Source organism: Choloepus didactylus, chromosome 13 (genome assembly GCF_015220235.1).
Source record: "Choloepus didactylus isolate mChoDid1 chromosome 13, mChoDid1.pri, whole genome shotgun sequence".
Taxonomy (NCBI): domain Eukaryota; kingdom Metazoa; phylum Chordata; class Mammalia; order Pilosa; family Megalonychidae; genus Choloepus; species Choloepus didactylus.
The window spans coordinates 92,558,465-92,630,553 of NC_051319.1; the positions used below are offsets into that span (position 1 = coordinate 92,558,465).

General features: G+C 36.7%; 1 protein-coding gene across 1 annotated transcript; it reads left to right on the top strand.

Annotated features, from left to right (window-relative positions):
- Positions 1-22,997: 22,997 nt before the first annotated feature.
- On the top strand, positions 22,998-33,361 carry LOC119507791 (sperm-associated acrosin inhibitor-like). The gene is made up of 6 exons (XM_037800932.1): positions 22,998-23,064; positions 24,110-24,186; positions 25,022-25,137; positions 31,340-31,400; positions 32,317-32,432; positions 33,310-33,361. Exons 1-6 carry the CDS (start codon positions 22,998-23,000, stop codon positions 33,359-33,361), a joined length of 489 nt encoding a protein of 162 aa, XP_037656860.1.
- Positions 33,362-72,089: the final 38,728 nt, after the last annotated feature.

The window sequence follows — 72,089 nt, forward strand, 5'->3', positions numbered from 1 at the left end:
AAGTCATAAACTACATATTATTGTTTGCTTAAAAATAGAAATAGGAGGATGGAGTGACCATGTTATTTTAATCTGTAGCAGGAGATAAGCATGTTCCACATGAAGTGAAATGAATTTTCCACATGACCCAGGGAGGATTCTGAAATAAGTTTCTAGTATTTATTGGCTGTATTCAGCGATCTATGGAATGGACTCCTTTTCTGAAGAGTGGAGTCTGCAGGAATGGTTGGTGGCCATCTTTGAAAACAATATACCAGAAATATGCTCCTTCCTTCATACTGAAATTCTAAGACACACTATGAGTTGACTTGTTATAGAGGGTGTTTAGAAATAAGGTATGAGAAATGAGTTATGGGTATCCTTAACCTAAATGGCTAAAAATGGTGATTCTGAGGACCAACCTGAGTCCAGGTTGTGAAATTTGTTTTCTCTTAAGTATATTAAAATAAGGTTGCTTTTGCAATCTAAGTGATAGTCTCCACACTTCTCTCATCTTCTATGTCTGTAGCTACACTTTGGGATGAGGGTAACTTGCGGGGATCTTATATCCTTTTTCTTCAGTTTGAGTGTAGTGATCATTAGGCCGAACTGTCATATGAAAGTGAGTCTTAGTGATGATTTTGTAGGAAGAAATCTATGATGCCATTTCCTGACATGAAAATAAATCTTGGATCCCAAGGAATACGTCAACAGTCATTTATCTTACAGGTACTATTTCAGTAATATAGCCTCTTAATGGTATAAAATCACATGTGTTGGCATCATTATTGTAGCAGTTTTTTATGAACAACTTCAGCTCATCTATGTGCTTGCTTAAAATTCTTTTTATTCTCAAAAATGAATATTTATTTATACTCTGGTGAGAGGAGACATTTGTGTTTATTTTGATTTTTCTTATAACTTGTCCCAATTCAATGATCATATTTAGCTATTAAATATTGTAGATAAATGTTCAGAAAATTTCAAGCACTATCATGACTTTGGTTATGTTTCACAATTCCAGATTTCTGATTGACTTTCCTTCATTCTACTTTATTGTGATCATAAATTCCCAGTGACCCTTATACAAGCTTTTGCCTGGCAACAAGGACATCAGTATGAGAGGACTCTGATTGTGTGAATAAATCCATCCATGAAAGCTGGATATGAGACTGGGTCAGAGTATCATTCCACTGGAATCTAGAACCTGCTGACAGAGCTATATCTGGTCCTAATGTAGATCCCATTCAGCAGTAAGAAGCTCCCTTGGAATTCCAAAAACTCTTGCTCCTCAGCTAACCTCTGGACCTCTTAGGTTACATCATTTGCTGCAGAAAGCTAACTAAATGTATCCTTTTTCTGTCCCCCTCCAACACAACCCACATATGCCCAGTTTGTGTGGGGCTTTCCGACAATCTTCCTCTATTCCAAAATCCTCAGGTAAGAGGTGGTTATCTGCCCTTATGCTCATGTACTGCCTGCAAGTTTTTTGCTTTCCTATTCAATACCTACTTCTCTAACCATGAGAAAGGATTCCATAATCACACTCAAAGATCTCCTTGATGAATAATATTCACTTTAATTTAATAATGAATTTTTTTTGTACTTTTCAGAATTTTTGTTCTTTTAAATTGGCATTGAACATTACTAAGCTCAAAGTTTCCTTTTATCTTCACTACAAAAATATTTGGTAGGTTTAGAGTGACAGAAGGGGGCCTCACACACAACTTGAGTGCAGACCATCTTTAATATTTTTAATCTAACACTCGTGACAAACATATGAGACAGGAATTATTATTCTCATATTTAAAATAAGGAAATTGTGGATTAGAAAGTCTATGTATTTTCTGACAGAAGCTTCAACTTAGGTTTTTAAAATGACAACTCTCCTTCCACAGAAACAGAATGAGATACAAACTGGTTAATTAAGGGGAAAACTCTGATTAAATCTCTTTCTATTTCAAAGGACTCCGGTGTCTCCCACTTACCACATTATTTACATAAAATTTACAGCATTGCCCCATTCATTGTCAACTTCCCTCAGCTGTTTTCTTTCTCTCCTATTCCTAATATTCCTAGTCTATCCTCTAGCCAGGTATTTCCAAAGCCAGCTGCACCTGATACCATTTGGGAGCATTAAAACATAGCAATGCCCAGGTATCATCTATGAACAATTGATTCACAATCTTGGTGGTGGTACTGGAAAAAACAAAGTCTCCAGCTGATGTCAATTCCATGTTGTGTTTTTGTAGTATAATGTTTTAAGATTTTACCATTGGGAGAAACTACTGAATTATCTCAAATAAAAAGGGCACTTAAAAAAATTGTCTTATGTCTAATGAGTTTCTAGGGTTGCAAAGTACTAAGTCTTGGCACAACTCTAATTATAGTCCCCAAAGAGTATTGTCTTGTCCTTTCCAACTCACTTGCTTGGAAAGATTTCACATATTTTCTCTATCTTAGGATCTATAACCATTCTTATTACCTTCTCCCCTCCCCATATTTCTGGCTTCTTTGGATCAGTTTGTTCCCAAACCTCCAGCTGAGAGAAGATCTCTGAAGAAGTCTTTGTGAGACACTGCCCATGAGCAACTTTACCACCTGGAGGCAGAATATAGAATAATTCTGTGTTCTATCTTCCTTGGGCCGCAGGCCTTATCCCATCAAGTTCCTCATTCACATACCAATAAAGGAGAATCCTCAACTGGGTAAGGGTAGCTAAGGAAAAAAGGAGAAAAAGGTAGCTACAGTCTCCAGAACTGATGACCTCATTCTGCACTATCTCCTCTCTTTCAAGTAGGTCTAACAAGTAATCTAGGGCGGTAGCCCCAGTGTGTAGCATTGCTATAGGAACTTCTGTAGTAAAAAATGTTTATATTTTCTGTGGAAACGCTGAGATTCAAATGTGCATCCTTCCTTAAATGAAGTCATGCTCCTTGCTGACTGAATAAATAGGTTGGTAGGATGAGCAGCTCCTTCTTATGTGGTAAATTGAACTTTGTCCACTACTCTCTCTCCCTCTAGGGGGCCTTCTGTTCACCTGTTAGGTTTTGTTGAGTCTGAGGGTTGGGAGAAGAGAAAAAGGAATAGTCCAGCTTAACTGGGAATCTAAGGGCTTGGAGCAGTTCCTTTACCTGTGAGAAACTTTCTAAAACTGGGACCTTGATTCTGTTTGCCTTTCTATTGAAAAAACTAAATTTGTTCCTGTATTATGTGTTATAAATGTTCTAAAGGGATCCTTCTACAGACTTGATAAAATGCCTTTCTTCTCATCATGGATCAAAGCTATTTGCATCATTATCTTGGCATTTCCTTTTCATTCTGGTGAGTAAATTTCCCAGTCCTGGGAGCAACTCTTCACATATTCTGGAAAATGAAGGACATAATTGTTATAACTTAGGAAATAAAGAGTTTATTTTAATGGGTTTGTAATCTTTAAACTGGAAAAATGAAATGGGGTATGTTACACATTGCTTTTTAAAACTCCTTCAGTGGCTTGCTTTTTCTCATTTCTCACAGTGAAGTAGACACAGAGTTGTAGGTTAGAATGGGCAGTAAACTTAGTTATTTGTTTGCCTACAACTGTTTTCCTTTTTGGAAATCACATTCCAATGCAAAGTGTAGGGAAGAATGATCTCTTTTATATCTGGTATTCCTTGACAATCTGATTTGTTGTTTGCTTGCTCTGAGTCCCTTAAGTCAAGCCCTTGTGTAAAGAGAGAACTCATTGATTCTTCTGGGGATACTTTATATTTCTTAAAGCTCACTGTGGTTCATGAATTTCAGAATGAAGTAGCTGTGAATAATTTGATATAGAGGCATTCAAGTAGAGCAGAGTATTGATGAACCGAGTAGTAACAAATTTCTTCAGATTAAAGTGTGACTTCATGCAAGGCATTGGCCTCTCTGACTAGGGTATCTCCTCTATAAACAAAAGAAAAAGAAAAAAAAAATACCTTCAAAGCAGTGTTGAGGTTTATTTTAAAAATACGTGAAATTGTATTAATTTGGAGATTGAAAATGTTTCCATATTTGGGGATATTTTTGAATCAATTTATTTGTTTACTTCTGTACCACAAGGCTCACATTCATAACTTGCAAGGTCTTGAGAAGACAATTTGTATTGGTATCTGCCACTGAAAGATGTTGGCACATCCTACCAGAGATTATGTTGTTGTTGTTTTGGTTTTTGGCTTCTTATTTTTATTTACCTCTTTCATCTGTGTGTGGGTTGCAGAAACTTCCTTTCAATATTCACCAGACTTCAGAATACTGGTAAGTTTAATATTGATTAATTTAGAAGATGAAAAAGGTGAACCTTTAATTTTTAATTATACATATTAAAAACAAAACATGCCAAACGTGAAACACAGTCGTCTTTTAAAAAGCTAAAAAACAACCAAAAAACACTTCATTAACTGCATTATTGTTATATAATCTCATCTGAACTTCAAAACCATTTGGCTTTATCTAAACCAGGTGAAAAATGTGCGTATCCCATTACCCCCAAATTCCATTAATGCTCATAAACCTTGTTGCACACTGGCATGTGAGATGGGTTAAAGAGTATTTAGACTAGACTTGTTCATTCTAGCAAAGCAAGAGAATTTAAAAAAACTCAGCCTCAATTATCTCCTTAAGGGTGGACAAAATAAGTATAATCACATACTTAATCATATACTTACAGTATACTTAATACTACTTATCTATATTATTAAGAATAGATAAGGTCACAATGATGTTTATAAAGCAGGTCATGGAAAAATACCTACACTATTGCTTATATATGTAAATTATCAAACTTTCCGACACTAAAGAAATTATATATATTTTTCTATATATGTTGATAGATGAACACATGCACATACATAAATATATATACGTATATATACAAATACTTATATTTGTAGTGAAATTATTGAGAAAGACAGGGAATGATAAATAAAAAATTTAGTTTCATGATTATTTTCTATATGATGGAATGAGATGTGACCTGTATATGAGGAGACTTTGGAGGGAGGGGGAAAGATTATAAAACACATGTATGGTCTTTAAAAAAATAATACCAGGCTTGTAAATATATTTTGATAATATTTTTATTTTCAAGTGATTTGTTGGTACATCAAGGTGTATTTTTAAACCTACATTAGAAGATGTGTACCCATTTGATGTATGGCATTTGATATTACAATCGAAGAACATTATCTTCAAGTCTTCATTGTCTAATAAATTTTTACGTCATCTCTCTATGCTTAACAGCCAAGCTGTCTACTGTAATGCAGGTCATCTACATGTTTGCAGCAGAGAAATGGATCCAGTGTGTGCAACCAATGGCCAAACTTACAGCAATAAATGTACTTTCTGCAGTGAAAAGATGTAAGAACACATAGTAACTATTTGCTCTTCCAAAACAATGAAGAATCCATCATAAAGTAATAGGAAAATCCGAGTTACTGATAACTTAGGCACAGCATACCCAGAAAATGGTATAATATCTCTGTAAAAGATATAGGGCACACACTAGTACCTTTCCCTGAAGATCTCATTTCTGAAGTATCCCTGTATTTGAGCTTTCAATAGACTATGCTGTATATTTTTCAAATGCATAAATCAATTAATTTAACTTAATTTATTTATTATGAATTACTAATGGCAGACTAGAGAAAAATATAATGTAATTCCAAAGCCCTGATGCTGAACCATAGATCTTTGTGATGCCATGATAATAAGCCTTGTGGTCCCCCAGCTGTTGGGAGTATAATTAAGCAAGTTACTAGACCTGCTTCTGTTCTTGGTAATCCATAATAATGGGCGACTCCTGCTAGGCAGGGCCTCCTCTGATGGTAACTTTGTCTCTTTAATTTCTTAACAGCCTTGCAAACCTTAACTGCAGGGCAGTCTAAGACATTTCAGACCATCTCATTTCCCTCTCTACTATACTTTGAAGGAGTTGGTGTTCAGAAGGCTGTGACAGCCTTGCCTGCCTTCCTTCCTATTTTCTTTCACAGGTGGTTCCTCCTATAAAACCTTTCTGTTTTTACTAGAAAATCCCTAATGCTCTCCTTACTTAGGTCTGGTGCAAAGACTGAGACAGAACAGAGCAAGCAGGAAAGGTCAAGTGGCCTCACAGTAGGGAGAAGTCACGTGCAGTGCTGGGGAGCAAGCAGGAGACAGCTTCTTGTAGAAGTGGAGCCCAGCCTCTTCATCATTTCTTGAGTCAAATCCTCCTTATTGACAAGTACTTTGTGCACTACCCAGGGAGTGTATTGTGTTCTAATACTTTTTCTTCCTGTTTCTTTTCCACAGAGAAAGTGGTGGCAAAATTAAATTTTCTCATTATGGTAGCTGCTGAATTTGATGGAGCTACACATTCCAAACACTTTTATTTTGATCCCATTTTGTTGTGGATTCTACAGATAATTGCAGTCTTCTCACATAGGGCTTTACATTCCTAGATGGCCTGGTGAATCATATGAAACAAGATGGAATAGAGGACGTTCAAAGTTCTTCCCAATTTTCAGATCCTGTGACTTCTGGATTTTGATTCTCTATTCAATTATTCGATGGCAGTTTGAATAACCAATATCTTAGTCATATGTTTGATAGCAAAAAGCCTAATGCAATTAAAATCATAGATATTTCACTCACTCTATTATTAAATAATGTTATCTTCATCAAAATGCTGTCTTTGGTTGAGTAACGGGTTAAAACGCATACATAGTTAGGTTAACCATAATTAGAAATGTTTTCAAAGATGACCAAATATTACATTACCTGGGTGTTTATCAAAAGTACAGAGATAACTGGGCACCTCTCTATCTAAAAGATTCAGAACCTCCAGGAAAGGCGTCTGGGAACTTGAATTCTAACCAGCACACAAGTTCATCTTTTTTTTTTTTTTTTTTTTTTTTTTTGAAATAATTTCAAACCTATAGGACAGTTGCAAATACAATACAAACCCCATACAGAGAACTCCAACACCCCCCCAGCCCCAGATATTCATATCTACCAATTTTACATTTTGCTACCGTTGCAGTACCTTTCTTTCTCTTTCCTTCCTTTCTTTCTTCTTTCCTTCCTTCCTTCTTTCCTCTCTCCCTCCCTCCCCCATTTCTTTTTTCAACTTTATCTATTATCTTTCTATCAATTATCTATCTACCCATTTGTCATCTTCTGAACATTTGAGAGCAAGTTGCATATATCATACTCCTTGAACTCATAATACTTCCATGTACATTTCCTACGAACAAGGATATTCACTTATGTCATTAACTTAACTGCAGTTAATTCTAGAAAATTAATATGGATATAAAGCTTAAATTCTATATTCCAATTTTTCCTTATGCCCCCTTTGAACTTTTCTCCTCCATTCTTAGATCCACTCCAGTATCATATATTGCACTGATTGTCATTAACTCTTAATTAACTTTTTTAATTAACTATATCAAAAAAAATTTTTTTAAAGATATACAATAAAAAAACATTTCAAACAAACCATAACAAGGGAGTAAGAAAACCACAGCTAACCTAAAATAACTACTTTACTTCCAACATGTTCCTACTATACCCCAAGAAAATAACCTAATATAGCAACATTTCTGTGAACTTGTTCCTACCATACCCATCAGAAATTAACAAATCATAGTCATTCCTGGGCATTCCAAGAACGTTAAATTTACCCACGATAGCTTATCTATTCTTATTGGGTTATCGTGCCCCTTCATTAATTGCTCTCTATTGCTAGTTCCCCTACATTCTACATTATAAACCATTTATTTTAGGAGTGTGTTGTTTAACCTCCAGGTGTTTGTGAATTTTCTAAGTCTCTGATGGTTATTGACTTCTAATTGTATTCCATTGTGGTCAGAGAATGTGCTTTGAATAATTTTGATTTTTTAAAATTTATTGAGGCTTGTTTTATGTCCCAGCATATGGTCTATTCTGGAGAAAGTTCTGTGATCACTAGAGAAGAATGTATATCCTGGTGATTTGGGATGTGGTGTTCTATATATGTCTGTTAAATCAAATTCATTTATCAGATTGTTTAGGTTTTCAATTTCTTTACCGGTCTTCTGTATGATTGATCTATCTATAGGAGAGAGTGATGTGTTGAAGTCTCCCACAATTATTGTGGAAACATCCATTGCATCCTTTAGTTTTGCCAGTGTTTGTCTCATGTATTTTGTGGCACCATGACTGGGTGCATAAACATTTATGATTATTATTTCTTATTGTTGAATTGCCCCTTTTGTTAGTATGTAGTGACCGTCTTTGTCTCTCATAACATCCTTGCATTTAAAGTCTATTTTACCTGAGATTAATATTGCTACTCCTGCTTTCTTTTGGCTATAGCTTGCATGAAATATTTTTTCCATCCTTTCGCTTTCAATTTCTTTGTGTCCCTGTGTCTAACATGAGTCTCTTGTATGCAACATATTGATGGTTCATATTTTTTGATCCATTCTGCCAATTGATATATTTTAATTGGGGAGTTTAATCCATTTACATTCAATGTTATTACTGTGAAGGCATTTATTGAATCAGCCATGCTATCCTTTGGTTAATGTTTGTCAGAAGTATTTTTTCCCTCTCTCTCTTAATATCCTTTAATGAACCAATATTGAATCTCTTTAGTACTGAACTTTTCTCTGTATCTCTCTCTCCTTTCTTTGTTTCTTTGTCAGTAGGGCTCCATTTAGTATATGAAGTAGGGCAGGACTTTTATTAGCAAAATCTCTCAGCATTTGTTTGTCTGTGAAAAATTTAAGCTCTCCCTCAAATTTGAAGGAGAGCTTTGCTGGATAAAGTATTCTTGGTTGGAAATTTTTCTCTCTCAGAATTTTAAATACATCATGCCACTGCCTTCTCACCTCCATGGTGGCCGCTGAGTAGTCACTACTTAGTCTAATGTTGTTTCCTTTGTATGTGGTGAGTTGCTTTTCTCTTGTTGCTTTCAGAACTTACTCCTTCTCTTCAGTATTTGACAGTCTGATCAGAATATGTCTTGGAGTGGGTTTATTTGGATTTATTCTATTTGGAGTTCGCTGGGCATTTATGCTTTGTGTATTTATATTGTGTAGAAGGTTTGGGAAGTTTTCCCCAACAATTTCTTTGAATACACTTTCTAGATCTTTACCCTTCTCTTCCCCTTCTGGGACACCAATGAGTCTTATATTTGGATGTTTTAATTTATCTATCATATCCCTGAAGTCCATTTAGATTTTTTCAATTTTTTCCCCCATTCTTTCATTTCATTTTCCATTCTGTGGTCCTCAAGGGCACTGATTCATTGTTCAGCTTCCACTAGTCTTGTACTATGAGTATCCAAAATCTTTTTGATTTGGTCAACAGTTTCTTTTATTTCCCTAAGATCATCTATTTTTTATTTACTCTTACAATTTCTTCTTTATGCTTTTCTAGGGTCTCCTTCATGTCCTTTATATCCTGTGCCATGCTATTCTTCATGTCCTTTATATCCTGTGCCATGGTCTCATTGTTTATCTTTAGTTCTTTGATTAATTGCTCCAGGTACTGTGTCTCCTCTGATCTTTTGATTTGGGTGCTTGGGCTTGGGTTATCCATATTATATGGTTTTTTCATATGCTTTAAAATTTTCTGTTGTTTTTGGCCTCTTGGCATTTGCTTTACTTGATAGGGTTCCTTTAGGATATGTAGGATTATTTAAGGATGAGTCTCTAATTTGTCAGATCCTCAGCTTGGTGGTGTACACTTTCTCTAACTAACCAGCAGATGGTGTCCATGAGTCACCTATTCCCCTCAAGTCAGTTCTCCCCAACTTTGTCTTTGTGGTGTGTGGGGGTCTGATTCTTGTGTGGTCCAATGGTGCACCAAGTTTGGGTGTGTATGTTGGTGCTGTCTGCCCTGAATGTGGGGCATGTGTCTGAGCAATTAGGGAGGGAGGGCAGCTTTAACAATCAAACCTCTTTGATATTGGTGTATGGTCCCTGGGATTTCTGAGTGGGTCCCTCTTCCAAGTCATGCCCTTATAGGGCCTCTGCTGAGGGAGGGTTGTGCTATGTCACAAGTGCAAATCATCCCTCAAGGGAAGTTCTGGGCTGCTGAGCCGTGTAGGGGCATTCCCAGCCTGCTGAAAGGATGGCTGCATGGGGCATGTTAATTTCCCCATTTTCACACAGCACTGCCTTCCCAGCTTCAGGACAATTAGCTGTGGGTGCACAAAAGGCTATTGTCCATGCCTGATATTGTGCCGTGTATGTGTGTTGCTGCAAGCACTTCCTGTCACACTGGGTTTTTTGGCATGGCTCTGGGCTGTGGCTCCGGCACTGGGCAGGAGCATTCCCAGCCTGCCGGGAAGATGGCTGCAGGGGCATAGTTTTTTTACCTTTTGGCTAACCTCTGCCTTCCTCACTCCAAGACAATTAGCAGCAGGTGCGCAAAAGGCTATCTTCCATGCCAGATATTGAGGCATTCTCACAGCCCATTCCTGCTGCGCTTCACTGTGTGGTTCTCACTGCTGTATCTGCAGCCACTTTTGGGTTTTTTTTAAAAAAGAACTAGTCCGCCTCCAAACGCCAACCCTCTGTTTCCCCACACTGCAGCATGGCTGCCAGATATTCAGCAGCTTACTCACTCATTTCAGAATGCAGATTCCCAGTTTCACCAAGTGCACGGTCCCTGTGGATTTAGCACACCTTGTCCATCTGGTGCATTGCTGAAACTGGTGTTCTGGGTCACCTTCTGGCTTTTATCTAGTATTTTTCACAGAGGTGTTTTTTGCCCTGTCTCTCCTCACCACCATCTTAGGTTCTCCACGAGTTCATCTTATGATTACAAATTTTAGCCAATAAGGACTTAAATCTGAAGGCTTGGTATGTCTATAAGTTAAGGAATTCCTGAGCCTATTCAAAGATACTGTAAGATTCTGAGGCTCAGAGAAATTTGTCATATTAATTGCTTCCTTTCTCACAAGTCAGTCAAGAGGTAAGTGGGAGGGGGAGTGTGTGTCCTAGGATGCCAGCAATTTTGCCTTCATCAAACTAATATATCCACGTTTGGTCCAAATTCAGTGTTTTTTCCATTTCTCTCCATAATGCAGTCAACAAGAAGTAGGCTTTAGCTGCTCATTAAAGCTTGATTTGATTTTAATGGAAGTAATATAGATTGACAACAGGAAGACAGCAGTCAATCTGCCACATATCCTGTATCAAGCATGTTCTCCTTTTTGGTAAAAATTGTCAAGTCTAAAAGAGTGATCTATGTGGTTGCTACCTATTTATTTAACAACTCCAGTATAAATTCTTAATAAAAGTATTCAGTAGAATGTATATTTTAGCACCACATTAAAAAATGCATTTGGCCATTTTCATGGCATTTTTTTCATTATAGAGAGCTTATATGAAAACATTCTTGACAGTATTGTGAGAAGGTAGCAGAGTAGGCAGCTCCAGGAATCAACCCCTCCACCAAAATAACTACTGATCTGGCAGTAACTGCTTTAATCAACTACTTCAAAACTCTGGAGTGTAGTGGAACACTGCAGCATCCAAAGGAGAACTGGAGAAAGAGGCTGGTACATTATAGAACATATCAGTGAATTTCATCCTCTGTGGAACAGCTACTATCCCCCAATCTCCTGTATCATGACAGACAGCAATGGGGTCCACAGTTCCAGCTCTGATGCCAGGGTAGGATATAAAGACCTAGTGTTCCGATCTGGGGGTCTATGGTCTAATACTGAATCAATGATTTTGATCAGCTACTTCAGATGACTGAGGGCTGGCTCTGAGGGCAGTCATTGTTTCAAACCCCTTCACCAAAAGTGGCAGGGGAGTATTAAAGACACATACCAAATCAAAAATATGCAGCTTCAAAAGCCATAGATGAAGCTCCTGATGCACTTTTTAGCCCCTGCCCCACCCTCTCCTGATGAGGTGTGGAGCCAGCCTGTGCTCCCATCGTGTGTCCCTGGAACCACTCTGGCAGAAGCAGAGTAATCCATATGGGCATACTACGGTGCCTACATGTCAGTGCCAATGAATCAGGAGGCAACCTAAAAGACTGACTTAGGAAACTTCTCTTGGGCTTGCCCTCAAAAAGTTGCCCAGCTTGGGATAGCTAAAGTAGTGTAAGAAACAGTTTTATCATAGCAGCGTAGAGCAAAGGATTACCTGCTCTATGTCATATAACAGAACACTGGGAGAGAGAGAAAGTCTATTTCATAAAGAATAGAGATGGCATTTGAATTACTTTAAACAGGGAATTCCTAAGGCCACCAGAAGCAAAAACTCAGGACAAGACACAGGCTCAGAAAAGATAGGGAGAACGTGCACTTCACATTTACTTTGTGCTTATCTTCTTGAAAGAAGGGCTGAAATCTTTTAAGCATGGCATAATCAATTTGCAGACTATGAAAGGTGATTTTTGCATTGGTTTGTTTGGTCTTGATAGCTCCTAGCATTCAAGGAAATCTCTGTCATAACACAAGCAGAATACATACTCAAGCAACAATCAGTTCAGGGACTAAATCCCCACTGACATTTAAAAATATCAACATGTATATTAGGTAACAAAAGATTACAAAGCAAAGAAACAGGAAAAAATGGCCCATCCAAAGGAACAGGATAAACATCCAGAAAACACCAATGAAGAATACAAGATTGTAGATATGCCAAAGGACTTTTTTTTCATTTATTTATTTCAGCATTTATTCTGAAGACTCATTTTAGAAAATTGATGATTATGAAAACAATTGAAAAGAAAATAAAATGTTCTACATCTATGGTTATTCACTCAATTTATGACTTGGCCAAAACAAACTCTGGTACTAATAAAGATTTGTATGTGAGAATGATATGAAACTATGAAATCTGCCCCAAGCAACCCCAAGGGGCAGATTTCATAGTTATGAAATTAATCAATCTTTATGGTCTAGTTTATGGTTCAAGTCAAAATTCATATACCTTCCTTGCCAACACATATACTTGGGGGGGAAAGGGGGATGATACTAGAAAGCTATCTTACCTGTATTACCAAAGACTTTTAGAAAATGATACTCAATACACTCAAGGAGTTAAAGGAAAATACAAAAAATTAAAGGATATGAGGAAAACCACGAATGAACAATATGAGAGTTTCAATAAAGAGATAGAAATTTTATAAAGGAAACAGGCAGTTGAAAACCACAGTAATTGAAATGGAAAATTCCCTAGAGGGGATTGGAACTGGAAGGAAAAAGAATTAGTGAACTTGAAGAAAAGACATTTTAAATGATTCAGGCTGAGCAATAGAAAGAAAAAAAGAACTTTAAAAAGTGAAAATAGCCTAAGTGGTCTGCAGGACACTTTCAAGTGTTTGAATATATGCATTATGAGAGTTCCAGAAGAAATGAAAGGGAAATGAAAAAAAGAATATTCAAAGAAATAATGGCAGAAAATTTCCCAAACTTAGCAAAAGGTAAAAATAGGCACATTCAAGAAGTCCAAAAGAAAAGAAATAACAAGGATTAAGGCAGAAATAAATGATATGGGAATAAAAAAACAATAGAGAGAATAAATAAAACCAGAAGTTGGTTCTTTGAGAAGATGAACAAGATTGACAAACCTTTAGCTAGACTGACAAATCAAAAAGAGAGAAGACTCAAATAAACAAACTAATAAACAAGAGGGGGAAATTACTACAGATCTTGAATAAATCAAAAATATCATAAGAGGATACTATGAACAACTCTATGCCAATAAACTAGATAATTTAGAGGAAATGGATAATTTCCTGGAAACACATGAAAAACCTACAATGAATAAAGAAGAAATAGAACTTAACAAACCAATTCAAGTAAAGAGATCCAATCAGTTATCAAAAAGCTTCCTAAAAATAGAACCCAGGCCCAGATGGCTTCACAAGGGAATTCTACCAAACTTTCCAAAAAGAACTGACACCATTCCTACTTAAACTCTTACAAAAAATTGAAGAAAATGGAACATTACCTAACTCATTTTATGAAGCCATCCATGACTGTGGTTTTACTTTGCATTTCCCTAATGGTTAATGAAATTGATCATCTTTGTGCATTTTGGCCATTTGCAATCTTCTTTGGAGAAATTTCTATTCACGAATTTACCTATTTTAAAATTTAGTTGTCTGTCTTTTTGTTGTTGCGTTGTAGGTTTCTTTATAAATTCTTGATATTAAACCCTTATCATATATGTAATTTCCAAATATTTCACCCATTTGTAGGTTGATGATGATGTCCCTTGATGCACAAAAGTTAATTTTGATGAAGTTCCATTTATGTAATTTTTTTTCCTTTGTCGCTCATGTTTATGATATAAAATCTTAAGAAACCATTACTTAATACAGGTTCCTGAAGAGTCTTCCCTGCATTTTCTTCTAGGAGTTTTATAGTTGTGGCTCTTATATTTAGGCCTTTGACCCATTTTGAGTTAATTTTTGTATATGATATGAGGTAGGATTCAGCCTTCATTATTTTGCATATAGATATTCAGTTTTCCCAGAACCATTTGTTGAAGAGACTTCCAATTTTTATGTTTATTGAGACTTCTTCTGTAACCTAACCTATCGTCTCTCATGGGGAATGATCCATGTGCATTAGAGAAGAAAGTGTGTGCTGCTGTTGTTGGGTGAAGTGCTGTACATGTATCTCTTTGGTCTTGTTCACAGTATCATTCAAGTCTTCTATTTCCTTATTAATCTTCTGTATAGATGTTCTATCCATGTTTGAATGTGGTGTATTAAAGTCTCCTATTTTAAATGTAGAACTGACTATTTCTCCCTTCAAAATGTCAATATTTGCTTCATGTATTTTTAGGCTCTGCCATGAGGTGCATATATATTTACAATTGTTATGTCTTTTGAATTGACTCTTTTATCACTATGTCTTTCATAAACTGCTTGTGACTTAAAGTCTATTATGTCTTGTATTAGTATAGCTACCCAAGCTTTTTAATTTAATTTAATTGTATTTTGGTGAATATTTGTATGCTATATATTTTTCCCATTCTTTCACTTTCAGCGTACCTGTGTCTTTGAAATTAATGTGAGTCTCTTGTAAGCAGCAAATAGTTGGATCATGATTTTTATCTACTTTGCCAATCACTGCCTTTTGATTGGACAGTTTAATCCATTTACATTTAAAGTAACTACTGATAATGCAGGACTTTCTTCTGCTATTTTGCTACATGGTCTTTGTAAGTCTTGTATCTTTTTGTCCCTCAATTCTTCCATTAATGTCTACTTTTGTATTTATTTGATTTTTGTATTATACCCTTCTTATTTCTCTCTGTATCTATTTTTCATGTATTATCTTTGTGGTTACTGTGGGGCTAAAATTTAACATCCTAAGCCTATAACAATCATGTTTGATTTGTTACCAACTTAACTTCAGTAGCATACACATACCCTGTTCCTATACCTCTCAGTACCCCCACGTTTTTGTTGTAGTTGTTACAAATTATATCCTTATATATTGTATTTCCCAAACCATAGATTTATAATTACTAATTATGCATTTCCATTTTTGAACCTGTACAAAGTAAAAAGTGAAGTTACATAACAAAATAGAATACAACAGTACTGGCATTTATAATTACACATATGGTACCTTTACTGAAGTTCTTCATTTCTTTCTCTTGCTTCAATTCACTGTCTAGTGTCCTTTCCTTTCAGTCCGAAAAACTCTCTTAGCATTGCCTGTAGGTCAGGTCAGTGGTAACAAACTTCCGAACTTTAATTTATCTGGTAATGTCTTAATCTCTCCCTCAGTTTTAAAGACAGTCTCACCAGATATAAAATTCTTTGTTGGAAATTGTTTTCTCTCAGCAGTATAAGTATTTCATTCCACTGCCTTCCTGCTTCCATAGTTTTTTTTTTAATAAGAAATCAGAACTTAATCTTATTTGGACTCCCTTGTATATAAGATGTTGTTTTTCTCTTTCAGCTTTCAGAATTATCTCTTGTCCTCTGCATTAGACAGTATGACTACTTTGTGTTTGGGTTTATTCCTCTTAAGTTTATCCTGTTTGGGGTTTGTTTTGCTTCTTTGATGAGCATATTCAGTTCTTTCCTAAGTTTGGGAAGTTTTCTATCATTATTTCTTTGAATATTTCTTCTGCCCCCTTCTCTCTTCTCCTTTTGGAACTCTCATAATCCACATATTGGTATGCCTGATCAGTCCCACAGGTCTCTTAGACTTTTGTCTTTAAAAATTCTTTTCCCTTTCTGCTCCTCAGCCTGACTCATTTTAATTGCTTTCATTCAACTTCACTGATTCTTTTTTTCTGCCAGCTCCAATCTGCTGTTGGAATCCTCTAGGGAATTTTTCATTTCATTTATGTTGTCTTCAACTTCAGTAGTTCTGTTTGGTTCCTTTTTATAAATTTCTATCTCTTTATTAAAATTCTCATATTGTTCATTTTCTATTTTCTTGATACCCTTTGGTAGTTTGCCTGTATTTTTTTCACCTCCTTGAGCATATTGAGAATAATTTTTTAAAGACATTGTCTGATATATCCACAGTCTGGTTTTCATTGAAGTTTTCTGGATTTTTATCCTGCTCCTTTGGAAAGGCCGTCATTTACTATTTCTTTGTCCTGTAATCTTTTGTTGCACATTGTACATTTTATATTTTAAAGTGTTAGCTCTGGGATTTTGTCCCTGAGTTGTCTATTTCATGTGTTTGTATTCAGCTTGTGTTATGACAGATATTTCCTTGAGTGCCAGAGCTATCAGAACCAAATGAAACAATGCAGAAAACATCTTTCATAATATTTGCAAATTAGCTTTGGTTTGGCCCATGCTCCTCTTCATATTTCAGCCCTTCTTTTGACATGTTCAGCCTGACATGAATGCAAGTTCACAATCCTCCCTCTCTTTTCTGTGCCTTTGTCTTGTCCTGGGCTTGTGCTTGCTAGTGGCTTTTGGAGTTCCCCTGTTTACAGGAATTTGAATTCCCCTTCTCCTCCTATGAAATGGACTTTCTCTCTCTCCCAGATGCTCCAATTTTAGGACTTAATGCAGGTAAGCCTTTGCCACAGGCTGTTTGACTTAATTTATTTTTTTACACTTCTTTAGATGTTCCAAGCTGCTTTTACTTAGAAGGAAAATTCAGGGGGATAGATCTGGTGAGCATGAACTTGAAAGGGGTTCTCTAGGTCAGTCTTTTCCAGCTGGAAGAAGGCAGGGAGCCACAGTGTGAGCACAGGCTGTCTCCACAATGGGCTGGGAAGAGAGTAAGAGAGGGGTCAGCAAGGATATCAGTGCTTCTCCTTTGACTTTTCTAAGCTACATTTTCTTGATTTGGCATTTGCCCATTTAATGTAACCCTTAAATGTTTTCCATAGAATTTAGGAAGGGTACTCTGCGTGTGTGTGTGTGTGTGTGTGTGTGAGAAATATAACATATATAAAGAATGGTGAGAGGGAAGATGGTGGCATAGAGAGGAGTGGAAGCTAAGTAGTCCCACTAGAACAACTGAAAAAAACAGAAACAACTAGTGAATGATCCAGAATAACTGTGGGGGGGGGGCAAACGAGACCATCCACTCATCATACACCAACCTGAATTGGGAGGAATGCCTGAGATCACAGCATAAAATCTGTAAGTAAAACCTGTCGATCCAAGTCATGAGAACCCCTCCCCTATAGACCGAGCTGCAAAGCCTGTGGTGCCAGAGAGAAGCTCTCTCCCAGCAAGCGAATATAGCTCAGTTGAGCTCCAACTGGGGTTTCAAGTAGCGAGTGTGAACTGCTCACTACAGGTACGCATCCCCAAGAAACAGACAGAGGCTTTGGGTGATGACTGACCTGGGAGAGCCAGAGGGTCGCCTTGGACTAGGTCTGAAGGGGACTATGTGTTTCTTTTTCAGCTCAGTGGAGAAAGCCTCAGCCATTTTCAGTTCCCAGTGCTGTGACTCAGAGAAGTGTGGAGATAGCACAAGCAGAGAGAGAGAGACCATTGAAATGCTAATGACCTCCCCCTAGGGGGTCTATCTTCTCCAAGAGGAAAGGGGTGGGGCCCTTTCCATTCAGAAACAGACCCCAGAGCCTGGGGGAACATGGCCATACCTCCTCACACCAGTCAAGAATTATAGGCTAAAAAGGAGAAAAAAACCCACGACTTGCAGTCATCTCCCCGGTGGGTGGGGGCACTCCTGCCCAGGGCTGAACTCACAGCACAGAGCCGCGCCAAGAAACCCAGTGTGACAGGGAGCCTTTCCCGCACCACCACTCACATGCCACAATATCGGCAGTGGACACTGGCCTTGAATACACCCATGGCTGATTGTCCCAGAGCGAGGAGGGCAGAGCTGTGTGGGAGGGGGAAGTTAACATGTCCCATTCAACCATCTTTGAAGTGGGCTTGGAATGCCCCTGCACAGCCCAATGTCCCAGGGCTTCCCTGGAGGCAAACACTCACTTGTGACGTGGCACGGCCCTCCCTCCCTCAGCAGAGGTCCTGAGGGAAGGGGGAACCACTCGGAAATCCCAGGGAATCTATGCCAATACCAAGGACTTTTGGGTCAGTGGCAGAGAACAGCCTTAAATCTCCTGGAACACCTGGGAGGTTTGATTATTAAAGCTGCCCTTCCTCCCTAACTGCTCAGACACACACCCCTCATTCAGGGCAGATGGCATCGACAGCACACCCAAATTAAGTGCACCAAGTGGACCCCACGGGGGTCACATCCCCACACACCACAAAGACAGGGTTGGGGAGAGCTGACTTGAGGGGAATTGGTGACTGATGGAGACCATCTGCTGGTTGGTTGGAGAGAGTGTACGCCACCAAGCTGCAATTCTGACAAATTAAAGATCAAGTAAAGCAAATGCCAAGAGGCCAAAAACAACAGAAAATCTTAAAGCTTATGATAAAACCAGATGATATGGAGAACCCAAACCTAAACACCCACATCAAAAGATCAGAAGACACACAGTACTTGGCACAATTAACCAAAGAACTACAGACAGGCAACGAGAGCATGGCACAGGATATAAAGCACATAAAGAAGAGCATAACACAGGATATAAAAGACATAAAGAAGACCCTAGAAGACCATAAAGAAGATATTGCAAGAGTAAATAAAAAAAAGATGATCTTATGGAAATTAAAGAAACTGTAGGACAAATTAAAAAGACTCTGGATACTCATAATACAAGATTAGAGGAAGCTGAATAACTACTCAGCCTCCTTGAGGACCACAGAACAGAAAATGAAAGAACAAAAGAAAAAATGGGGAAAAAATAAAAAAATCAAAATGGATCTCAGGGATATGATAGATAAAATTAAATGTCCAAATTTAAGACTCATTGGTGTCCCAGAAGGGGAAGAGAAGGGTAAAGGTCTAGAAAGAGCATTCAAAGAAATTGTTGGGGAAAACTTCCCAAACCTCCTACACAATATAAATACACAAAGCATAAACTCCCAGTGAACTCCAAATAGAATAAATCCAAATAAACCCACTGCAAAACATATTCTGATCAGACTGTCAAATACTGAAGACAAGGAGCAAATTCTGAAAGCAGCAAGAGAAAAGCAATTCACCACATACGAAGGAAACAACATAAGACTAAGTAGTGACTAGTCAGCGTCCACCATGGAGGTGAGAAGGCAGTGGCATGACATATTTAAAATTCTGAGAGAGAAAAATTTCCAACCAAGAATACTTTATCCAGCAAAGCTCTCCTTCAAATTTGAGGGAGAGCTTAAATTTTTCACAGACAAACAAATGCTGAGAGATTTTGCTAATAAAAGACCTGCCCTACTTCAAATACTAAAGGGAGCCCTACCGGCAGAGAAACAAAGAAAGGAGAGAGGTATATAAAGAATTTTAACAGACATATATAGAATATTACATCCCAGGTCACTGGGACACACATTCTTCTCTAGTGATCACGGATCTTTCTCCAGAATGGACCGTATGCTGGGACATAAAAACAAGCCTCAGTAAAAAAAAAAAAATGAATTTGTTCAAAGCACATTCTCTGACCACAATGGAATACAAATAGAAGTCAATAACCATCAGAGACTTGGAGAATTCACAAACACCTGGAGGATAAAAATGAGGGGGAGATGAACACATTTCTGGATAATCAAAAGCTGAGAGACTTCATCACCAGTAATCAGTCCCATAAGAAATACTAAAGGGAGTTGAGCAGGCTGAAAGGAAGAGACACTAAACAACTGACTGAAACGACATGAAGAAATAAAGATTTCCAGTAAAGATCACGTGATAAATATATATACCAATATTACTGTATTTTTGATTTATAACTCCACTGTTTATTTCCTACAGGATCTAAAATACACAAACTGTAATGATAAATCAGTAGTTTTGGACTCAATGTAAAATATGTAATTTTTGACAAAAACTACATAGAGGTGGGGGAATGATGTAGTATAGGAACATAGTTTATGTGTCATATTGAAGTTAAGTTGGTATCAAAGAAAAACAAGACTGTTATAGACTTAAGATGTTAACTTTAAGCCCCACGGTAAACAGAAAGAAAGTATCAAAGACTATGTCCATAGAGATGAAAAGTAGAGTATGAGTTAAGAGAAATGAGAGTAGGGTTTCTGTTTGGGGTGGAGGGAAACTTCTAGAAATGGATGGTGAGAAAGTGATAGCATTGCAACATTCTAAATGTGATTAATCCCACTAATGGAATGCTAGGGAGGGGGTGCAATGGGAAAATTTAGGCTATGTATATGTTGCCACAATTGAAAAAAAAAAAAAAGACAGTCTAAATAGATGACAATTAAATGCCAAAGATGATCCTGGATGGGATCTGAGGATGGAGGCGAGGAGGCTCAAAGGGACACGGATGGGACACAAGAAAAAAAAAAAGGAAATACAGAATGTAAGGTTTATATCAATGTTGAATTTCTTGAACTTCTTAACTGTGCTCAATGAGATTGCACAAAAGAATGTTCTTGTCCATGGGAAACGTATATGTGAATTATATTGTTTGTTCAAAGAAATGTGCAGCTTGCTCTCATGTGTTCAGAGGACAGAGCAATAGATGATGGATGATAGACAGGGAGGGAGGGAGGGAGAGAGGGAGAGAAAGAAAGAAATGGTGGTGTGACAGGATGTTAAAGGTGGTGGATCGAGGTATCGGGGGAGGGGGATCAGGGTATGATGGAGTTCTATGTATGGGGTTTGTACTGTTTTTGCATCTGTTCTGTAAGATTGAATTTATTTCAAAATAAAATTTATTAAATTAAAAAAAAAGAATGGTGATAACATTCAAAGTAAAATTTAACAAGTAGTTAGAGATCAAATTTCAAAGAATGTTATGGGTTACAGTTCCACAATTTCAGTTATTTCCTTATTGTAAAATATAGCATATATATAGAAAGGTGATGACTTTCAAAGTACGATTTAACAAGTAATTATATAGGTAATTTCAAAGAACGTTATGGGCTACAGTTCGACAATTTCAGTTTTATCCTTATTGTGAAGCATAACATATATACACAGAAAGGTGATAACTTTCAGAGTACAATCTAATGAGTAGCTACAGAGCAAATTTCAAAGAATGTTATGGGTTACAATTCACCATTTCCATTATTTCCTTCTAGGGGGTACTGTTCTTAAACTTCCTCTGCACTTTTTCCCAAGGCGTGTTGGAACAATGGCCATCTCCTCAGAGCATGTCTCACTGCTGATCAAAAGCAGTGAGAGCAATTGGACTGCATACCTTCACCTCTTGAGGAGCAGGGTCTTTATGACCCGCTCTGGCACCAGCATGTTGCATCTGGAGCCTAGTTTGAGGACCCCACTCCTGCCTGCCATGAGGCTGGGTGTTGGGGTCTGATAGCCACTGCAAGGAGAGTGAAATTCACCAGTATTTATTGCACTTTACCAGCCTCTTCTCTCTCTTTCCTGGATGCTGTTCAGTGTTCTTCTGGTCTATGAAGTTTCAAAATAGTTGATTCAGACAGTTCCAGTCAGTTCAGTAGTTCTGGCAGAGGGACTGATTCCTAGAGCTTCCTCCTCCACCATCTACCATTGTAGTATTTATTAAACCATATATGAATCTATAATTATCTCAAAATTAAAAATTATTGAAACAAACTAAATCAGCAATTGGGTCTAATGTGTAGCATATCTAAGTACATAACTAAGTACTCTTCCCAGAACTTATTTTTCTTCTTTTTCCTTTGATTCTCTTGCCTTCTCCAAACCACTTGCTCAGAAAGTTTGCACGTATCTTCTCTATCTTAGGTTCTATAACCACTCATTAACTTTTTTTTTTCCCCATTCCATTGGCTTTCTCAGATAAAATTGTCCTCAAACCTATTTCTGAGGGAAGATCTATGGATAACTCTGAGGCACTTCTAATGACCAACTTTACAGCCTCCAGGCAGAACACAGAATACCTTTGTGTTCTTTCTATCCTGGGTGATCTGTCTTACCCCATCAAGCTCCTAACTCACACATAAATAAAGGAGACTTCTCAACTGGGTGAAGGTGAACAAACACTAAAGGAGAACAAGGTAGCCAAGGTCTCCAGTGCTTTTGATCTCATTTTCCACTATCTTTTGTTTCAAGTGGGTCGAGCAAGGAATCCAGGGAGGTAGCACTTGTGTGTAGCTTTGTCATGAGGATTCCTTATAGTAGTCCTTCCTGAATTAAATATTTCAATTTTCTGAAGAAAATTGAGATTCAAATATTCATGTTTTCTTATGCATCCAAGTTCCTTGTGAACTGATCCAAAGTTTCGGTAGAGTGAGCAGCTCCTACTATGTGTCCAAACAGGTCTTTGTCCAGGGCTTTCTCTCATATCTCTAGGAGGCCTCTGTTCACATGTTATGTCTTGTTGAATCTAAGGATTGGGAAAAGAAGAGAGGGATTAATCCTCCTTAAATAGGAATCTAACAGTTGGAGCAGTTCCTTTACCAGAAAAAATTTTTTCTAAAATTGGGCTCTAGATATTTTGCCTGTCCAGTGGAAAATCTATATTTGTCCTTGTGTTGTTATTATAAACATTCTGAAGGATTCCTTCTACAGACCTGATAAAATGCCTTTCTTCACATCATGGAACAAAGCTATTGTCATCATTCTCTTGGCATTTCCACTTTATTCTGGTAAGTATATTTCCCGGTTATGAGTAAAACTTCACACCATTGAAAATGCAGGAAATAACTGCTGTATTCCAGGAATGGAAGCCCTTTTTAGAATTGAATTTGTAATCTATAAACTGGTAAATGAAAGAAGACATATTACAAATCTTTTTAAAAATTATATTCATGGGTTGCTTTTTCTCATTTCCTGCATTAGTGAAGTGGAGACAGAATGGTAGGTTTATACCTTTGCTCTTTGTTCACCTATAACTAAAGAAACTTTATTTCTTTTTTTCTTTTTGCAAGCCAGATGACATGATTGTTAAAAGCAAAGTGTTCTGGGGTGGGGAAATCATCTCTTTCATGTCTGGTATTCCTCAACAATTTGATTTATTGTTTGCTTGCTCTGAGTCATGTAAAATCAACATCTTGTGTAAGGAGGGAAATCATTGATAAGCCTTGGGAAGAATTTCTATTCATTAGAGCTTAAGGTAGTCCATGAATTTCAGAATTAGTTAGCTGTGAAGTATTTGATAGAGCAATACAATTAGAGCAAGTTACCATTTAATTGTGTGATTAAAAGTGCTGATTAATTTCTTCATATTGTAGTGACTTCACGCAAGGCATTATCTTCTCTAAATAGGACATCTTATCTGTAAAAGAAAAATGAAAACAATGGCATCTTCAAAAGAGGGTATGGGGGCTTATTAAAAATGATTCATAAAATTACTTTCCACAGAAAAAGAGTAATGTGGGATTAAAACACATTTCCTGACTTGGAGTTATTTGTAAATTTGTAGTTTTGCTACTGCTACAAAAGGCTGACCTCTTTACCTACAGGATCTTGAGTGGGCAATTTAAATAGCTCCTAAGAGATATGGGTACTTGCTATAAGGGACCTGATGTTTATTGTTGTTGTTGTTGTTGTTGTTGAGGTTATTTAACTTTTCCATCTGTGTGTTGGTTGCAGAAACTTTCCTATGACCCATTGAACCCAGGTCTCCGGTAAGTTACATCTAAAAGTTGAAAAAGGTATCTTTTAACTTTTCTATATTGTAAATTTTAACAGCAAAATTCAGCAAACAAAATGTAAAACACAATGATCCTTCAAAAATAAAAGAAGTTCTGCATCATTATTGCACTAAGGTAAAAAGAAAATAGAATTTTGCCTACAATACAAAACCATTCAGTATCATGTAGACAAGATGAAAATGTTCATATTCTATTACCAAAAATTCCATTAATGGACATAAACCTTGTTGTACGCAATCATCTGAGATGGGTTAAAAGGTGGTTAGAATAGAATTGATCATTCTACAAAACAAGTGGATAAAAACACCAATCCAATTATCCACTAAAGGGTAGATAAAATAATATTTTTCATATTCACATAGTGATATATTATCTACAGCTGGGAAAAAAGTGAAGTACAGCTCCAAACCTCTAAATGGATAAGGATAACAAAAAAAATTTAACAACTAGGTCATGGAAGTAAACATATGGTGTTGTTTCTTTATGTAAATTACCAAAATTACCAACACTAAACAAATTACATATATTTCTTTATATGTTTATAAATATACAAACACATTTATGAATATATATATACATGTAGTGAAATAATTGAGAAAGACAGGGCTGATAAATAGAAAACTCAGTTTCATGATTTCTTCTAGTGTGACAGAATATGGGAGATATGACCTGGGTTATGAGGAGAAATGGAAGGGAGATTAAATTATGAAAACACAAACATTCAGCCAGTTGTATAAACTTTAAAAAAATAATAGTAGACTTGTTACAACATATAGATGATATTTTCTTTTTTAAGTGGGTTGTGGGTACATTTGTGTTCAATTAAAAACCTACATATGTAATATATTTTTGCCATTTTCATGTATGGTACTTTGAATTAAGCTTGAAGAACATTTTTGTTAAGAGTTCCTTATCTAATAAATTTTTGTTGTTTCTCTATGTTTAACAGCCGAACTGTACTTTGTTTAAAGATGTTGTAATTGTATGCACTGCCATATGGGATCCAGTCTGTGCAACCAATTCTCAAACTTACATCAATGAATGCACTTTCTGCAAGGATGTGATGTAAGAACACTTAGTATGTATTTGCTCTTCCAAAGTAATGAAAAAAATAGCACAAATGACAGGCAACTTGGTTTGACTGATAACCTTGGCACAGCATATACAGTGAATGACTGTAATATCTCTGTAAAAGATGTAGGGCACACACTTGTTTCTTTTCCTGAAGTTCTTATTTCTGAAGCAGTTCTGCATTCTGAAGCAATAAGACTGTGCTGTACATTCTTCAAATTCATAAATCAATTACTTAAACTTATTTTAATTGATTGTGAATTAGTAAGGCAAACTAGACACCAACATGATGTCATTCTGGAGACCTGATGCTGAACTGTAGTTCCCTGCGATACCAAGAGAATGATCCTAAAACAATCATAGCTCAGCAATGAACCCGATTGACTGTCACACTCTGAAATCCATGTAATGGACCCATTCCGGCTAGAAGGGGACAACTCTATGGTAAACTTTGTGTCCTGAATTCCAGTCCTTGCTCAGCCCACAAAGAAGACTGGGACACCTTCAGCCAGTCTCCCTTCTTGTGACCTTTGCTCTGAAGGAGTCTGTGGTCTGAACGCTCTAATACTCTTCCTGCCTCCAGCTCTACTTTCTTTCACATGTGTTTTCCTCTCCTAAAATCTTTGCACATTTAATCCCAAAATTGATACCCACTTCTGGACAAACACTAAGAAAATCCCTAATGCTCTACTTTCTTTGACATGGTTCTCAGACTGAGTCAGTATGGAACATATGGGAAGGGTCAAGTGGCACCACAATCGGGAGAGAACATGTGCAGGGCCCAGCTGCTGCTAGAAGTGAAGCCCAGACTCTCTATCATGTCCCAAGTCAAATCCTCCTCACTGAGAAGCACCTTGTGCATTACCCAGGGGATTAATGTGTTCAGTTAATAATTACTTTATCTTTTTCTCTTTCTTTACAGGCACGATGGTAACAAAAATAAATTTTATCATCATGGTAAATGCTGAATTTTGACGATGCTATACATCCTACGTCTGTATAGCTTTTATTGTGAATCCATTTTGCAGTGAATTCTACAGACAATTCACCTTCATTTCATAGATCAGCAAGCGAACCCCTCTATGGGACATGTAATGGACTACAGGACTTCAAAGTTCTTTCCAAATCTAAGTTCCTGTGATTTCTGGATTTTGATTCTCTATGTTCACTTATTCAATGACAGTTTGAAAAACCAATTTCTTAATTGTATATGTAACAACAACACTAATATGATTAAAGATCATAAATATTTGACTCAATAGAAATTTAAGTAATTTTAACTTTTTTAAAGTGTCCTTTTTTATTTGGTTGGAAAGTGGGAAAAGCACACACTTATTTTTGATGACCAAAATTAGGAAATCTTTTCAAAAAGTGACCAAATACTACATCACTTAGGTGTGTACAAAACATGAATTCCTGGGCTATCTCTATCCTAAGGAATCAGAATCTCCAGGAGAAATATTCGGATACTTGATTTAAATTTAAAGACCTAGGATTTGTCTATAACTGAATGCATTTCAGAGGTGTTTCAGAGATACTGTAAGATTTTTGTGGCTTAGGAGAAATTTATTGTATTATTTTATGTCTCTCTCACAAATCAATCAAGAGGTTTTAGAGCAAGTTGCTATATGGTGTGTCATGGAACACAAGCTCAGGCACAACAAAGACTCCCAGCAAAGGACCACTTCATTACTTACTCAGAACAAAGGGCCCCAAAAATAAGGGGAAAAGATCCCACCATGGCTGGTCCCCTTAGGAGGTAAACTGCTTAGGTCAGAGTTGGTGGATGACATCTCTGCATGTTGCACTTTGCATCAGAGATGAGGGACCAATTATGGCTTTTTTTTTATTCTTTTTTTTTCCCAAGGACCCCATCTTCTCAGTAGCTCTGCATGCCTCGCTTCAGGCACCTGAAGATAAGAGACACCTGCACTGCCCAAATGCTGGGCATGTATACACTACAGGGTAGGAGCTCCTACTAATGAGCAATATTTGGGCCCTGCCAAGAAGCTGGGGCTGGTTAAGGGTTAACATTTCCCCCATCTGCCTGCAGTCTTTTGTGAAATAGAAAATACCAAACACCTTCATGCAAATGAGCACAAATGGAAACATACCAAACACCTGCATGCAAACAAACAAGAAGGGGAAAGGAGGCGGGTAGGTGAGGGTTGGGAGATTACTGCTGAGTGTTTCTGTGACTTCTCCAGCAAAGGTTTAGTGGATGATCCTGGCATGCCAGGCATCTCTGCCTTCCGTGACTTAATACATCTGCTTTTGTTCCAAGTCCAGTGCTTTTCTATTTCTCTCCATAACCCAGCCAACAAGAAACAGGTTTTAGCTGAATGCCCACATGCTCTTTTAAACTTGATTTAATGGAAGTAATGTAGATTAACACCTAGAAGACAACGATCTGCCATTATACCATACCAGGCATGCTCTCCTTTTCAGCAAAACTTTTCAAGTCTAAAAGAGTACATTTTAAGGTACCAGTATTCATTTAACAGCTCCAGCATCAATTTTAAATTAAAGCATTCATTAGAATGTACTTTTTAGTATCATATTACAAAAATATATTAGCCAGTTTCATGGCTTTTTTCATGATACAGGGCTTCAATAAAATATATTTCAGTGGGAAATGGTATATTCACAGACATATTTTCATTCAGTGTATTATATAAAAACCTATCTGCCAAACCTCATTTAAGTTGCTATGGAAAAATTGGTTAGCAAAAGCAGATATAGTTACTGTCTTCTGAGAATGTTCAGTATACTGTCGAAGTTATTATCTATTGGTGAATTGGAACTTTATCTCATTGTGTAACTATTTTCTACAAAAGCTTTATGAGGGAGCTTCCATATCCCACATAACACTGAACTTTGTTGTAAGAATCTTGTTAGATAAATATTGGCTCTAAATTTTAGCATTAAGGAAAGTGAGACAGGAAATTTAATAGTAATTAAAACAATGTTTGCTAATGAAATTGCAGTGTTTATAGAGATACAATTCATGTAGCAAAATTCTCAGTTTAACTATTGGTAATATTCTGTAATTTCAGTGTACTAGTCTTGTACTTTCCTGCTAGATTTATACCTAAATATTTTATTCTTTGGGATCCTATGGTAAACGGGATTGTTAACTTAATTTTCTAACTGGGAAATAAGAATTAACAAATGATTATGGTTACTGAATTCATTATATAGATTTTTTTCTATATTGTAGAATAGACAGAAGTTAATACCTGAAGTTACTGAAACTTAACTAGTCTCACCCTTGTTTATACTATTATAATGATCATTCTAGCCTGGTCTCAGCCTTGTATACACTTACTAATGTAAGGGCTATTACAATAGTTTCAGCCCTGTGTTTCAGCCCTGCATATATTTACTATTGTAATAGTAACAACTCCATCTCCTTTGTTTGAGTCCATAAAAACCCTGAACTCCTTTGAGACGGAGTTTGGCTGATAGGCCATCCAATCTCCTGCTTCATGCACAGCAATAAACTCTCTCTTTGAAACCCCAATGTCATGGATTGGCTGTTACAGGCATTGGGCAGAGAACCCCACATTTGTTTGATATCAATTCTATTTTCAGATTTGTCATTGATATTGTATAGAAATAGAACTGATATTTAAATACTGATCTTTTATTCTGCAACTTTGGTAAACTTATTAGCTCCACTAGTTATTTTTGTGTCTGTATGTGAATTCTTTATGGTTTTCTAAGATCATGTCATTTGTGATTAGAAATACTTTGACTTCATTTCCAATCTGGATATGATTTATTTCATTTTGTTGCTTAATCTCCCCAGCTGGAACTTACAGTTAAATGTTGAATAGATTTGCCAAGAGCAAAAGTTCTTGTCTTGTTCTTACTCTTAGGGAGAAAGCTTTCAGTCTTTTACTATTAAATATGATGTTAGCTATGATACTTTCATAGATGCACTTTATCAGGTAATAGAAGTTCCTTCTATTCTTAGTTTGTCTAGTGTTTTTATTATCTTGTTGCAAATAAATATCCTACGTTGTCAGACCATTGGTTAAACATACCACTTTTCTCCAATAATCTGTTTGCATCTTTGTCAATAAAATAAATTTATATATATTTCTGAACTCTCAATTTTGTTCCATTGATCTGTATGGGTATTCTTAAAACAGTTAACACACTTTCTTGATAAATGTAGCTTTTGATGAACTTTGAAATTGGGAAGGAAAGTTCTCCAACTTTGTTTCTTTTTTTCAGATTGAATCTAATGCATTTCTTGTGCTGCAAAATATTAAGGGTTTAGGTCCTTGTCCACCTTTCCCAAATTCTTTCTTCTTTCATCCTGCTTGATTGTCTTGTCCCTTCCCAACTCACTTGTGTATTTCATGTATATTCTCTGTCTTAGAGGCTATAACTCTTATAATCTTCTACCCTCCTCCTAATTCTGCCTTCTTGGATAATATTGTCACTAAATCTCCTGCTGAAGAAGATTCTCTGGAGAATTTTTTGTGAGTTACATCTCTGTAGCTAATTTGCAGCCTCAAGGCAGAACACAGAATACTGCTGTATCTCATCAGCATTGACCCATCTGTTTTAGCCCCAGGGAGCTCCTTACTTGACAGCAAGTAAAGGATCTTCTTCCGCTGGGTAAAGGTGGCTGCAGAGGAAAGGTATTCAAGGTCTCCTGAGCTATTGGCCTCACTCACCATTATCTTCTTTGTTTTGGGTAGGTCAAAAGTGGAACCGAGGGAGGTAGCCCTGATGTGTAGCTTTGCTGTGAAGACTGCTCCAACTTGGTCCTTCTTGAAATACATGACTGTATTTTTTGAGAAAAAAATGAGACTCATGTACTTATGTAATGTAAGGCAGCCAGGCTCCTTGTAGACTGATGCCAAAGAATTGGTAGCATGAGCAGCTCCTTATATGTGTAAACAGTAGTCTTTCTGGGCTTTCTCCCACATCTCTAGGAGGTCTTATGTTCACATGATATGTCTTGTAGAATATGAGAGTTGGATGAAGGAAAGAGGAAATAGTCAACATTAATTAGCAATCTATGGGATTATAGTAGTTTCTTTACTAGTAAGAATCTTTCTAAAATTGGTCACTGGATTTTGTTTGTTTGTCCAATTGAAAATCTAAATTTGTCCCTCTGTCACATGTTATAACCATTCTGAAGGGTTCCTTCCACAGACTTGATAAAATGCCTTCCTTCTCATCATGGATCAATGTTATTTTCTTCATTGTCTTGGTATTTCCTCTTTATTCTGGTGAGTAAATTTTCCAATCCTGGGAGAAATTCTTCATATATCCTAGAAAATGGAAGAAACAACTGCTATAACTTAGGAATGGAGGGACTGTTTTAATGGGGCTGTAATCTTCAAATTGATAAAAGGAAACAGGGCATTTTACATGTGTCTTTTTAAGATTTCATCAGTGATTTGCTTTTTCTCATTTCCCACATTAGAGAAATGGAGATGAGGGGTGGGATAGAATGGGCAGTAGACATTAGTTCCGTGTTCATCTATAACTAAGCAACATTACCTGAAATTCTTTTTTTCCCCCTTTTTGGGGCTCATATACTATGGTTGTTAGATGTATAGTGTGGGGGGGAATGATCTCTTCTAGTTCTTTTATTCCTTCACAATTTGATTTGTTGTTTGCCTGCTCTGAATTCTGTAAAATCAAGTCTTTGGGTGATGAAGGAAATCATTGATATCCCTGATGATTTATCTTCTTTAAAGTTCTAGGTCGTCCATGAATTTCAAAATAAGGTAGTTGTAAGGTAATGGACAGACCTGCAATTAGAGAATAATACCGATGAATTAAGTACTGATGAATTGCTTCATCTTGAAGTGACTGCCTGCAAGGCAATGAATTCTGCAACTAGGAGTGTCCTCTATAAAAATGAAAAACAAACACCTACTATGGTGTCTTCAAAGGCGGGTGTTGGGGCTTATTTTAAAATAACACATAAAATTACATTTAACAGAAAGAAATTAATGTGGGGGGTAATTAGTTTTTAGAGATTTAGAATTATTTGTGAGTTTATGGCTCTGCAACTGCCACAAAATATCCTTACTTGCAGGGACTTCAGTAGGCAAATTGTATAGCTTTTGCTCCTAAGAGATGCAGGTACTTCCTACCAGAAACTAGGTTTTATTTCTTCTTCTTCTACTTCTTATTCTTATTCTTATTCTTATTAATTTTAAAGTTTCATCTATGTATTGATTACAGAAACTTCCTTTTTACCTTCCCGAGAGCGTGTAGAACCGGTAAGTTAATACTGATTCATTTAAAATTGAACAAGGTAAATGTTTAACTTTTCTATATTGTAAATTTTAACAGCAAAACTCAGTAAACAAGATGTAAAGCACAATGATCCCTCAAAAAAAACTGCATTATTATTGCACTAAGGTAAAAAAAAAAAATAGAATCTTGCCTACAATACAAAGCTACTTAGCATCATGTAGACAAGATGAAAATGTGCTATATTCCATTACCCACAAATTCTATTAATGAGCATAAGTCTTGTTGCACACAAGCATCTGAGATGGGTTTAAGGATGATTATAATAGAATTGCTCAGCCTACAAAACAAGAGGGTGAAAACATGAGCCTAATTATTCACTTAAGTGAGAATAAGATAATAATTGTCATATTCACATAGTGATATATTGCATAGAGGTGAAAATATAAATGTCAGCTCTAAACATCTGAATAGATAAAGGTAACAAAGAAGTTTAAAAAGTAGGTCATGGAAGAATATATACAGAATTGTTTCCTTAAGTAAATTACCAAAACTGCCAACACTGAACAAATTACATTTACATATGTGTCTGTACCTAAATATGTATTTGTATACACATGTAAATGAACACATGTATCTGCAGTGAAATTATCAAGAAAGACAAGGAAATAAATGAAAAACCAGCTTCATGATTTCTTCTGGTGTGTGGAACAAAGGATTTGTGATTTGGATTTGAGGAGAAGTGGGGGTGGAGGGTAATTAATAAAAACACATTTAGCCAGTTGTGTGACATTAAAAAAAAAAATAGCAGTAAGCTTGTAAAAACACATAGATTGTATTTTATTTTTTTAATTGGGTTGTGGATACATCAGTTTTCATTTTTAAGTATACATATAGAATATATTTATTTAATGTTGATATATCTCTCTCTATGTTTAACAGCCTAACTGCTTTGTGTATATAGATCATCTGAATGCTTGCAAGAACATAAAGGATCCAGTCTGTGCAACTAATGGTCAAACTTATAACAATGGATGTATTTTCTGCAGTAAAATGATGTAAGAACACATAGTAATTATTTACTCTTTCATCACAAATTATGGGCAAATCATGCTTCTGATAACCTAGGCACAGCATACTCAGAAATTAACTGTAATAGCTCCATAAAAGTTGCACTTGTACCTTGCCCTAAAGTTCTCATTTCTGAAGCAGTTTTGTATTTGAGTTCTCAATATAACTATGCTGGATATTCTTCAAATGCATAAGTCAATTAATTTAACTTATTTTAATTGATTATCAGTTACTAATGGCAGTCAAGAGACCAATATAATGTGATTCTAAAGCCTGATGGTGAACTGTAGACCTCTGTGATTCCAGGAGAATAAGCCTTCTCCAGCTATAGGGAATATAATTGAGCAAGAAACCAGACTGACAGCTCGTCTCTGAAACCGACCATCATGGGCCCAGTCAATCTAGCGTTCTGAACCCCCTGACAGCGTCCCCGCTCTTCCTTAGAGGGCACAACAATCTAGGGCATTTCCGTCCAATCTCCTTTTTGTCTCCTCGCTCCATAGGACTTGTGGTCTAAAGGCTGCCGGGCTTCCTGTTTCCCTCCCAATTTTCTTTCAATAGGCGTTTCCTCTCAAAAAATTAATCGCCAAATTGGCATCCATTTCTAGAAAGCCACAGTCCCTCAGCTCTACTTTCTGAGGTCTGGTTGGAGACTGAGTCAGGACTGAGCAAGCAGGAAGGGTCCTGTGGCCCCCGTAAGGGGGAGAGGGCATGTGCAGGGCCCACTTCTGGTAGCAGTGGAACCCGACCTCTCTATCATTCCCTCAGTCAAAGACTCTTCATTGAGTGGTACCCTGTGCACTCCCCAGGGATTTTAGTGTGTTCTTTTAATATTTTCCTTTCTCTCTATCTCTTTCTTTACAGAGAAAGTGGTGGCGCATTTGAATTTGATCATTATGGCATCTGTGAATCTTGATGGAGTTACACGTCCACTTGACTTTTATTATGATCCCATTTTGTGGAGGATTCTATGGACAATTAGCCTTCTCAATCAGCACCCAAATATGTAAATTGCTATGTGTATCCTTCTATGGGACACTAGCTGGAATACAGAAGAGGATGTTCAAACTTCTTTCCAAATCTAAGATTTTGTGATTTTCAGATTTTGAGTCTCTACATTCAATTATTCTATAACAATCTGAAAGCCTAATATCTTAATTGTATTTCTCATAACATAAAACCTAACACAATTAAAAATCATAAATATTGCACTCAGTAAAATGTTAATGTTATTATTAAAACGGCTTTTCTCTCTTTAGTTGAATAGGGGGTTAAAACACATGCATCCATTTGGTAATCAAAATTTAAAAATATTTTTCAGGATAACTAAATAATACATTACTTGGACGTGTATTAAAAGTGCAGTTATCTGGGCTCTTCTCCAACCTAAAGATTCAGAGCCTCCATGAAAGGTATCTGGGAATTTGAATCTAACCAGCACCCCAAGTTGAACTTATCATTACAAATGTTAGGCAATAAGGACCTAAACTCAAAACCTAAGATATGTCTATAAGTGAATGAAATGCAGAAGCTTTTCAAAGGTACAGTATGATTTGTGTTACAATTAATGGAAGCATATTACAATGATGCTATTAAATATATACTCTAGTTTTCCTTGATTATATTTTTCCCCAGTACCATCCCATTCTCAACACTTTGAAAAGTTGACATTAATTTATTCTCCCACATGTAAAAACATTTTTATATTTGTACATCTAATCACCATCATTGACCACTCTAGGTTTCACTAAGTTATATAGTCCCAGTGTTAATCTTCTATCTTTCCTTCTAGTGTCATACATATCCCTAGCCTTCCTCTTTCAACTTTACTCACAGTCATCTTTGTTAAATGTACTTACAATATTGTGCTACCACCACACAGCATTGTGTTACCCATTTCTGGATCTATACAATCAACCCTGCTGAACACTCTGTACTCCTTCAGCATCAAATGCCCGGTCTCTACCCTCTTTCTAAGTCCTAATAACCTGTTCTTAGCTTTAAATCTCAAAGTTTGCTCATTAATGCTAGTTCATATTAGTGATACCATACAGTGCTTGTCCTTTTGTGTTGGGTTAATTTTGCTCACCATAACGTCCTCAAGGTTCATCCACATCTTACAGCTGTGTAATACTCCATCATATGTATTCACCATAGTTTGTTTATCCACTCATCCATTGATGTACATTTGGGCTGCTTTTTCATCTCTTGGCAATTGTGAATAATGCCACTATAAAAACCAGTTTACAAATGTCTGTTCGTGTCTTAGCTTTTAGCTTCTCTGAGTATATGCCTAGTAATGGAATTACTGGATCATATGGCAGTTCTATACATAGTTTCCTGAGGAACCACCAAACTGCCTTCCAGAGTGGCTGCACCATTCTACATTCTGACCAACAGTGAGGAAGTGTGCCTCTTTCTCCACATCCTTTCCAGCACTTGTAATTTTATTTTTTTTTATAATGGACATTCTAGTATGTGTGAGATGATATGTCACATTGTGGTTTTGATTTGCATTTTCTTAATAGCCAGTGAAGTCGAACATCTTTTCATATGTTTTTGAGCCATTTGTATTTCCTCTTCAGAAAAATGTCCATGTCTTTTGTATATTTTTTAATTGGGTTGTCTTTTTGTTGTTGAGTTGTAGGATCTCTTTATATATTCTGTATATTAAACCCTTATATGACATGTGGTTTCCAAATATTGTCTCCCATTGTGTAGGCTGCCTTTTTACTTTTCTCACAAAGTCCTTTGATATACAAAGATGTTTAATTTTGAGGGGATTCCATTCATCTATTTCTTCTTTCATTGCTCATACTTTGGGTGCAGAGTTAGGAAACCACCTCTTATCACAAGGTCTTTAAGATAGTTCCCTACATTTCCTTCTAAAGGTTTTAGGGTCTTAGCTCTAATGTTTAGGTTTTTGATCCATTTCAAGTTAATTTTTGGATGAGGTGTGAGATAGGAGTCCTCTTTCATTCCTTTAAATATGAATATCCAGTTCTCCAAACTCCATTTATTGAAGAGGCTGTTCTGTCCCAGTTGTGATGGCTTGATCACCTTATAAAACATCAATTGTCAGTAGATGAAAGGATCTATTTCTGAACACTCAGTTTGATTTCATTGGTTGGTATATCTCTCTTTATGCCAGTACCATGCTGTTTTGAACACTGTAGCTTTGTAATATGCTTCAAAGTCAGGTAGTGTGAGACCTCCCACTGCATTCCTATTTCTCAAGATGTTTTTGACTATGGGACCCCATGCCTTTCCAAATAAATTTGGTTATTGGTTTTTCTATTCTTCTCCCTATCTGTTCCTTTGTGCAAAAGATTTCAGATGTCCTGTCCTTTAATTCACTAATTATTTCTTCTGCCTCTTCAAATCTCTTTTAAGTCTCCATTGTGTTTTGTGTTTTTTTTGTTATTCTTGTTTTTTATTATTATTCATTTTATTGAGATATATTCACATACCACGCAGTCATGCAAAACAAATCGTACATTTGATTGTTCACAGTACCATTACGTAGTTGTACATTCATTACCAAAATCAATCCCCGACATCCTCATTACCACACGCACAAAAATAACCAGAATAATAATTAAAGTGAAAAGGAGCAACTAAAGCAAAAAAGAACACTGGGTGCCCTTGTCTGTTTGTTTGTTTGTTTCCTTCCTCCACCTTTCCACTCATCCATCCACAAACTAGATAAAAGGGAGTGTGATCCCTATGGCCTCCCCAATCCCACTGTCCCCCCTCATAAGCCACATTTTTATACAATTGTCTTCAAGATTCATGGGTTCTGGGTTGTAGTTTGATAGTTTCAGGTATCCACCACCAGCTACCCCAATTTATTAGAACCTAAAAAGGGTTGTCTATATTGTGCGTAAGAGTGCCCACCAGCGTGACCTCTCGGCTCCTTTTGGAATCTCTCTGCCACTCAAGCTTATTTCATTTCCTTTCACATCCCCCTTTTGGTCAAGAAGATGTTCTCCATCCCACGATGCCAGGTCTACATTCCTCCCTGGGAGTCATATTCCATGTTGCCAGGGAGATTCACTCCCCTGGGTGTCTGATCCCACATAGGGAGGAGGGTAGTGATTTCACCTTTCAAGTTGGCTTAGCTAGAGAGAGAGGGCCACATCTGAGCAACAAAGAGGCATTCAGAAGGAGGCTCTTAGGCACAATTATAGGGAGGCCTAGCCTCTCCTTTGCAGCAACAGTCTTTCCAAGGACAAATTCTGTGGTAGAGGGCTCAACCCATTAAACCAGCAATCCCCTATGTCTGTGGGCATGTTAGCAACCATCAAGGTAGAGCAGGCCAATACCCCTGCATTCTCCACCAGCTCCTCAAGGGGGCTCTGCATATTTTTTTCCTTGTTTTTTTTTTTTTTTTAACTTTTTTTTTTCTAAATCAACTGTATGAAAAATAAAAAAAAATAAAAAAAAACATACAATAAAAGAACATTTCAAAGAGACCATAACAAGAGAGTAAGAAAAAGACAACTAACCTAAGATAACTACTTTACTTCCAACGTTTTCTTACTCTACCCCAAGAAAGTAACCTAATACAGCAGCATTTCTGTGAACTTGGTCTTACTATACCCATCAGAAATTAACAGACTATAGTCATTCCTGGGCATTCCCAGAACATTAAATTAACCCATGATAGCTTATCTGTTCTTCTTGGATTATTGTTCCCCCTTCCTTAATTGCTCTCTATCGCTAGTTCCCCTACATTCTACATTATAAACCATTCGTTTTACATTTTTCATAGTTCACATTAATGGTAGCATATAATATTTGTCTTTTTGTGCCTGGCTTATTTCGCTCAGCATTATGTCTTCAAGGTTCATCCATGTTGTCATATGTTTCATAAGATCGTTCCTTCTTACTGCCGTGTAGTAGTCCATCGTGTGTATATACCACCTTTTATTTATCCACTCATCTGTTGAAGGACATTTGGGTTGTTTCCATCTCTTGGCAATTGTGAATAATGCTGCTATGAACATTGGCGTGCAGATATCTGTTCGTGTCACTGCTCTCCAATCTTCCGGGTATATACCAAGAAGTGCAATTGCTGGATCGAAGGGTATCTCTATATCTAGTTTTCTAAGGAACTGCCAGACTGACTTCCAGAGTGGCTGAACCATTATACAGTCCCACCAACAATGAATAAGAGTTCCAATTTCTCCACATCCCCTCCAGCATTTGTAGTTTCCAGTTTGTTTAATGGCAGCCATTCTAATCGGTGTGAGATGGTATCTCATTGTGGTCTTAATTTGCATCTCTCTAATAGCCAGTGAAGCTGAACATTTTTTCATGTGTTTCTTGGCCATTTCTATTTCCTCTTCAGAGAACTGTCTTTTCATATCTTTTGCCCATTTTATAATTGGGCTGTCTGTACTATTGTCATTGAGTTGTAGGATTTCTTTATATATGCAAGATATCAGTCTTTTGTCAGATACATGGTTTCCAAAAATTTTTTCCCATTGACTTGGCTGCCTCTTTACCTTTTTGAGAAATTCCTTTGAGGTACAGAAACTTCTAAGCTTGAGGAGTTCCCATTTATCTATTTTTTTCTTTTGTTGCTTGTGCTTTGGGTGTAAAGTCTAGGAAGTGGCCACCTAATACAAGGTCTTGAAGATGTTTTCCTACATTACCTTCTAGAGTTTTATGGTGCTTTCTTTTATATTGAGATCTTTGGTCCATTTTGAGTTAATTTTTGTGTAGGGTGTGAGGTAGGGGTCCTCTTTCGTTCTTTTGGATATGGATATCCAACTCTCCCAGCCCCATTTGTTGAAAAGACCATTATGACCCATTCAGTGACTTTGGGGGCCTTATCAAAGATCAGTCAGCCATAGATCTGGGGGTGTATCTCTGAATTCTCAATTCGATTCCATTGATCTATATGTCTATCTTTGTGCCAGTACCATGCTGTTTTGACAACTGTGGCTTTATAATAAGCTTCAAAATCAGGGAGTGTAAGTCCTCCCACTTCGTTTTCCTTTTTTAGAGTGTCTTTAGCAATTTGAGGCATCTTCCCTTTCCAAATAAATTTGATAACTAGCTTTTCCAAGTCTGCAAAGTAGGTTGATGGAATTTTGATTGGGATTGCATTGAATCTGTAAATGAGTTTGGGTAGAATTCATATCTTAATGACATTTAGCCTTCCTATCCATGAACATGGAATATTTTTCCATCTTTTAAGGTCCCCTTCTATTTCTTTTAATAGAGTTATGTAGTTTTCTTTGTATATGTCTTTTACATCTATGGTTAAGTTTATTCCTAGGTACTTGATTTTTTTAGTTGCTATTGAAAATGGTATCTTTTTCTTGCGTGTCTCTTGAGTTTGTTCATTTCTAGCATATAGAAACATTACTGACTTGTGTGCATTAATCTTGTATCCTGCTACTTTGCTAAATTTGTTTATTAGCTCTAGTAGCTGTATCGTCGATTTCTCAGGGTTTTCTAGATATAAGATCATATCATCTGCAAAGAATGACAGTTTTACTTCTTCTTTTCCAATTTGGGTGCCTTTTATTTCTTTGTCTTGCTGGATTGCCCTGGCTAGCACTTCCAGCACAATGTTGAATAACAGTGGTGACAGCGGGCATCCTTGTCTTGTCCCTTATCTTAAAGGGAAGGCTTTCAGTCTCTCACCATTGAGTACTATGCTGGCTGTGGGTTTTTCATATATGCTCTTTATCATATTGAGGAAGTTTCCTTCAATTCCTACCTTCTGAAGTGCTTTTATCAAAAAGGGATATTGGATTTTGTCGAATGCTTTTTCAGCATCTATTGAGATAATCATTTGATTTTTCCCTTTTGAATTGTTAATGTGTTGTAATACATTGATTGATTTTCTTATGTTGAACCATCCTTGCATGCCTGGAATGAACCCCACTTGGTCATGGTGTATGATTTTTTTAATGTGTCTTTGGATTCGATTTGCAAGTATTTTGTTGAGGATTTTTGCATCTATATTCATTAGGGAGATTGGCCGGTAGTTTTCCTTTTTTGTAGCATCTTTGCCTGGTTTTGGTATTATATTGATGTTAGCTTCATAAAATGAGTTAGGTAGTGTTCCATTTTCTTCAATGTTTTGAAAGAGTTTGAGTAAGATTGGTGTCAGTTCTTTCTGGAAAGTTTGGTAGAATTCCCCTGTGAAGCCATCTGGCCCTGGGCATTTATTTGTGGGAAGCTTTTTGATGACTGATTGGATCTCTTTGATTGTGATTGGTTGGTTAAGGTCTTCTGTTTCTTCGCTGGTCAGTCTAGGTTGTTCATATTTTTCCAGGAAATTGTCCATTTCCTCTACATTATCCAGTTTGTTGCCATACAGTTGTTCATAGTACCCTCTTATAAATTTTTTAATTTCCTTGGGATCTGCAGTAATGTCACCTTTCTCATTCATTGTTTTGTTTATATGGGTCTTCTCTCTTTTTGATTTTGTCAGTCTAGGTAGGGGCTTGTCAATCATGTTGATCTTCTCAAAGAACCAACTTTTGGTGTTATTTATCCTCGCTATTGTTTTTTTTTGTTCTCTATGTCATTTATTTCGGCTTTAATCCTTGTTATTTCTTTTCTTCTACTTGGGTTAGGATTGGTTTGCTGTTCATTTTCTAGGTTTTTCAGTTGATCCATTAGTTCTTTGATTTTGGCTCTTTCTTCCTTTTTAATATATGCATTTAGTGCTATAAATTTCCCCCTCAGTACCGCTTTTGCTCCATCCCATAGGTTTTGGTATGTTTTGTTCTCATTTTCATTCGTCTCTATATATTTAGCAATTTCTCTTGCTATTTCTTCTTTAACCCACTGATTGTTTAGGAGTGTGTTGTTTAACCTCCAGTTATTTGTGAATTTTCTAAGTCTCTTAGGGTTATTGACTTCTAATTGTATTCCATTGTGGTCAGAGAATGTGCTTTAAATAATTTTAATCTTTTTAAATTTATTGAGCCTTGTTTTATGTCCCAGCATATGATCTATTCTGGAGAAAGTCCCATGAGCACTAGAGAAGTATGTGTGTCCTGGTGATTTGGGATGTAATGTTCTATATATATCTGTTAAATCCAATTCATTTATCAGTAACATAGCTTCTTTTTAACTGATCAGAATTTTTTAGCTCTTGTTATTCTGCTTCTTGTCATGCCTATATGTCTCTCTCGCCAGCCAGTTGTCAGATTAGCTCTTACCCTCAGTGGCCCCCTATAACCAGGCACCCACAGCAACCTGCCTCTGTAACCAGTGCCACAGCAATTTCTCTGTGTATGCACAAAACAATTCTGCTGGCTCCCAGTAGTTTTCTGTTTTTCACCAGCCAGCAAGCCCTGGGTTTGTTTGAGTGCTGCTTTAATTGTTGGTTCATCTGTATTTCTCAACTTAAATAGGTTCTGTTTTCTGGGTAGGGGGTGTAAACCAGTTCCACTGGACCTTCTCTCTTCCTAACTGACTCTCAGTCCTCCTCCCTCCTTAATAATTCTGTTTAGCTCCATTTATCCCCAGAGTTTTCACCACTGATAGAAAAGAAGCCACACCAATGTTAAGGACCATTAATTCAGAGACTGAAAAGAAGCATGGACATAATGTAGAAGGGGCACTTCCCAAATCTGGATTTGTCACTGCCAATAGAAGTCACACCAAACTAGGCTGAGGAGGAAAAGGGGGTTTATTTACACTGGTGGGAGGACAGGGGGAAGATTTCCCAAATCAACCTCTCCAAAGTGATTTTTCAGTTAACTTTTATACCCATCAGAGACAAAGAGGGATGATCATCTTAGTTACAGGTAATGGAGGTCTGGAGAATTCCACTAATTTAGTTATTTCCTATTTCCTTCAGGTGACACCTGGTAAAGGTGCCTCTAGATGTCTAAGGAGACAGAAGAAAAGGCTTTATTCATTTCTGGGAGATCTGGGGACCATAGATGACTGCTTATTCAAATCTGGGTGCAGATTTTACATTTGCATATTGCTGCAGACCTTACATTTACATTTTGCTCCTTTGTGAGACCAAGAGTTCTCACTCCATGCCTACTTTCCATTTTAAATTTCCATTTAAAAGCTGTTTTAAAGGTTATATTTTAAGGCTATTTTACAATTTCCTGCTTGCTTGCAGTTTTAAGATTATATTTTAAAAGTTATTATTACAATAACATCAAACTGATTATAAAAATACTCATCTTTAGATACATGACTCCATCACATTTTGAGAACAGTAACAGACTACCTGTTTCCCAACTCAGAGAGTAACTCATCTGGCCAAAGAAATGTGATTTAACGATCAAATAATCTGAAGTCTCCTTGGAAAATTCATTTGGTCTTTAGACAGCATTATGATCAGAACTGGAGTTAGGTGCAAGACAAATTCAAGAGTCTAAAGGAGCTGTGCTTCTCGGCCACATCATCCTGGACATGATTCCAAAGTCAAAAAGAGGAACATGAACTGTTGTTGGAAGCAACTGCTGCATATGCACCCTTCAAAATCTAACAACCATGTTTGCTTTCACTATGCAAATACAATTTGATTTCTTGGATCACTTCCATTATCCTTGTTCTGCCACACTATTCAGATAAATAGTCTTGAGACCTTTTTGGTGGCCCCTCTATAGGCCTAAAAAATTATACCTATGGACTATTCTGATTTCTCATCTTTGTTCTTCTTTTTGTTTTCATAGGTATCCCACTTATACATCAAATGCTCTCTTTCACAAGGTTCCAAATGATGGCACAACTTGTCCTCCATCACAAAAAAAAAAAAAAAAGTTTTGAACAATGGTCATATGGCTGTTATTTAATGAAGCATCTTTTTATTATGGTTACATTTCTTGCAGATGTGGCAAGTTGAGGTTACTTGATTAATATGAGGGCTAAAGTTCCCCCACCAATGTTTGCGGAGACGTTTAAGGTTTATTTTGCCTTTCACGTGGATTAAATTTTGGGGGAGGGATGGAGAAAAGACCAAGAAGCCATCTGGGTGTCCCCAAGGTCTATCTAAGTGTATAAAATATCCAATCCATTTCCAATATGTTTTATCAGCCTCAAGTTGTTTCTTTGGGGGACCTTCAACTCTAGAGCAGAGAGGGTCTAAAGCTCAAGTTACTATAGGGATTTGAGAGGTGGTGTGGAGGAAAAAAGATTTAAAGGAGCTAAAGGCAAAGTTGAAAATGGTAAGAAGAAGGAAGGGGGAGTGGAAGATGATTGTAAGAGAGAGGTCTTTGATGAGACAGTTTGGAAAGATCTCCAGTTTCCCAAAAAGGCAATTAAATTTCTGATGAATACCTAATGAAATAATGCAATCAAGAAACCAACTCAATGGAGTTAGCACCACAGTGGCAAAACATATAATCAACAGGAGTCTTCAGAAAAGGAGACTCAGAAGACTAAGACTTGTCTATAATGAAGGGAGGTGCAAAATTCAAATGAGATCCCAACCAAAGTGGAAGATCAAAATTCAAATGAGATCTTTTAAACAAAAGATAAAAAAAAGAAAAAAGAAAAAAAAAACTTAGATGACAGAGGCCTCATAGAAGAGTCAAGAATTTCCAGTTGAGATTCAGGCAGTAAATCCTTACTAAAAATGAGCCAAGAAAAACTTCCATCCTGGAAGATTCACACTCAAGCAGAAAAGAGTCCTGCACAATCAAAAGAGTAGAAGATTAAATTCTACAAAATAGCTAAGAATACTTATGATCAGGAAGTTTCTTGCTCAAATGAACAGTTGTGGAATGAATCCACATTCAGTGATCTCTGTTGACAAAGAGCATTCTAAAAGGAATCAGAAGGATGGTGGGGGTCAGGGGAATGGGCTTCAACTTTGTCAAGAAAAAGCTACCTTGTTTAGTGTCTTAAAGGATAGGTTGATAGAAGGGTCTAAAGAAGTTTGGAAAAAATTAACATTTATTTTCCCATCTGGGTGATCATAGTTGTTTCAAGGAGATGGCCAATATAGATTATGGGGTATTTCTTAATCCCTAATTAAGATAATTAAGATAATTGGGATCACAAGATGGCTTAAGACAAATATAAAATGGCAAGGACCAGGGAAAGATCTTTCTTTCTTCCCCTTGACCTAGCTTTCATCATGACCTTGCCCTTTTCTCTCTATTACCACAGAACTTCCTCTTGCCTTTAGTTATTTTAGTTATTTTCGGAAGCTTCCTCAGGCAAAATCTATACGATTGTATCTAGGCAAGGGCACTCCAACTCAACTTGTCCAGGATGAAACATATCTAAAAGGTCCCAACCAGAGTGTTGTTTGATATCATGACATTATACTTATAAACTCGGCTTCCATTTATGGAGAGAATATTCTATAAAAGACTTATTTGCCTCCACACAGTATGCCACAATTTTATGATAAAGATTATAATTAGATAAATTATTTCAGAAATGACTTTAATAGCAAGAGTCAATTCATAACATTCCTATTAGGTGTCTGCGTTGTTTGGCCTATTGAACAGTTTGTACTCAGTACAGAAGTCATCCAAACCACAAGCATGAATTAGTAATTAGGAAAAGAACAAAAAAGAAAATACTGAAGAACATTCTAGTTTGAAAACTTTTTGGGTAAATCTTCATTTGGTGAATCAAAAATGCCTGCAACACTTTCAAATTATGAAGAACCACAACTATGTAGTTGCCTCTGCTATGAAATTATTAAATAAAACCCAGCAGGCCTTAGGCTTACTAATGTATTTATAAATGTTTAAAAATTGCTCTTCCTGTAGTTGATACAGATAATATGCTGTCAGAATTGATTATAGGAGACATAACTATTAACTGATCAACTTTATTCAGGTTTATTTATAATAATTTTCACATAGTAAAATCAAATTTTTTAGGTATACAATTGAATTAATTTGAACAATCTTACATGATTGCATAAGCATTGCGACAATCAAGACTTAGATCTCTATCACTCCCTAAACTACCCTTGTGCCACATTGTGATCAATTCTCTCCCATTCCCCCAGCACCTTGGAAACACTGCTAATTTCTGTCCATTTAGAATATTTTATAAATTTTATGTGGAAATAAATTTAGACATAGAAAAAGATACAGAAATAATACGAGTTCCTTTCTGGCCTTTAGCAATATTCCGTTTTAGATTCCTAGGCTGCTGAAAGCAAATATCATAAAATAAGTGGGGTTTGACCATGAGAATTTATTTGCTCATAGTTTTGAGGCCTGGAGAATTTCTACTTCAAGGTATCATTAAGGTGATGCTTTCTCCCTGAAGACAGGCTGCTTGGCACTTCTGTCACATGGTAAGGGACGTGGTGGTGTCTGCTGGTCTCTCCCTCTCTTCTTGGTTTTGTTGATGTAGCTTCTTGCTTTCATGTTTTCTCTTTCTTTGTCTGAATTTCATTCTTTTATAAAGGACTCTAGTAATAGGATTAAGACCCATTCTGATTGAGATGGGCCCACACCTTAACTGAAGTAACCTCATGAAAAGGTCCTACTTAAAATGGACTCACATCCACAGGAATGGATTAAGTTTAATTTCTGGGGTACACACAGCTTCAAACCACCACATTCCCCAATGATAAAATCTTACGTAATTACAGTACAAGTAGAAAAACCAGCAAATGGACATGATTCATTTTATTAGTGAACTAAGGACTTTATTCAGATTTCTCCAATTTTAAAATGAATTCTATTTTTTGCATATAATTATATGAAAAATTTTTTTACATACATGGATTTATGTAACAATTACAAGACAGAAATATTCAGTCACCACAAATAACCCCCCACTAACTACTCCTTTATATTCAAACTCTTCCCCAACCATAAACCCTGAAATTCATTCATCTTTTCTTCTCCTTTTTAACTTTGTCATTTGGAGAATGTTACATAAATGAAATCAGAAAGTAACTGAAATTTCATGATTGGCTTTTTTCTTTCATTGTATACTTGAGTCCATCCAAATTTGTGTGTATATCATTAGTCCACTTCCCATTATTGCTGGACAGTATTGTGTTGTGTGTGTGGTGTCCGTATCATAATTTTTTATCCAGTTACGTATTGAACATGAGGGTTTATAAATAAAGGTCTTTCATTGATCCTATGTCTCTTGATTGTGTGTGTGTGTGTTTGAGCAGTTCCTTACTTTGGTCTGTACAGGATACTCTATACTCTTCTTATATACTTATAGCTCTATTCCTAGTATAAGCCATTTTTCCAAATAGTTCTGGTTCCCCTTTAAGAAAGCATGGTTTGTACGCTAGTTGTGCCCATTGCTACTGGGATGATGTTGCTGTATGCTCTGTCAGCAAACAAAGCAAGAAAATATTTGTGTATACTAATCTGTAGATATATATATTTATATTTCTACATGTAACTATTTCTATATTCAGCTGAACATGAATTCATGCTGATGTCTCCAGCTGTCATCCATTATCAAATGTATCATTCTAGTCATCCTATTTTCTGTAATATCCCTCTACCATAAAGAGAAATAGCTCCCACTATCCACCTTATATTTACTTAGTTATTCCATTACAGCATACCTGCATTAGTATTATCAAAATTCTTAACCCTTACCCCTGTGGAAAACAATTTTATCACCTCAAGTACAGTGCTTATGTATAGTTTTTCTTTTAGTATTACTGACTACACTCTATGGACTGTTAAGTTGGTCAAATTTATATAAAATCCCCTGTACTTCACCAATTCACTCCCCATACACCTCAAAACACTGTCAATCACTGATCTGTTTAATGGCTCTGTAGTTTTGCCTTCTTCAGAATACCTTAGAAATAGACTCATTCAGTCTGAAGCTTTTTCAGACTACTTTTTTTTTTCTTTTTGCATTTAGCAATATGCCTTTAAGATACATCCATGTCACACTGAACCTAAAGTAAACCATAGTACCATCGTAAAAATATACTTTTATCAGTTGCAACAAATGTATCTCACTAATGCAAGGTGTTAATAATAAGGTAGTATGTGGGAACTCTTTTATGCATTGTTTTTCTGAAAACATACAACTTTTCTAGTAAATAATTTAAAAATTAAAAAAAAGATACAACCATGTCTTTGCATGGCTTTATAGCTTATTCCTTTTTATGGATGAATTGTATTCCTTTGTTTTGATGTAACACAGTTTTTTATCCATTCACCTTTGAAGGAGAATTTGCATGGTTTCAGTCCATGGGAATAATGAATACAGTTGCAATAAAACATTTGTATGCAAGTCTTCGTGTGGACCTGAGCTTCAAATCAGTTGTGTAAATATCTAGAAGAAAAAGTGCTGAATCACACACTAAAATAATATGTTTCTTTGTAAGAAGATAACAAACTGTCTTCAAAGTCATTGTATCATTTTTCATTCTCATAGCAATGAATGAGTTCCTGTTGCTCTGCATTTTTTATGGTATTGTTATGTCAGTTTTGTTTTATTTTTTGTTTATTTTAGATTTTAGCCTTTCTAACAGTTGTACCATGGTGTATCATGGTTGTTTCATTTGAATTATTCTGATGACGTGTTATTTTACATATTTTCCAATGTGCATATGCCACCTGTATATCATCTTTGATGTGCCTATTTAAATCTTTTGCCCATTTTAAATTGGATTGTTTGTTTTCTTATTGTTGAGTTTAGGGGTTCTTTGCATATTTTGGATGTAAGTCCTTTATCATATATGTGTTTTAAAAACACTTCAAACAGTGACTTAATTTTTCTCATGCTGTATAGTGTTGTTCATAGGCAGGAATTTTCAATTTTAATAGAGTCTAACTTATCAGTTTCATTCATTCATAGATTTTGCTTTCTGTTTTCTAACTAAAAACCTCACCAAACCTAATGTAATGTACATGACCAAACCTAAGGTCATGTACATTTTCTCCTAGAAGTTTTATACTTTTGAATTTTATATTTAAATCTCTCATCCATTTGGAGCTATTTTATGGAGGTGTAATTCTACATCTATGTCTTTTTTGAGGGGCATGTAAACATTACATTTTCCCATCACCATTAGTTGATAGGTCTATTTTATTTTTGTGCCATTGTAAAAAAATTAATTGATGATACTTGTGTCTGTCCATTCTTTGGCTCTTTATTATGTTCCATTGAACTATATCTCTGTTGTTTCACCAAAAGCATGTTTTCTTGATTAATGAAGATTTATATTAAATCTTTCTATTGGGTAGTGTGAGTTCTACAACTTTGTTTTTCTTTTTCTGTAGTTTTATGGTCACCCTATGGCTTTTGCCTTTACATTTAAACTTCAGAATCAGTGTGTTGATATTTGAAAAATAGCTTGGTAGGATTTTGATTGAGATTGCATTGAGACTATAGATCAAATTGGGAAGAACGAGCACTATTGAATCTACTACATGAGCAATAAATGTCTCTTTCTTTAGATCTTATTTTATTTCTTTCATGATTATTTTATAGAAATATGCAAACAGACCTTATTCATATTTTGTTATGTGATACCTAAGTAATTCTATGCTATTGAAAATGTTTTGTTTGTTTAATTTCAAATCCCATTTCTTCAATGCCGATATATACAGATAAAATTGACTTTTCATGTTGAGCTTATTTCCCCTAATCTTACTTGCTTATTAAATTTAGGATTTCTTACAAAGGAAGCTTTGGCATTTGTACATATCCAATCATGTCATCTGTGAGGAAAAAAGGCAATTTTATTTCTCCCTGCTCAATATTTATTATATTTGTTTACCTTTTCTTATTTTATTGCAATTACTAGAAATTCCATTGTATTGTTGAATATGAGTGGTAAGAGTAGACATCATTTTCTTCCTCCTGATTTTATGTGGGAAATTTCTAGTCTCTCACCATTAAGTTTGATGATAGTACTAATTTCCTGCCTAGTTTCCTGAGAGTCTTTAACATGTATGGGTGCTTAATTTTGTCAAATTCCTTTCTGTGTCAATTTATATAATCATATTATTTTTTTAAAACTTTTTAACCTATGATATGGTAGATTTCATTGATTTTTGAATGTTGAATCAGTCTCGCATACTTGGAATAAATCATACTTGATATTTATGTATAATTATATTCTTACATTATTGGATTTGATTAAATTTTGTTGAGAATTTTTGCAAATATATCATGAGTCTTATTATTATTGAGTTTTTACTTCTTTTAATATATTTATCTGATTTTGGCATTAGGGTAAAACTGGCCTCATGAGATGAGTTAGGAAGTGACCCCCCTTGCTTTTTTTTTAATGCAATTTTATTGAGATATATTCATGTACTATACAATCCTTCAAAGTGTACAATCAGTTGTTCCATAGTTGTGCATTGATCACCACAATCAATCTTTGAACATTTTCATTATTCCAAAAAATACAATAAAAATTAGAATAAAAAAGAACATCCAAAACATTCCATTCCCCCATCCCCCCATTGTTCACTTACTTCTTTTCACATTCATTGTTTTTTTAACTTTATCAAAAAATTAAAAAACAAACAATAAAAAAACATTTCAAACAAAACCAAAACAAAGGAATAAGAAAAAACAAATAACCTAAAATAACTACATTGCTTCCAACATGTTCCTACCCTACCCAAGGAAATAGACTATAACCCAACAAAGGAATAAGAAAAACAAATAACCTAAAATAACTACATTTCTGTGAACTTGTTCCTACTATACCCCCCAGAAATTAAGAAACCATAGTCATTCCTGAGCATTCCCAGAACATGAAGTTTACCCTCCATAATTTATCTGTTCTTATTAGATTATCATTTCCCCTTCACTATTTGCTGTCTGTCGCTAGTTCCCACCATTCTACAATATAAACCATTTATTTTACATTTTTCACAGTGTTCACATTAGTGGTAACATACAATATATCTCTTTTTGTGCATGGCTTATTTCATTCAGCATTATGTCTTCAAGGTTCATTCATGTCCTATGTTTCACATCATTCATTCTTACTGCCACATAATATTCCATCATGTGTATATACCATATTTTGTTTATCTACTCATCTGCTGAAGGACATTTGGGTTGTTTCCATCTCTTGGCAATTGTGAATAATGCTGCTATGAACACTGGTGTGCAGATATCTGTATGTGTCACTGCTTTTCAGATCTTCCAGGTATATACCAAGAAGTGAAATTGCTGGATCGAAGGGTAACTCCATACCTAGTTTTCTAAGGAACCACCAGACTGTCTTCCAGAGTGGCTGAACCATTATACAGTCGCACCAACAATGAATGAGAGTTCCAATTTCTCCACATCCTCTCCAGCATTTGTAGTTTCCTGTTTGTTTAATGTCAGTCAATCTAATTGGTGTGAGATGATATCTCATTGTGGTCTTAATTTGCATCTCCCTAATAGCTAGTGAAAGTGAACATTTTTTCTTGTGTTTTTTGGCCATTTGTATTTCCTCTTCAGAGAACTGTCTTTTCATATCTTTTGTCCATTTTATAATTGGGCTGAGTGTACTATTGTACTATTGGAATTTTGATAGGAATTTCATTGACTCTGTAGATGAGGTTGGGTAGAATTGACATGTAACTGACATTTAGCCTTCCTGTCCATGAACAAGGAATATTTTTCCATCTTTTTAGGTCCCCATATTTCTTTTAGTAAAGTTATGTAGTTTTCTATGTATAGGTCTTTTAAATCTTTGCTTAAGTTTATTCCTAGGTACTTGATTTTTTTTAATTGCTATTGAGAATGGTATCTTTTTTTTTTTGAGTGTCTCTTCAGTTAGGTCATTTCTAGTGTATAGGAACATTACTGACTCATGTGCATTAATCTTGTATCCTGCTACTTTGCTAAATTTGTTTATTAGCTCAGTAACTGTGTTGTCAATTTCTCAGGGTTTTCCAGGTATAAGATCATATCATCTGCAAATGACAGTTTTACTTCTTCCTTTCCAATTTGGATGCCTTTGATTTCTTTGTCTTGCCAGATAGCCCTGGCTAGCACTTCCAGCAGAATGTTGAATAACAGTGGTGACAGCGGGCATCCTTGTCTTGTTCCTGATCTGAGAGGGAAGGCTTTCAGTCTCTCACCATTGAGTACTATGCTGGCTGTGGGTTTTTCATATATGCTCTTTATCATATTGAGGAAGTTTCCTTCAATTCCTACCTTTTGAAGTGTTTTTATCAAAAAAGGGTGCTGGATTTTGTCGGATGTTTTTTCAGCGTCTATCGAGATAATCATTTGATTTTTCCCTTTTGATTTGTTAACGTGTTGTATTACATTTACTGATTTTCTTATCTTGAACCATCCCTGTTTGCTGAAATGAACCCCACTTGGTTATGGTGTATGATTTTTTTTAATGTGTCTTTGGATTCGATTTGCAAGTATTTTATTGAGAAGTTTTGCATCTATATTCATTAGGGAGATTGGCCTGTAGTTTTCCTTTCTTGTAGTATCTTTACCTGGTTTTGGTATTAGAGTGATGTTACCGTTATAAAATGAGTTAGGGAGTGTTCCATTTTCTTCAATATTTTGAAAGAGTTTAAGTAAGATTGGTGTCAGTTCTTCTTGGAAAGTTTGGTAGAATTCCCTTGTGAAGCCATCTGGCCCTGGGCATTTATTTGTGGGAAGCTTTTGGATAACTGATTGGATCTCTTTGCTTGTGATTGGTTGGTTGAAGTCTTCTATTTCTTCATGGTCAGTCCTAGGTTGTTCATTTGTTTCCAGGAAATTGTCCATTTCCTCTACATTTTCTAGTTTGTTGGCATACAGTTGTTCATAGTATCCTCTTATAATTATTTTAATTTCTTCAGGATCCTCAGTAATGTCACCTCTCTCATTTATTATTTTGTTTATTTGGGTCTTCTCTCTTTTTGATTTTGTCAGCCTAGCTAGGGGCTTGTCAATCTTGTTGATCTTCTCAAAGAACCAACTTTTCATGTTATTTATTCTATTTTTTGTTGTTGTTGTTGTTCTCTATGTCATTTATTTCTGCTTTAATCCTTGTTATTTCTTGTCTTCTACTTGGTTTAGGATTAGTTTGCTGTTCATTTTCTAGCTTCTTCAGTTGTTTCATTAGTTCTTTGATTTTAGTTCTTTCTTCCTTTGTAATGTATGCATTCAGAGCTATAACTTTCCCCCTCAATACCTCCTTTGCTGCATCCCGTAAGTTTTGATATGTTGTGTTCTCATTTTCATTCATCTCCGCATATTTAGCAATTTCTTCTTTAACCCACTGATTGTTTAGGAGTTTGCTGTTTAACCTCCGGATATTTGTGCATTTTCTAAGTCTCTGATGGTTATTGACTTCTAATTGTATTCCATTGTGGTCAGAGAACATGCTTTGAATAATTTCAATCTTTTTAAATTTATTGAGGCTTGTTCTATGGCCCAGCATATGATATATTCTGGAGAAAGTTCCGTGAGCACTAGAGAATAATGTGTATCCTGGTGATTTGGGATGTAATGTTCTGTATATGTCTGTTAATTCAAATTCCTTTATCGATTGTTTAGGTTTTCAGTTTCCTTATTGGTCTTCTGTCTGGTTGATCTATCTATAGGAGAGAGTGATGTATTGAAGTCTCCCACAATTATTGCGGAAATATCTGTTGATTCCTTCTGTTTTGCCAATGTTTGTCTCATGTATTTTGGGGCTCCTTGATTGGGTGCATAGACATTTATGATTGTTATTTCTTCCTGTTGAATTGTTCCTTTTATTAGTATATAGTGATCTTCTTTGTCTCTGATAACATTCTTGCATTTAAAGTCTATTTTATCTGAGATTTATGTTGCTACTCCTGCTTTCTTTTGGCTGTAGCTTGCATGAAATATTTTTTTCCATCCTTTCACTTTCAATTTCTTTGTGTCCCTGTGTCTAAGGTGAGTCTCTTGTAAGCAACATCTTGATGGTTCATATTTTTTAATCCATTCTGCCAATCTATATCTTTTGATTGGGGAGTTCAATCCATTCACATTAAGTGCTATTACTATGAAAGCATTTCTTGAATCAGCCATCCTATCCTTTGGTTTATGTTTGTCAGATGTATTTTCTACCCCGTCTCTTTATTTCCTTAATGTACCTTTACTAAATCTCTTTAGTTCTGAACTCTGTTCCATACCTCTCTCTCTTTTCTTTGTTTCTCTGTCAGTAGGGTTCCTTTTAGTGTCTCAAGTAGGGTCCAGTCTCATTAGCAAATTCTCTCAGCATTTGTTTGTCTGTGAAGATTTTAAGCTCTCCCTCAAAATTTGAGTAAGTACTTTGCTGGATAAAGAACTCTTGGTTGTCAATTTTTCTCTTTCAGCGTTTTAAATATGTCATATCACTGCCTTCTTGCCTCCATGGTGGCCACTGGTTAGTCACTACTTAGTCTTATGTTGTTTCCCTTGTATATGGTGAATTGCTTCTCTCTTGCTGCTTTCAGAACTTGCTTCTCCTCTTCAGCATTTGACAATCTGATCAGAATATGTCTCAGAGTGGGTTTATTTGGATTTATTCTGTTTGGAGTTCACTGGGCATCTATGATTTGCATATTTATGTCATTTAGAAAGGTTGGGAAGTTTTCCCAACAATTATGTTGAATACTCTTCCTAGACCTTTACCCTTCTCTTCCACTTCTGGAACACCAGTGATTCCTTATATTTATGTGCTTTATGTCATCCATCATATCCCTGAGAGCCATATCGATTTTTTTTATTTTTTCTCCATTCTTTCTTTTGTATTTTCACTTTCCATTCTGCACTCTTTCAGTTCACTTATTCTTTCCTCAGTTTCCTCTAATCTAGTACTGTGTGTATCCAGAAACTCTTTAATTTGATCAACATTTTCTTTCATTTCCATAAGATTGTCTATTTTTTTACTTACTCTTGGAAATTCTTCTTTATGCTCTTCTAGGGTCTTCTTCATGTCCTTTATATCCCATGCCATGATGTTGTTGTTTGTGATTACTTCTTTGATTCATTGCTCCAAGTACTGTGTCTCCTCTGATTTTTTGATTCGGGTTTTTGGGTTTGGGTTATCCATATCTTTTGGTTTCTTCATATGCTTTAAAGTTTTCTCCTTTCTTTTTTTTTTTTTTTTTTTTTTTTGGCCTCTTGACATTTGCTTATCTTGATAGGGTTCTTTTAGTATATGCAGGCTTATTTGAACAACTATCTATAATTTTTCAGAGCTACAGTTTGGTGGAGTGCACTTTCTCCGACTTACCATCAGATGGCATCCCCGAGCCACCTATTACCCTCAAGCTGGTTCTCCCCAACCTCATCTGTGTGACTAGTGGGGATCCAAATCTTGTGGGGGTCCAATCAGTGCACCAAATTTCCATATGTAGTTGGTGCAGCCAGCCCTGAACATGGGAGGGGGGGGGGTGTTCCTTGTGCAGTTAGGGAGGGAAGGTAGCTTTAAAACTCAAATCTCCCAGCCATTCCTGGATACTTAAAGTTGTTGCATGAGCCCAACTCTTCAGCTCAGACTCTCCACAGTCTCTCTCTGCTATGGGCCCACAGGTCCCTGGGATTCATTTAGGACCCTTGGGATTTCTGCACAGGACACTGCCTCCAAGCCATGTCCTCTGTGGGCCTCCGCAGAATAAAGACTACACAACATCACAGCCAAGTGAAATCTGCTAGGGAAGTTCTCAGCCATGGCATCACACAGGGGGTTCCCAGCCTGCTGAGAAGATGGCTTTATGGGGCATGGCAATTTCCCCCCTTCTGCAGACCTCTGCCTTCCTAGCTCCAGGACAATTAGCTGCTGGTGTGTAAAAGGCTATCATCCACGCCAGATACTGAGGCAGGTGCCCGGGGCATGGAAGGCACTCCCCACTGTACTCAACTGCATGGCTCTTGCTACTGGTCTGCAGCTGCTTTTGGGATTTTTTAATTAATTCCTCTCCTGACCATGGCATGGCTGCTGTTTCCCCAGCAGCCTCACTCACTCATTTCTGAGTGCAAACTCAGTTTCACCAAGTACATAGTCCCTGTGAATTTAGCAGAACTTGTCAGCTGGTACAACACTGGAACTGGTATTCTGGAGCACTTTCTGTCTTTTATCTAGTGTTGTTCGTGGAGAAGTATTTTGCTCTGTCTCTCTTAATTCACCATCCTACTCCCACTTTTACTTTCTAAAAGAGACTGTGGATAAATGGTATTATTTATTTCTTAAATTTTGGTAGATCTTACCAGTGAAACTGTGTTGGTCTGGTGCTTTCTTTTTAGAAGGTTATTAATTACTAATTCAACTTAATATTTATAAGGCAATCCCACTTATCTATTTCTCCTTGTTGATTTTGGTAGCTCATTTCTTTAAAGAATTGGTTTATTTTATCTAAACTATCAAATTTTTTGGCATGGAAATGATTGTAGTATGTCCCTTTATTATCTTTTAAGTGTCATAGGGATCAGTAGTGTTGACCCGTTTCATTTCTGATAAATAAAAATTTAAATGTTCTCTTTCTCTATCTCTGTGCTTGTTTAGCCTTTCTAGTTTCCAGGTTTATTGATCTTTTTCAAGAACTACTTTTTAATTCTATTGATTTTTTTCACTTATTTTCCTATTTTGAAGTAAATGATTTCTGCTCTAATTTTGATGATTTCTTTTTTTTCTCCTTCCTTAGGCTTAAGCTGCTCCTCTCTTTCTAGTTTCCTAAGGTGTAAACTAAGGTAATTGATTTAAACTCTTTCTTCATTTTTCCTATATGTGTGATGTCGTACATTTCCCTTAAATGATGATTTTGCACATTGCACAAATTTTTACAGTGAATTTTCATTTCCATTTAGCTTTAAATATTTTCTAAATTTTCTTGAGACATCTTTAATTTGCATGCTATATTATTTTTATTAGAGAAGTTGTAAGTTTACAGAAAAATCATACAGAATACATAAAGTTCCTTCCCCTCCCCCATTAACATTTTGCATTAGTGTGACACATTTGTTACAATTGATGAAATAATATTATAATTGTACTATTAGCTATAGTCCATACTTTACATTAAGGTTCACTGTTATATAGTACAGGACTATGGTGTTTTTTATGTAATTATTATTCTAGTAACATGTAAACAACCTAAAATGTCTACTTTTAATCACATTCAAACATATAATTCAGTGATGTTAATTACATTTGCAATGTTGTGCTAACATCACCACCAGTCATTCCCCAAATTCTTCCATCACACCAAACAGAAACTCTGTACAATTTAAGTATTAATATATCATTTCTAATACCTACCTCATCCCCTGAGAACATATACTCTAACTCTATGAATTTCCTTATTTTAATTATTTCATATGAATAATTAGAAAGTTTCTAACTATGAATTTCCTTATTTGAATTATTTCATATCCATGAAATCATATAGTTATTCTTTTGTATCTAGCTTATTTCTCTCCACATGATGCCTTCAAGGTTCCTCTGTGTTGACACATAAACCAGAACTACATTCCTTTTTATGGCTGAGTATTTCTTTGTGTGTATATAAATTTAGTTTATCCATTCATTGGTTGAAGGACACTTGAACTGCTTCCTTCTCTTGGCAATTGTGAATGATATCACTATGAACATTGGTGTGCACATCTGTTCAAGTCCCTGCTTTCAATTCTTTTGAGTATATACTTAGACATGGGATTGCCAGGTCATATTGTAACTCTATACTTATTTCTGAAGAACCACCAAACTGTCTTCTACAGTGGCTGCACTGTTTTATATAAACTCTAACAATGAATGAGTGTACCTATTTCTCTACATCCTCTTCAACACTTGTAATGTTCTGTTTTTAACAGTGGTCATTCTAGTGGGTTGAAATGATATCTTGCTGTGGTTTTGATTTTCATTTCCCTAAAGGTTAATTATGTTGAGCACCTTTTCACATGATTCTTGGCTATTTGTGTGTTTACTTTGGATAAATGTCTATTTAAGTCTTTTGCCCATTTTTTAATTGGGTTATTGTGTCCTTTTATTGTTGAGTTGTACCTTTATATGTTCTAGATACTAAACCGTTATTGGACATATGGTTTCCAAATACATTCTCCCTTTGTGTAGGTTCTTGCTTTCCTTTCTCAAAAAGTCATTTTATTCACAAAACATTTTCATTTAATGAGGTTCACATTTATCTATTTTTTCTTATGTTGCTTGTGCTTTGGGTGTAAAGAGTAAGAAACCATTGGCTAACACATGTCCTGAAGATGTTTCCCTATTTTTTTCTCTAGGAATTTTATACTTCTGGTTCTTATATATATATTTTTTTAATCATCATTTTATTGAGATATATTCACATACCACGCAGTCATACAAAACAAATCGTACTTTCGATTGTTTACAGTACCATTACATAGTTGTACATTCATCACCTAAATCAATCCCTGACACCTTCATTAGCACACACACAAGAATAACAAGAATAATAATTAGAGTGAAAAAGAGCAATTGAAGTAAAAAAGAACACTGGGTACCTTTGTCTGTTTGTTTCCTTCCCCTATTTTTCTACACATCCATCCATAAACTAGACAAAGTGGAGTGTGGTCCTTATGGCTTTCCCAATCCCATTGTCACCCCTCATAAGCTACATTTTATACAACTGTCTTCGAGATTCATGGGTTCTGGGTTGTAGTTTGATAGTTTCAGGTATCCACCACCAGCTACCCCAATTCTTTAGAACCTAAAAAGGGTTGTCTAAAGTGTGCGTAAGAGTGCCCACCAGAGTGACCTCTCGGCTCCTTTTGGAATCTCTCTGCCACTGAAGCTTATTTCATTTCCTTTCACATCCCCCTTTTGGTCAAGAAGATGTTCTCCGTCCCACGATGCCGGGTCTACATTCCTCCCCGGGAGTCATATTCCACGTTGCCAGGGAGATTCACTCCCCTGGGTGTCTGATCCCACGTAGAGGGGAGGGCAGTGATTTCACCTTTCAAGTTGGCTTAGCCAGAGAGAGAGGGCCACTTCTGAGCAACAAAGAGGAATTCAGGAGGAGGCTCTAAGGCACAACCATAGGGAGGCCTAGCCTCTCCTTTGCAGCAACCGTCTTCCCAAGGATAAAACCTATGGTAGAGGGCTCAGCCCTTCAAACCACCAGTCCCCTATGTCTGTGGTCATGTTAGCAACCATGGAGGTGGGGTAGGCGAATACCCCTGCATTCTCCACAGGCTCCTCAAGGCGGCACTACATCTTTTTTTCCTTGTTTTTCTTTTTTTTTTTTTTAACTTTCCCTTCTTTTTTAAATCAACTGTATGAAAAAAAAGTTAAAAAGAAAACAAACATACAATAAAAGAACATTTCAAAGAGGCCATAACAAGGGAGTAAGAAAAAGACAACTAACCTAAGATAACTGCTTAACTTCCAACATGTTCCTACTTTACCCCAAGAAAGTTACCTAATATAGCAACATTTCTGTGAACTTGCTCCTACTATATCCATCAGAAATTAACAGACCATAGTCATTCCTGGGCATCCCCAGAACGTTAAATAGCTTATCTGTTCTTCTTGGATTATTGTTCCCCCTTCCTTAATTGCTCTCTATTGCTAGTTCCCCTACATTCTACATTATAAGCCATTTGTTTTATATTTTTCAAAGTTCACATTAGTGGTAGCATATAATATTTCTCTTTTTGTGCCTGGCTTATTTCGCTTAGCATTATGTCTTCAAGGTTCATCCATGTTGTCATATGTTTCACGAGATCGTTCCTTCTTACTGCCGCGTAGTATTCCATCGTGTGTGTATACCACATTTTATTTACCCACTCATCTGTTGAAGGACATTTGGGTTGTTTCCATCTTTTGGCAATTGTGAATAATGCTGCTATGAACATTGGCGTGCAGATATCTGTTCGTGTCACTGCTTTCCGATCTTCCGGGTATATACCGAGAAGTGCAATCGCTGGGTCGAATGGTAACTCTATATCTAGTTTTCCAAGGAACTGCCAGACTGACTTCCAGAGTTGCTGAACCATTATACAGTCCCACCAACAGTGAATAAGAGTTCCAATTTCTCCACATCCCCTCCAGCATTTGTAGTTTCCTGTTTGTTTAATGGCAGCCATTCTAACCGGTGTTAGATGGTATCTCATTGTGGTCTTAATTTGCATCTCTCTAATAGCTAGTGAAGCTGAACATTTTTTCATGTGTTTCTTGGCCATTTGTATTTCCTCTTCAGAGAACTGTCTTTTCATATCTCTTGCCCATTTTATAATTGGGCTGTCTGTACTATTGTCATTGAGTTGTAGGATTTTTTTGTATATGCAAGATATCAGTCTTTTGTCAGATACATGGTTTCCAAAATTTTTTTCCCATTGAGTTGGCTGCCTCTTTACCTTTTTGAGAAATTCCTTTGAGGTACAGAAACTTCTAAGCTTGAGGAGTTCCCATTTATCTATTTTCTCTTTTGTTGCTTGTGCTTTGGGTGTAAAGTCCAGGAAGTGGCCGCCTAATACAAGGTCTTGAAGATGTTTTCCTACATTATCTTCTAGGAGTTTTATGGTACTTTCTTTTATATTGAGATCTTTGGTCCATTTTGAGTTCATTTTTGTGTAGGGGGTGAGGTAGGGGTCCTCTTTCGTTCTTTTGGATATGGATATCCAACTCTCCCAGCCCCATTTGTTGAAAAGATCATTATGGCCCAGTTCAGTGACTTTGGGGGCCTTATCAAAGATCAGTCGGCCATAGATCTGAGGGTCTATCTCCGAATTCTCAATTCGATTCCATTGAACTATACGTCTATCTTTGTGCCAGTACCATGCTGTTTTGGCAACTGTGGCTTTATAATAAGCTTCAAAGTCAGGGAGTGTAAGTCCTCCCACTTCGTTTTTCTTTTTTAGAGTGTCTTTAGCAATTCGAGGTATCTTCCCTTTCCAAATAAATTTGATAACTAGCTTTTCCAAGTCTGCAAAGTAGATTGTTGGAATTTTGATTGGGATTGCATTGAATCTGTAGATGAGTTTGGGTAGAATTGACATCTTAATGACATTTAGCCTTCCTATCCATGAACATGGAATATTTTTCCATCTTTTAAGGTCCCCTTCTATTTCTTTTAGTAGAGTTCTGTATTTTTCTTTGTATAGGTCTTTTACATCTTTGGTTAAGTTTATTCCTAGGTACTTGATTTTTTTAGTTGCTATTGAAAATGGTATCTTTTTCTTGAGTGTCTCTTTAGTTTGTTCATTTCTAGCATATAGAAACATTACTGACTTATGTGCATTAATCTTGTATCCCGCTACTTTGCTAAATTTGTTTATTAGCTCTAGTAGCTTTATCGTTGATTTCTCAGGGTTTTCTAGATATAAGATCATATCATCTGCAAACAATGACAGTTTTACTTCTTCTTTTCCAATTTGGATGCCTTTTATTTCTTTGTCTTGCCGGATTGCCCTGGTTAGCACTTCCAGCACAATGTTGAATAACAGTGGTGACAGCGGGCATCCTTGTCTTGTTCCTGATCTTAGAGGGAAGGCTTTCAGTCTCTCACCATTGAGTACTATGCTGGCTGTGGGTTTTTCATATATGCTCTTTATCATGTTGAGGAAGTTTCCTTCAATTCCTACCTTTTGAAGTGTTTTTATCAAAAAGGGATGTTGGATTTTGTCAAATGCTTTTTCAGCATCTATTGAGATGATCAATTGATTTTTCCCTTTCGAGTTTTTAATGTGTTGTAATACATTGATTGATTTTCTTATGTTGAACCATCCTTGCATGCCTGGAATGAACCCCACTTGGTCATGGTGTATGATTTTTTTAATGTGTCTTTGGATTCGATTTGCAAGTATTTTGTTGAGGATTTTTGCATCTATATTCATTAGGGAGATTGGCCGGTAGTTTTCCTTTTTTGTAGCATCTTTGCCTGGTTTTGGTATTATATTGATGTTAGCTTCATAAAATGAGTTAGGTAGTGTTCCATTTTCTTCAATGTTTTGAAAGAGTTTGAGTAAGATTGGTGTCAGTTCTTTCTGGAAAGTTTGGTAGAATTCCCCTGTGAAGCCATCTGGCCCTGGGCATTTATTTGTGGGAAGATTTTTGATGACTGATTGGATCTCTTTGCTTGTGATGGGTTGGTTGAGGTCTTCTATTTCTTCTCTGGTCAGTTTAGGTTGTTCATATGTTTCCAGGAAATTGTCCATTTCTTCTACATTGTCCAGTTTGTTGCCATACAGTTGTTCCTAATATCCCCTTATAATTTTTTTAATTTCTTCAGGATCTGCAGTTATGTCACCTTTTTCATTCATTATTTTGTTTATATGGGTCTTCTCTCTTTTTGATTTTGTCAGTCTAGCTAGGGGCTTGTCAATCTTGTTGATCTTCTCAAAGAACCAACTTTTGGTGATATTTATCCTCTCTATTGTTTTTTTATTCTCTATGTCATTTATTTCTGCTTTAATCCTTGTTATTTCTTTTCTTCTACTTGGTTTAGGATTGGTTTGCTGTTCATTTTCTAGCTTCTTCAGTTGATCCATTAGTTCTTTGATTTTGGCTCTTTCTTCCTTTTTAATATATGCGTTTAGTGCAATAAATTTCCCCCTTAGCACTGCTTTTGCTGCATCCCATAGGTTTTGGTATGTTGTGTTCTCATTTTCATTCGTCTCTATATATTTAGCAATTTCTCTTGCTATTTCTTCTTTAACCCACTGATTGTTTAGGAGTGTGTTGTTTAACCTCCAGGTATTTGTGAATTTTCTAAGTCTCTGATGGTTATTGACTTCTAATTGTATTCCATTGTGGTCAGAGAATGTGCTTTGAATAATTTCAATCTTTTTAAATTTATTGAGGCTTGTTTTATGTCCCAGCATATGATCTATTCTGGAGAAAGTTCCATGAGCACTAGAAAAGTATGTGTATCCTGGTGATTTGGGATGTAATGTCCTGTATATGTCTGTTAAATCTAATTCATTTATCAGATTGTTTAGGTTTTCAATTTCCTTACTGGTCTTCTGTCTGGTTGATCTATCTATAGGAGAGAGTGATGTGTTGAAGTCTCCCACAATTATTGTGGAAACATCAATTGCTTCCTTTAGTTTTGCCAGTGTTTCTCTCATGTATTTTGTGGCACCTTGATTGGGTGCATAGACATTTACGATTGTTATTTCTTTTTGCTGAATTGCCCCTTTTATTAGTATGTAGTGGCCTTCTTTGTCTCTCAAAACATCCCTGCATTTGAAGTCTATTTTATCTGAGATTAATATTGCTACACCTGCTTTCTTTTGGCTGTAGCTTGCATGAAATATTTTTTTCCATCCTTTCACTTTCAGTTTCTTTGTGTCCCTGTGTCTAAGATGAGTCTCTTGTATGCAACATATTGATGGCTCATTTTTTTTGATCCATTCTGCAAATCTATATCTTTTAATTGGCGAGTTTAATCCATTTACATTCAACGTTATAACCGTGAAGGCATTTCTTGAATCGGCCATCTTATCCTTTGGTTTATGTTTGCCATATTTTTCCCTCTCTCTATTAATATCCTTTATTGTACCCATACCGAATCTCTTTAGTACTGAACCTTTCTCCAAGTCTCTCTGTCCTTTCTTTGTTTCTCTGTCTGTAGGGCTCCCTTTAGTATCTCCAGTAGGGCAGGTCTCTTGTTAGCAAATTCTCTCAGCATTTGTTTGTCTGTGAAAAATTTAAGCTCTCCCTCAAATTTGAAGGAGAGCTTTGCTGGATAAAGTATTCTTGGCTGGAAATTTTTCTCACTCAGAATTTTAAATATATCGTGCCTCTGCCTTCTGGCCTCCATGGTGGCTGCTGAGTAGTCACTACTTAGTCTTATGCTGTTTCCTTTGTATGTGGTGAATTGCTTTTCTCTTGCTGCTTTCGGAACTTGCTCCTTCTCTTCTGTGTTTGACAGTGTGATCAGTATATGTCTCGGAGTGGGTTTATTTGGATTTACTCTATTTGGAGTTCGCTGAGCATTTATGATTTGTGTATTTATGTTGTTTAGAAGATTTGGGAAGTTTTCCCCAACAATTTCTTTGAATACTCTTCCTAGACCTTTACCCTTTTCTTCCCCTTCTGGGACACCAGTGAGTCATATTTGGACGTTTCATATTATCTATCATATCCCTGAGGTCCATTTCGATTTTTTCAATTTTTTTCCCCATTCTTTCTTTTATGCTGTCATTTTCCATTCTGTCATCTTCCAGGTCACTGATTCGTTGTTCAACATCCTCTAGTCTTGTACTATGAGTGTCCAGAATCTTTTTAATTTGGTCAACAGTTTCTTTAATTTCCATAAGATCATCCATTTTTTTTATTTAGTCTTGCAATGTCTTCTTTATGCTCTTCTAGAGTCTTCTTGATTTCCTTTCTCTCCCGTACTATGGTCTCATTGTTCATCTTTAGTTCTTTGAGTAGCTCCTCTAGGTTCTGTGTCTCTTCTGGTCTTTTAATTTGGGTGCTTGGGCTTGGGTTATCCATATCGTCTGGTTTTTTCATATGCTTTATAATTTTCTGTTGTTTTGGTTAGGGTTCTTTTAGGGTTTGTAGACCTATTGAAGTCCTTATCTCTAATTTATCAGATCTACAGCTTCGTGGAGTACACTTTCTCTAACTAACCAGCAGGTGGCGTCCACGAGCCACCTGTTCTCCACAAGCCAGTTCTCCCCTGCTTAGCCTTTTTGGTGAGTGGGGGAGTGAGTCATGTGGGGCCCAATTGGTGTACCAAGCTTGCGTGTGTAGTTGGTGTTGCCTGCCCTGTATGTGGGGCATGTTTCTGGGCAGTCGGGGAGGGGGGGTGGCCCTAACAATCAAATCTCCCTGGTGATCCTAGAGTTTTAAAGCTGCTGCAATAGTCTAATCCTTCAGTTCAGTCCTGCCACAGTTTGTCTCTGCCACTGACCCACAAGTCCTTGGTATTGGCGTATGGCTCCTGAGACTTGCAAGTGGGCCCCTCTTCCAGGCCGTGCACCCCGGGTCCTCTGTTGAGGGATGACTGTGCTATGTCACAGGTGAGTGCCGTCCCCCCAGGGCAGTTCTGGGCTGCTGGGCTGTGTAGGGAGGCTCCCAGTCTGCTCAAATGATGGCTGAATGGGGCTTTGTTAATTCACACTGCTCCACCTTCCCAACGTTGGGACAACCAGCTGAGGTTGCAGGGAAGGCTAATGTCCACTCCCAGTTTTGTGGTGTGTGCCTGTTATTTGAATCACTTCCGTCACACTGGGTTGTCTGGGGCAGCTGTGGGCTATGGGGCTGGTGATGGGCAGGAGTGTTTCCTGTCCACCAGGATGGTGGCTGTGAGCGGACACCCCCCTTTTCTTGGGAAGTTGTGGTGTTTAGTGAATTTTCTCAGCCACTGGATTATTGCCTTTTGTCTCAGAGCTCTCTTAGTTCTGCTCTTGACTTGACGTGCCCAAATTGCAATTCTTTGAAGCTTTCTGTATTGGGCTTCTTAGAGTAATTGTTTTAGAAAAAGAAAAAAGGATTAAAAAAAAAAACGGCCCTCCTCAGAGATCTAATGGGTTATGAAATGCTAATAGACAAAGCAACCAGGGCCATTAAGGAAAGGTCCACAGGGCAGAGAGATCAGCTTTTCTTCGGTATTTGCATATGCGCCTCAAGGCCTGAGCTCCGCCTTTCCCCTTTCTGTGTTCACCAGAACTCCAAAAATCCTCTGCTTTTATTTTGGAGTTTTTCGTGTTGTTTTTTTTTTTTCTATGCCTGTCTCCTCTCTGCTGGGCTGGCAGCTCTCAGATTCTCTTGTGTCTGGTCTCAGTCTATCTATGGTTGGAGTATGGATCAGTAGAATGAGTTTCCGATAAGGGCTGCCACTGCAGTTCTCCCTTCTCCTTCCCGGAGCTGGCAGCCCCTCCTCCCACGGAACTGAGCCTGGTAGGGAGGGGCGCGGGTCCCCTGTCCGCAAAAACTTACAGATTTCGCTGATCTTAGCAGTTCGACATTTTCATGAGTGTTGTATGAAGTATGCCCAAAGACAGATTGCTCTGTGGTGTCCAGTCCATGCAGTTCCTGGCTTTCTACCTACTTTTCCTGGAGGAGTAACTAAAACTTACAGCTCACCAGTCTGCCATCTTCTGGTTCTTATATTTTTATCTTCAGTCTATTTTGAGTTGATTTTTGTGTATGGGGTGATGTAGAGGTCTGGCTTTTTTCTTTTGCATATAGACCTCCAGTTTTCCCACTAACATTGTTAAAGTGACTATTCTTTTCCAGTTGAGTGGTCATTGTCCCCTAATCAAAACTCAGTTGGCCATAAATGTGAAGGTTGTTTTCTGAACTCTTAATTATGTTCCATTTGTCTATATGGCTCTCTTTATGCCAATAGCATGCTGTTTTGATTACTGTAGCTTTATAGTAAATTTTAGGATTGGGAAATGTGAGTCCTCCAACTTCATTATTCTTTTTCAAGATGGCTTTGGCTATTTGGGCCCCTTACCCTTCCATGTAAATTTGATGATTGGCTTTTCCATTTCTGCAAATAATTAAGTTGGAATTTTGAATGGGATTACTTTGAATCTGTAAATCACTTTGAGTAGAACTGACATCATAGCAATATTTAAGCTTTCAATCTATGATCATGGTCCTTCCTTTTATTTACGTCTTTTTTAATTTATTTTAGCAATATGTTATGTTTTTTTTTGAGTACAAGTCCTTTACATTCTTTGTTAGATTTATTCCTAGATATTTGATTCACTTAGTTGTTGTAGTTGGAATTTTTGTCTTGATTTCTTCTTTGGATTGTTCATTGCTAGAATATGGAAGCACTCCTGATATTTACATGTTGATCTTTTCCTTGCAACTTTATTTAATTCATTTATTAGCCCTAATAATTTTGTTGTAGATTGTTCAGGATTTTCTGCATATAGGAGCATGTCATCTGCAAATGGGGAAAGTTTTACTTCCTCCTTTCCAATTCATATGCCTTTTATTTCTTTTTCTTGCCTAAGAAGTTCTCTGGCTAGAACATCCAGTGCAATGTTGAATAACTGGGGTTAGTGGGGCATCCCACTCTTCTTCCTGATACTAAGGTTAATGCTTTCAGTCTTTCACCATTAAATTTGATGTTAGCTATGGGTTTTTAATATATGCCTCTTATCATGTTGAGGGAGTTTCCTTCTATTCCTAGTTTTCTACTTTTTCTTAAAAAAAATCAATGTTGGGTGCTGGATTTTGACAAATGCCTTTTCTGCATTAATGGAGAGTATCATGTATTTTCCTCTTCATTCTGTTTATGTGGTGTATTACATTAATTGATTTTCTTATGTTGAACCCCCTTGCATAGCTGGGATAAATCCCACTGATCATGGTGTATAATTCTATCAATATGCTGTTGGATTTGGTTTGGTAGTCTTTTGTTGAGGATTTTTATATCTATATTCATAAGAAATATTGGTCTGTAATTTTCTTTCCTTGTGGTCCCTTTATCTTGCTTTGGTAGAAGGGTGATGTTGGCCTCATAAAATGAGTTGTGGAGTATGCCCTTCTCTTCAAATTCTTTGAACATTTTGAGCAAGATTGGTTTTAATTCCTCTTGGAATGTTTGGTAAAATTCACATGTGAAACCATTTGGTCCTGGCCTTTTCTTTTTCTTTGTTGTTTTTTTTTATATAAAATTTTTTATTTAAGTATAACATACATACATAAAAGTACACAAATTACAAGTGAACATCTTAAGGAAATATCACAAAGTGAACACATTGATGCAACTGCCACCCAGATCAGAGAAACAGAACACTACCACAAGCCCCCAAGAAGCCTATCCAATGCCTTCTCTCATCACTACTCTTTCCCTCTTCCCCAAAGGTAACCAGCATCCTGGCTTCTAATATCATCTTATTGTGAACTTCATATACATGGAATCATACAGTATGTGTTTTTTGTGTGTCTGGTTTCTTTTGCTTGATTTATTTGCATTTTTGTTGTGGGATTATTTACATCCTGAATTTTTGCCATTTGTGTGTGCTTCACCTCTTATTTTAGATAAACTTAACGATAGTCACAGATTATCCACAAGTTCGCAAGTGTACTAGAGAGTGAAAATGCCTTCCAATAATTTATTGGAATTTCATTGAATCTGTGCCTTCTTTTCATTATCATAAGGCTGAGAGTAGCTGAACTTCTCAGGCATCCAGGCTTTGTCACATTTTAGCTGTGCCTCTGGAGAAGATGCCTCATCATCTGAATGTTGCTGTGAGAATTGAGATGTAAAGACACTCGGTAAACTGTAAAAACCCTACATGTATTTCAGGTGTTGTTTTCATGTTGTATTTCATCTTGACAGCCAAGGGATGATGAAGATGATTTTTTGATTCTTCAAGATGATCTATCAGGGTATGGATGTAAACTCCCACAGGTGAAGGAGGATCACATTGTTTTGGGAGAAGGGGGCAGATCAGTAGGCTCTGATGAGCACTGAGATTTATAAGACTAGCAATAGGTGTTTTTGGTTCTTGTAGGGTCCATCTGCGGTGGTGTCCTCTTTCTTCCATTTGCCATGGAGACCAATCCCTGTTCTTTCGTTTCTTCTGGTACTGGGAACATTCCTCCAGCACAGGTGGAATGAAGGGGGCTTATCCCAGACATTCTAGTTGCCATGCTTTGAAGGTGGGGGGGCTGGTTATTAGCAAAAAAATAGCATGGAGGGGCTGGCGGCCTCGATGGCCACTGTGGAACCAAGCCTACTGATAAAGGCTAAGGTCAGCTGCGGCTCATGCTGAGCTGGAGGAGGGCAGGAGGCAGGAGAGGATGGGACCAACAGCAGGGAGGACTTGGGGGTGTGCAGCGGCATCAGTGAGAGTTCCAGTCTGGGTGGCACTGACCCATCCACTTTGGCATTTTCTTTCTTGGGAGATTTTTGATTACTGATTCAATCTCTTTATTAGTTATTGGTTTGTTAAGATCTTCTATTTCTTGAGTAAGTGTGTGCAGTTTATGTGTTTCTAGGAATTTGCCTATTTTGTCTAGGTTATCTAATTTTGTTGGCCTATAGATGTTCATAGATCCCACTTACAGCCCTTATTTTTTGTGTGGTTAATAGTAATGTCCCCCCTTTCATTCGTGTTTTATTTTTTTTCCTTGTGTATGTAGCTAAAAGTTTTTCAGATTTGTTGATCTTTTTTCCAAAGACCAACTTTTAGTTTTGTTGATACTCTCTAAAGCTTTTTTAATTCTTTTTCATTTATCTCCATCCTAATCTTTGTTATATCCTTTTGCCTGTTGATTTGAGGTTTTGTTTGCTCTTATTTGCCTAGATCCTCCAGTTTTGATGTTAAGTTTCTGAGTTTAGTTCTTTCTTCCACTTTAATTTAAGTATTTAGAACTATACTTTTCCCTCTCATCACTACTCTTCCAGTTTGCTAATGCTGACATTAAGCAAAATACCAGAAATGGATTGGCTTTTATAAAGGGGGTTTATTTGGTTACAAAGTTACAGTCTTAAGTCCATAAAGTTTCCAAGGTAAGGCATCAAAAAAGGGTACCTTCACTGGAGAAAGGCCACTGGCATCAGGAAAACCTGTGTTACCTGGGAAGGAATGTGGCTGGTGTCTGCTTGCTCCCAGGTTGTGTTTCCAAATGGTATTCTCCAAATGTTGCTTTTGGGGCATTTTATCCTCTCTTAGCTGGAGCTCCTCTTCAAAATGTCACTCTCAGTTGTTCTCAGCTCTCTGTGTTTTCTTCAAAGTGTCCCTTGTGGCTGTAGCAAGCTCACTCCTTCTGTCTAAGCTTATATAGTGCTCTAGTAAACTAATCAAGACCCATGCTGAATGGGTGGGGCCACACCTCCATGGAAATTATCTCATCAGAGTTATCACCTACAGTTGGGTGGGTTGCATCTCCATGGAAATACTCAATCAGAGAATTACAATCTAATCAACACTAATCAACACTAATACATCTGCCCACACAAGAATGCATCAAAGATAATGGTGTTTTGGGGGACATAATATATTCAAACTGGCACAACTACCTTTGCTGCATCCTACATGTTTTGGTTTGTTGTGTTTACATGTTTATTCACCTCAAGATATTTCCTAATTTCTATTATGATCTCTTATTTGACTCCTTGGTTGTTTAAGACTACTTTGTTAAAGTTTCACATATTTGTGAATTTTCTATTTCTCCCTCTTTTATTGACTTCTAGTTTCATTCCATTGTTGGTGAGAAGATGTATTGTATGATTTCAGTAATTTTGAATGTATTGCGACTTGTTTTATGACCTAACATGTGGTCCATCCTGGAGAATGTACACTAGAGAAGAATGTTTATTCAACTGCTGTTGGGTGACGTGTAGTATTTATCTGTTTCATCCAATTAGTTTAGGGTATTGTTCAATTCTTTTGTTTCCTTATTGATCTTCTGTCTAGATATTCTATACAGTATTGAATGTGGTATATGAAGTTTCATACTGCTGATGTAGCTTCAAAATATATTAACTAATTGACATATTTGAAGGGAGAATGTCAATTTGTTCGTATATTTTGAGGTCTGTTGGGTGCATATACATTTATAATTGTGATGTATTTTTGTTCGATTCATCCTTTTATCAGTAAATAGTGACCTTCTTTTTCCTTTGTGGCAGTTTCCATTCAGCTACAGTAAGTATTTCCATGTTACTTGATCACTGAAAACATATGTACACAACATTAAGCTCTTTTCCATTTTCTTTCTTTTTTTTAAGAGTAGCTCACTGATTTGTGGGTTGGTTGATACAATACAGACTCTAAGGGGAAAAGTACAAAATGGCACTTAACACAAATGCCAGCATTCATCACATATGGTTACAACTAAGGGTAAATTAATTTTCATGTTGCTCACCTTTTTTAGAACATAATGCCATTAACTTGAACTTGAGGTATGTAAACAAAACATACACAACATTATACAAAATACTTTTCATAAGTAACACTATAAGTTGAAATATTGGGAAATGAATATCTGTGCTGGTTTGTATTTTGACTTAATAGAAGAAGAAGAGAACAACATTCAACTAGGGAGGTTTATACTAATAATAAATCTCTTAAAGTTAAATACGTCTTCCTCCTTTTATACTCACCACAGGCTACACAATGTCTTGAGAGGGTTCATTATGAGAAAAATGTCAGTCACAGCTTTAAGACTTAACTTTGGAAGGAACTAATGAGAAAGCCAATTGAAGATGAGACTTCATCTTTGTTTCCAAATAAGTGTCTTAATTTTTCTTCTTATAGAAAAAAATTAAATCAGTATATATTATAAAAAATTCTAAACCATTAATTTTTGCAACTTTCAGGAAAAGTCCAGCACTTCATTTACACAAAGTCTATGAGAAGAGGTCAGTAGGGATCATCTAATCTTAAGTCATGACATCAGCTATTCAAGTCCTTGACACAATCCCTCACTTGTAAGAGCATAGCATGCCTGGATATGCCACTGGTGATTTATAATGGTAGTTTCAAAAACTTGGAGATGTCTGCTACAGTCATGCATTCTTTAACATCTTGCTTATTAGCAAAAATCAGCAACTCAGCTTTTCTTAGGTCCTCATGCGCTACCATTTTATACAGTTCTTCTCTAGTTACGGAAAACCTTTGTCTGTACTTCCACAAAAAGTATTACAAACTCAGTGATAGTATAGTAAGTTTTGCCAGTTTGGATATATTATATCCCCCAAAAAGCCGTGTTCTTTAATGAAATATTGTGGGTGAAGATTTATTGGTCTTTTGTTTAGGATGGAAACTTTTGATTGTTTCCATGGAGACGTGACTCACCCAACTATGGTTGATACTTTTGATTAGATTATTTCCATGAAGGTGTGTCTCCATCCATTCAGGGTGGGTCCTGATTAGTTCACTGTAGTATTTAAGAGAGAAGCTAAGAGCTGACACAGACCCAGATGCTTGCTGATGTTTGGAGATGCTTGGAGATGCAGACAGAAGGATGTTTGGAGATGCTAAGCTAAGAGATGAAGCTCAGAGTTTTCCCCAGAGAAGCTAAGAGAGGACTCCCAGAAACTTAGATAGAAATGTCCTGGGAGAAAGAAGTAGGGACACAGTAGAGCAGGAGAGAGGAGCTAAGATAGATGCCCAGAGACATTTTGGACAAAGACATTTTGAAACACAGCCCAGGAGCCAAGGAGAAGCAGATGCCAGTCACATGCGTTCCCAGCTGACAGAAGTGTTCAGAACACCATCAGCCATTCCTCAGTGAAGGTATCATCTTGTTGATGCCTTAGTTCTGGGCTCTTCTATGGCCTTAGAACTGTGACTTGTAACCTAATAAATCTCCTTTATAAAAGCCAATCCATTTCTGGTATTTTGCATAATGGCAGCATTAGAAAACTGGAACATAAGTGTTATAGGAAGAACAAAGTGTTTCTTGGCCACAAATATCCCACATTAGGAAATGTGTATTATTCATGACTATCTCTTCTATATTACTTCCTATTTTGGAGGATGTATATGCAACTTCATTCATAGAAAATTAGTACAGAATGGTAGGTTTCCCTGTATTATCCAGTCCAACAGTGATAAATTTTTGCTCCTGGTGATTGAACAGTCTCCATATCCTGGTGAAGAGAATTCCCATTCCTAGGTAGCAGACACCACCCCCCCCCCCAACCACCAACCACCTGGGCTGCCTGGCCTCCCCTGACTCAGGCTGAGGGGGAGGAGAGAGAAGATCCAGAGCCTCTGCCTCTGCTGCTGCTGCTCCCATGCTTGCTGCCAGCCACTTCCCCAGCAACAAGAGAAACACTGAAGCCCAGGTTGCCCTGCCACATGGGCTGGCTGCCGCGGTGACACTCGCCTGGAACGCAGACATCGCCACTGCGTTGTCTGCGATGAGGCTCATGGGCCACCATCCACCCCCAGATACTCTGGGGTGGCTGCAGTGGCAGCTACCATGTGGGCTACATTTATATTTAAAAGTCATGACTGTAATGTAGGATGTTCTTCTTCATGTTTGCATTTTGTCTGTGTTAAGTCCTGTAACTTTTTTGACCCCTAATTCTGCTTTTAGTGCCTACTTTCATATTTACTTGATTTTTTTGTATTGTACCATTTTGAGTCCTTTCTCATTTCTTTCTGAATATATTTTTCAAGTATTTTCTTTGTGGTTACAATGGTGTTAAAATTTAATATTCTAAATATAGACAATTATATTTGATTTGATACCAATATAATTCAAATAGCATATTCATATGCTGTTCCTACACCCCTTTGTCACCCCACTTTTTAAATTGTTTTTTACAGAATACATCTTTGTATATGTATGTCCAAAAGCATAGGGTTTTTTTTATTCATTTTTATTGAGATATATTCATCTGTCGCCATGCAGTCATACAAAGCATACATTCAGTTGTTCACAGTACCATTATATAATTGTGTTCATCACCAAAATTAATTTTTGAACATTTTCATTACCACATACACAAAAATAATAACAGTAAAAATTAAAGTGAAACTGAAAAAGAACAATTAAAATAAAAAAGAACACTCAGTGTTTTTTTTTTTTTGCCCCCATTTTTCTACTCATCCATCCATAAACTAGACAAAGGGGAGTGTGGTCCATATGGCTTTCCCAATCACATTGTCACCCCTCACAAGCTACATTTTTATACAATCATCTTCAAGATTCATGGGTTCTGGGTTGCAGTTTGATAGTTTCAGGTATTTACTGCTAGCTATTCCAATTCATTAGAACCTAAAAAGGGTTGTCCATATTGTGCGTAAGAGTGCCCGCCAGAGTGACCTCTCGGCTCCTTTTGGAATCTCTCAGCCACTGAAACCTATTTCCTTTCACATCCCTCAGAAGTTGTTCTCCATCCCACGAT

Coding starts and splice junctions, on each gene's coding strand:
- LOC119507791 (XM_037800932.1), top strand. CDS start 22,998: ATGCCTTTCTTCACATCATGGAACAAAGCTATTGTCATCATTCTCTTG. Junction 23,065..24,109: donor GGCATTTCCACTTTATTCTG/GTAAGTATATTT, acceptor AAATTTTAACAG/CAAAATTCAGCAAACAAAAT. Junction 25,138..31,339: donor ACTTTCTGCAAGGATGTGAT/GTAAGAACACTT, acceptor TTAATTTTAAAG/TTTCATCTATGTATTGATTA.